Source organism: Ochlerotatus camptorhynchus, unplaced genomic scaffold, assembly GCF_037179485.1.
Source record: "Ochlerotatus camptorhynchus isolate MF236.1 unplaced genomic scaffold, CSIRO-AGI_Acam_v1.1 ptg000850l, whole genome shotgun sequence".
Classification (NCBI taxonomy): domain Eukaryota; kingdom Metazoa; phylum Arthropoda; class Insecta; order Diptera; family Culicidae; genus Ochlerotatus; species Ochlerotatus camptorhynchus.
The window spans coordinates 1-72,089 of NW_027041309.1; the positions used below are offsets into that span (position 1 = coordinate 1).

The 72,089-nt window shown below is 37.4% G+C and overlaps 5 protein-coding genes and 1 pseudogene across 8 annotated transcripts; 2 read left to right on the forward strand and 4 right to left on the reverse strand.

Annotated features, from left to right (window-relative positions):
* Positions 1-5,749: 5,749 nt before the first annotated feature.
* Positions 5,750-6,581, forward strand: LOC135715318 (COMM domain-containing protein 4; the record flags this gene model as incomplete). The annotated part of the gene is made up of 2 exons (XM_065238632.1): positions 5,750-5,953; positions 6,024-6,581. Coding segments are annotated over 2 exons (672 nt in total), but the record flags the coding sequence as incomplete, so codon positions are not given.
* An 18-nt stretch (positions 6,582-6,599) lies between these two features.
* LOC135715322 (uncharacterized) lies at positions 6,600-23,548 on the reverse strand. Its single transcript, XM_065238637.1, has 4 exons — positions 23,435-23,548; positions 23,160-23,366; positions 6,887-6,976; positions 6,600-6,825 (listed from the first exon to the last, which is right to left on the reverse strand). Exons 1-4 carry the CDS (start codon positions 23,504-23,506, stop codon positions 6,673-6,675), a joined length of 522 nt encoding a protein of 173 aa, XP_065094709.1. The 5' UTR covers positions 23,507-23,548; the 3' UTR covers positions 6,600-6,672.
* Positions 23,549-23,713: 165 nt separating this feature from the next.
* Positions 23,714-30,522, reverse strand: LOC135715323 (uncharacterized). 3 transcript variants are annotated; one of them, XM_065238640.1, is made up of 5 exons: positions 30,439-30,522; positions 30,175-30,375; positions 30,018-30,104; positions 24,045-24,134; positions 23,714-23,957 (listed from the first exon to the last, which is right to left on the reverse strand). In XM_065238640.1, the coding sequence occupies exons 1-5, from the start codon at positions 30,499-30,501 to the stop codon at positions 23,808-23,810; spliced, it is 591 nt and encodes a 196-aa protein (XP_065094712.1). In that variant the 5' UTR covers positions 30,502-30,522; the 3' UTR covers positions 23,714-23,807. The 3 variants fall into 3 exon arrangements, with proteins under 3 accessions (XP_065094712.1, XP_065094711.1, XP_065094710.1); XM_065238639.1 differs by lacking the exons at positions 30,018-30,104; positions 30,175-30,375; positions 30,439-30,522 and adding exons at positions 24,356-24,565; positions 24,636-24,854; XM_065238638.1 differs by lacking the exons at positions 23,714-23,957; positions 24,045-24,134 and adding an exon at positions 24,677-25,331.
* Positions 30,523-31,859: 1,337 nt separating this feature from the next.
* On the reverse strand, positions 31,860-32,750 carry LOC135715321 (uncharacterized). 2 transcript variants are annotated; one of them, XM_065238635.1, is made up of 4 exons: positions 32,699-32,750; positions 32,524-32,623; positions 32,171-32,458; positions 31,860-32,109 (listed from the first exon to the last, which is right to left on the reverse strand). In XM_065238635.1, the coding sequence occupies exons 2-4, from the start codon at positions 32,584-32,586 to the stop codon at positions 31,861-31,863; spliced, it is 600 nt and encodes a 199-aa protein (XP_065094707.1). In that variant the 5' UTR covers positions 32,587-32,623; positions 32,699-32,750; the 3' UTR covers position 31,860. The 2 variants fall into 2 exon arrangements, with proteins under 2 accessions (XP_065094707.1, XP_065094708.1); XM_065238636.1 differs by lacking the exon at positions 32,699-32,750 and having other exon boundaries at positions 32,524-32,627.
* A 10,340-nt stretch (positions 32,751-43,090) lies between these two features.
* Positions 43,091-44,518, reverse strand: LOC135715319 (major centromere autoantigen B-like). Its single transcript, XM_065238634.1, has 4 exons — positions 43,975-44,518; positions 43,713-43,910; positions 43,414-43,497; positions 43,091-43,357 (listed from the first exon to the last, which is right to left on the reverse strand). The coding sequence occupies exons 1-4, from the start codon at positions 44,320-44,322 to the stop codon at positions 43,187-43,189; spliced, it is 801 nt and encodes a 266-aa protein (XP_065094706.1). The 5' UTR covers positions 44,323-44,518; the 3' UTR covers positions 43,091-43,186.
* Positions 44,519-54,787: 10,269 nt separating this feature from the next.
* LOC135715320 (uncharacterized) overlaps positions 54,788-72,089 on the forward strand; it is a 20,218-nt pseudogene continuing 2,916 nt past the window's right edge.

Consider the following 72,089-nt stretch of genomic DNA (forward strand, 5'->3'; position numbering starts at 1 on the left):
TGTAAAAGTATGCTCTCATTTTTGCTGTGTTAACCGTTAAGTCAACCAAAATGAGATCAACTGGAGTATTCAAAATAAGTTACAGCATAACAGCAAATTTTGATTTCAAATTGATTTTCAGCTTTGCTCGGGAAAGCGGCTGCTACCATTCCTAAAGCAACATAATAGACCTATGACCGGCCAGACTTGGCGAGCTGCCACTATGGGAAAAAGGCAATCAAGTGGTACCATGCGAACAACGTGGTTGTGGTACCCAAAGACCACAACCCTCCCAACAGCCCAGAACTCCGCCCTATCGAACGGTATTAGGCCTTGGTCAAACGAAATCTAAAAAAAGAACTAATAAATCAATGGAAAACGAGCAGCAGTTCAAATCTAAAGGTCGATGAGACCACTGTGCAAAATTTAATTTTCCTCTACCCGTTTGTGTGTTAGGTTTGCGAATGACGATTGATTGATTGATTTATCTTTATTTAGGAGGCTTTCAGCCTGAGGCTGGTTCGCCTCCAAATCTTGCGAATGACGAATTTCACGCTAACTCGACAAAGGAACTGGCAGCACCCTCTCAGATTTCAATAAAACTTTGTGAGTGTGTAGATTTCGTCTACTTAAGCAACTTTGCATACTTATTTTTTTTAAACGCTAGACCAACATTTTAAAAGGGCGGAACTTTTTTTTATTTATACTTCAAAAAATTATAACTCAATAATGTCAAGTCCTACAAAAATGTTGCCAAAAAATGATTTGTAGATAAATAAATGTGCTTGCATAGTAAAATACTAAAACATTAAAGATTTTATTGCTACACTGAAGATAAAAATGTTTAAAATTTAAAATTAAGATTTCTAAAAATACATTTTTTTAATCGGAATTTTTTCTACAGATAGGCAGACCATTTATCTATAATTCGTTCGTATATCTCAAGATGGACACTTTTAAAGAAAAAAAAAGTTATTTAACAAAAACTTTTTCGTGTCGCACTGAATAAAATCAATGATTTTTTTTAATGTAGACATGAAAAATATTGTGACTCATGTAAAACCTACCACTCAACCGGATTTCACTCAACAAGCTCCAAATGAAAGGTACACCAAAAAAAGATATTGAAGACGTATTCAATCCTAATGTGAATGATATAGAAAATTCAATTTTAATGTTATGTTTAATTGGCAGAGTATGAAAAAATTGTGTTCTTATTACATAAATTTTAATTTTATCTTATTTAGAAAATAACTTATATATATATTATTTCTTAACATTGTCAAACAAAGTAAATTTTTTTGATGCTCCGTTGAATTAGAATATTTTTTAGCTGCAATTTTTTTGTCGGCATTAGGCTGAAAACTGTGAAATTTTTGTGTACCAGATATCGTCTTTGCGTGGTGAAACAAATCTTCTAGTTCTTCTGACATTTTTTCGTATTGCTCAGTAGATATATAACAGAAATTCAATTTTGTGATGCTTTTCTCTGTTTGTTTAACTGCCCAGTCGTAGAGCTCTCGTGGGGTTGTATTAGTATTTCCGTATTGTTGGGCAAGGCTTGCTTTTTTGCCATTCGTTTTAAACTTCCACCAATAGCATCACAGGGACCTTTGCTATGAGATGTTGCAAAGAAATGCCAATCTGCTTCCAATTTGTGCATTGATTTGAAGTTACATAGACTGGCAAAAAAAAATTCTGTTCTTATAATGAGCAGCTGCTCCATCTGACATAAATGTAATTTTGGAGAAATATGTTGATAGTTTCAAGAATTCTATCAGTTTTGAAATGAAAATTGAACTGCTATTGTATCATGGGCCAATACCTCTGATATTATTATAAAACTATCGTTTTCTATTTTACTGTCCTTCATATAATAAACCACAAAAGGATGAATAGTTGCCTGAGCGTTATTCCAATGGTAACCCTGAGCAGCGTTCTGAATAATAAATGAATAGTTCTCAGAGAAATCGCAAATTACAATTAATTCATCTTCTTTTAGAGATTTTTTTTCCTTAGAAATAAAGACTGTTCTTTACAAACAAAGTCATGAGTGATTAACTTATCAATTTTATCTAAGAAGTACGTGGCAAACTCATCTGCAGGTTTCATAATGTTCTTCAAGTTACAACGATCCGTAGTTAGCCACTGTTGAAAAATTACATCTTCTTTACCACTTTCTTCTAATAGTGCAGTAAGTTCGTATGCAACTTCTTCATTGGTGGCACATTTCTTGCAAGCTCGAAAATAACACTCTGTCGTCCTGATAGAAAAATTACAAAGCAGTTTATTCCTGGGATACGATTCCTAAACTATTTAGCATTAATTTTACATTTTCGTGGATTGTGCACACACATACATTATGAGTACCTTTACTATCAAGTAGCTTACAATGTTTAGGTCTCAACGTTGTAAATAAGGTGAAGCCAATTATAATACTCGCATACGTTTCTTCAAATATTGTATATGCCTCTTTGAGAGACATCATAAGAAGTCGCTTCTGAACCCGTTCTTTTAGGCCATTTCGGAGTTCAGACACGTAATTGTTAATTCCAGGCATTGTCCTGCTTATATCATTACTATCAAAAAAATCTATAACAGTCTTTTTGTCTAATTCACTGATTCCGTGTCTACTTCGTGCACTAGTGGTACAAAGAATACCTTGATCTTTCACTATTTATTTCATTTGTCTTACCATATATACCGTTGCATTGAACTCTTCTACGATTTTATTTATTGACCAAGAGTGCGTTAACAATTATAAAACTTTTATCTGCTAATTTCTATCATCAGGAGATGAATTAAACTTATTTTTTAATTGTGTTACCATTTCGTCGAATGCTTCTGCTTTACTGATGTTTGTTGGATCCATATTAAAAATTTTTTTGCACATAGATTGCATTTTTGAATTAATGCTGGTGTTAAGTAACATAGTTTGTTTCAGTTGAACTTGGGATTCGAAATACCAACACTGCATTTAAAAGCACTTAAGGCATCCATTAGAATAATTGTTATTAAACGTTACAGTAATTTATTTTCTCACTACATTGAATAGGGTCGTATCTATATCTTCACTTAAATAGCAAATAATGTATACCTACAGACAGGCATGTTGGCGTACCTACAACGTACCTTTTTTGTACCTACATCTTACACGGGAAATAATATATATTTTCTGGTATATTTTGTGACATTGAAACTAGTTTTCTCACTCGTTAAAAATATCTTGTTTGCGATTTATGTGATTTTTTTTTACTTTGAATGATCTATATTTCTTGAATTTGTGTGGTTTACATGTATAACTTATCAAGTGACACAGATGCGTCTTTTCAACTTTAGTTCCTTTGAAATTTCAATTATTATTAATTACAGTTCCTAGTCCTATCAGGCCTGCTTTAAGAATGACCACCTTGGTGGGATTGGTTTGTTTTAAATTTGAAAAAGGAGACTACTTATAACTACTATTTACAACTACAACTAACCTACAACTACTATATACACCTATATTATATGTGATTTGATATATCGACACCCATATTTACCATAACATGTTCCGTCCATATCTCCGAAACTAGTTGACCCTTCCTTAATATTCAAAAGCTTTATAAAAGATCATTTTATTTTTCATTTGGAGTTTAACTCAATCTGATTTAGTGGTAGACGTGAAACACGTCTTTCAAAATTTTTAAATTTGTCGTTCTCACCCTGAAAAAAAAATCATAGATTTTATTCAGTGCGAACACGAAAAAGTTTTTGTTGAATAACTTTTTTCCTTTAAATGTGCCCATCTTGCGATGTATCAACGAGTTGTAGATAAATGCTATGTCTATCTTTAGAAAAAGTTTCAGATTAAAAAAAATGGTATTTTTGGGAAATCTAATTTTTAAGTTTTAAAAATTATTTTTTTCAGTGTAGAATTTTTTTTTTACAATTACACATTCTCTGCAAATCATCCTTTGGCAACATTTTTGTAGGACTTGACATTAAAGAGTTATATTTTTTGGAAGAAAATGATCACAAAAAAGTTCTGCCTTTTCCAAATGTTGGTCTAGATTTTTTTTTAAAGAAAATAAGTATGCAAGTTGCTTCAATATAAGTTGCTTAAATTATAAGAAATCTATACACTTACAAAGTTTCATTGACATCTGAGAGGGTGCTGCCAACCATTTGTCGAGTTAACGTGAAATTTGTCGAATGTCGATTTCGGTTCGCGAGAAAATGGCCTTACAAGCTTTGTTTACAAAATGGAGTTGAGGCCTTTTCAATTGTTAATCTTGACTTCATCACAATGGCAAACTTCGATTCGCTGAAAGTAATTTGAAATTGAAATTTGGTTAAGGACAAGGTTTCATTCGCGTGATTAGTAGACTTATGTCCAACTTGCTAGATGCTCATCTCAATAGAATAAACCTCGTGGACAGTAACATCTGTCGGTGTGGAAACGGTTACGATGACATCGATCACGCAGTTTGGCAATGTACGGATAATGACGCCGCCAGAGAGCGACTTTTGAATACCCTCGAGGCCCAAGGAAGACAACCCTATATCCCTATCAGAGACGTGTTGGGTACCCGCGATCTCTGCTGTATGCAGTCGATTTATGTGTTTCTGCAAATGTCTAGTATAAGAATTTAATTCGTTTGTCTTTTGTATCTCTTTATTAGTTTTTGTTTGTCTTGTCCCCCGTCTCGATGAGCCTCATCGTCGCCCACTGGTCACCATAGCCGGTCGAACTCCAGACGAATCTAGAACCACACTACCGTTCACACTGGCGACAACGCTCTGATGAGGCAACGATACCCTACTCCCAAGCTTTCCTATCCTTCGACAATGTACCCCTCTAACCTCGAGTAAGCCGCGAGTATCCGGCCCAACTCCTACTAGACATAGAATTAAGTGAATTTTGTTACAAACAAAGAACAATGAACTATCGGCTCCGTAAAGCTAACGCGATTTAGCCTTACAAATAAACGAACTAGATAAAAAAAAGGACAAGGTTCACGGAATCCATCCTCTTCGCGTTTTCACTTGTACTAATCTCGGTATCCAGAAGTCATACAGATTAAACGTGATGCTTGTTTCTCTCTCATTTTGAACTTTGCACATCAAGTAGATCGCCAGATGTGGACCCGTGAAAATACGTAGTGGTAAAGCTAATTATTTGGAGAAAGGATTCCATCAAACGTGTCCTTAAATAGCTTTTGAAATGAGGGTCAAAGTTTTATTGAAGTTGTTGAAAGTTTGATAAAAATATCGTAATCAGTAATACATTCTAAGTGTGTACAGTATAAATTAACGCTAAACCCAGTGTTCCCTACGTGTCCTTCGGTCACTCAATCACCCTTGTAGTGACGTAATAACGTTTGTTTCGATCGGCGCTTGCATAGGAAATTTAATATGGATTTTATAATTTATGTATGCTACCAAAATTTATGAATGGTCTGCCACTTAATGTTAAGATAATTTATTGGTTATTGAATTATCACACTGTATACCATGAAAAAGCAGCCTGTTTGTGAGTTTTTGCCTGTTTTCAAGTAAGGAGTTATCTAAAAAAAATTAAATCGCCAGCTGATATTTCCCGGTGACTTTACAAAACAATACAAGCAAGCAAAATCATCATACAAAAATAGCTAGCATTTGTTTTCCTTCTTATTTCGCAAAATTGCTTTCCAGTGTTATGACGTCGTCACCATGATCTCCCACAAAGTTTACATTTTTCCCTCTGCCAACACATACGTCAGGGGCTAGATCTCCACACCTTGTATAGACCAGGTTGTCTCGAAGCATCTCGAACTTATTACTTTACAACCATCTTTCCTTTGCTTTTCAGAAATTTCGCTTCTGTGGAGAGGGTGATTGTCCAGATTGGGTTCTTGCCGAAATTCATTCCAATTTGGCAATACTCAGTTCGGATCAGCTAAAAGAGGTCGCTCACCATGTAGCAAAATGTATCGTCGGAGAAGAGGTTCCGGTAAATTAAGCTTTATTCATTAGTCGATAAAATTATAATGAAATTGTTCTCCATTTATTTTCAACTGTAGGAAGACAAAGTTCGTGCTATTTTTGGCGTCACGAAAGGATCGATGGACACCCCAAAGGCGGCTTTTGCTTGCATCCGTTTTCTGTTGGTAAGTGCTGCTCGTTTTAATACTGAAAGTTCCGTATTTTGCACTGAGCTTCAACAGTTGGGCTTACCCAAGGATCACACTACGGTTATGTGTCAAGTGCTAGAGGATTATGTCAGCCAGATTCGTTCCACGCTGCGTCAGTCTAGTCTGACGATAAATGAATTAGAAAGTGTAACGAGTACTATACCGGAAAATACAATTGATTGCGTTCAGCTTCAGTTTGGAATCAAAAATGAAATTATAAATGGGGTTCCCCAGCGAACCACCCACGCAGTCAATGTTAATCGTAGTGACATTCCCATTCTACTCAAAGAACTGAAATCAATCAAGTCCATAATTGATGGGTATGACTATGAATCTAAACATAATGAAATGAAATAATGTTGCCTATAAATTTGAATCTTTTTTCAATTAGTATCAATCAATAACGGTCATTACATCATGCAAACGAAATATTCTAGACTTTATGAAATATACCGAAAGCCTTATCAGTACGTGTAAATTGCTTTTATTGGTTTGAATTATAATCGATATTTTAAAATACAAACTACTGTCCGCCCCTTCACTCCTCGCGGAATGGATCCATCGTGTGGTTCACTTTCCTGTAGATCCGCTTCAAATAGAGACAAAGAACATGATCGGCCCACGTGCCAAATTCGATATAGTACTTCAAGCTGCGTCTATAGAAATCCAACTTCAGGAGACCGGCTTTCATCTAGAATAATTTACCGAATCGATTGTTGCTGCACGACCCAGCGGAATTTACCTTTGCTTACCTCGCAGTATCGGACATTGTTCAATCTAGCGGGGGTGTGATGGACCGTGTAGTAGTGTCGGAATAGCTGGGAGGATTTTTCAAACAATATCTGAAACGTAAGAATTGAATTGAATAAATTGAAGATCTCAGATTGATTTGTTGTGGTAAATACAGATATTTAATGGGGCACATCTTTCCCCACTGTCTTAGTAGCTGAGATGGACCTCCTTATTCCGGTATGATGTAGAATCGAATGCAAGTACATATTGCAGTCCATCAATATGAAAAATATTCAAATTCGTTTCGAATTATTCTATTTATGAAGGGATGTAAAGAAAATGTAAGCAACATTTTTTCCACAGCATCAAAATCATTTCTCTAAAATTTTCGAGGCTTTATAAACGTATACAAACAATGAAAGAGTCACGATAGGGTTTTACACAAAACGCAGTTTGTCAGCGCTTGCTGCCAACTTATGGCAATGAAACGAATATTGCGATTATCGCAGTGCTGCCAACATGGAAGAATAATTACTCCGCATCCCCCAGCCTAGCAGCTTTTTGCTCAGTTCTCGCATCTTACTCTGAGTCCGTCCGAAGATGGTGAAAAACATTTACAAAATTCCGTTTCTCAATCTACACTGAACCAAAACATCCGCAATACTTCGAATGATTATTGCATTGATCGAGCCCTTTAACAATATGCATTCGAATTTCGGATGATTTTCTTATGGTTGAATTCGTCGTCAGATGATGAACATCCATATGACTGTCATCCAAATACAGGATGATTTTCGTTTGAAATTTAGCTATAAAACATATGGCACTTAGAGGACAAACATTTAAGAATAGTGTGACATGCAAGTGCTTTTAATTAGATTTATAATTTGATTATCTACAATTCCATACTGAATAGCCATAATAAGTCATTCCATTATGGATACAAAAAAATTTCGTGGTGGAGAAAACGTCATCGACCACGAATTAGCCAAGCATGGGTTTCCATCCTTTACCTATGTTCGTAACAGTTCTGATAGCAATGCATATGCTTCCACCTCGTTTGTCAGCTCAGATCAGCATTACAGCAGAGAGCATTACGCATTTCAACTGAAGGCCCTATCCCTTATCATAACAAGTTTCATTCTGTATTCGAGAGGAACATCATCTGATTTCAAAACAACCGTCATCCGGTTGTAGCTATCATTCGAAAAAGCGATTTCGGTGTTTTGTTTTGAATGGTCTGAGATTTCATTCGATCAGAGGATGATGTTTATGTACAGTGTATGGGTCGTGACCGACTGGTGCGTTCGGACTGCCCTCCGGTGGGAACGCAGAAAATCACATGTTTTCTGTATTTATAATTATGATAATACAAATTGAGCGGCAATAACAATAATTTAAATAACATTTTAAACCCAGTTTGTATAATTAGGCGTTTTAATGATCATTATGAGAGTCGAGTTTCGAACGCCTTTGGATACGGTTGTGTGTTAAGTTTGTTCTCTGTTTTGTGCGTGCATTCGCTTTCATAGTTTTCGGCTGCATTTGCTGGATTAGCGCTGGCACTCTGCCTCCAGGACGGTTATACGTGTGTGAGTGGTGGTTTTCTCGCTTTCCGAGAAGTTTTAGAATCGAGAAAGAAAACATGATTCGTCATGTTTGCAAAAGGATGACGCGAAAGAGCTCGGCACGGTCGGTGTTGATGTTGGTTTGCTTTCAACTATTTTCGCAAAAATGACGTGTTTTCGACCGAAATTCATATCGAAAGTGTAGCAAAAGTGCTTCCGAACGTGTTTCGAAGTTTGTGTATTCCCGGTTGAAGTTTGTGTATTCCCGGTTGATTTCCGGTGGAAATTCAGTGCTACAAAATTGCTCACCGAGTTCTTTTTTTTCCGTTCGACGACGACGGGTTTCCTTTCGCGAGAGTGACGCTTCTTGGATTCGTTTCTTTGCACGGGTGTGTTTTTTGTAAGCAGCGGTGTGTTAGTGTGCTGGGTTGGAGATCAACCACACACCAAAGAGGCACGAGAAGATTCCCGGAGTGTCGAAACACAACAGTGCAGTGATAAAAGCTTATGCTTGTGTGCGTGTGGGGGTGAGCGAAACAGCTCGAAATCGTGTTCAGTCCGCATCGTGCTCTCTTGCCGTGCGGATCTATTTGCTTTTTGCTGAAGGAAGTGTTACTACTACCTAAAGCTACAACAAATTTTAACAGCACTTTTCAGTGCTCAACCTGTAAAAATTTTCTACCTTGTTCAACTCTTATTCCTCTTCGATCCTTGTTTGGACCCTACCCGAGGTAATCCTTCTTGGATATCGATTTGGAAAATTCCTCTTCGATCCTTCAGATTCTTATAGTAATCTGCTTGGAAGTCGATTTGGATAAAAATTTACTGCCGCCATGGCGCCTAAACGCAAAAGAAAGGGGCAAACTCTTGACCCCCCTTCTGATGAAATTAATTTGAGTAATCAATTTGATTTGCTCACGGATGATGAGAATGATCCATCATCCAAGAAAAATTCTAGTAAACTTTCCCGGCTTAATGCCAAGAAGGAAAAGATTCCCCCTATTGTGATAACCACTACCGATTTCCATGCTCTTCGCATGGAACTTTTGAATTTCGTGAAAGTTAAGTTTTCACTACAAATTGGACGTCGGGGTGAATGCCGTGTATTGGCTGAAACCTTGGACGGATTTAAATGTCTTCTCAAGTATCTTACTGAGAAGAAGCACAATTTTTTTACTTACGACACCAAAACTGAACGTGTGTTCAAGGTTGTCATGAAAGGACTGCCCAGTGGTGAATCCCTGGATCAGATCAAAGATGAACTGGCAAAATTACTTGGAGTTGTGCCACTCCAAGTAATCAAAATGAAAATGAAATCCCGTCCTGGCGATTCGCGCTACGGGATTTCTAATGATTTTTATTTAGTTCACTTCAAGTCTAGTGAACTAAACAACCTTAAGGCCTTAGAAAAAGCTAGCCTTATGCTCCATGTCCGAGTGAAGTGGGAACACTTCAGGAAGACTGGAGGAAATTTCCAAAACCTCACCCAGTGCCGTAAGTGCCAGGGATGGGGTCACGGAACTAAAAATTGCTACATGCCAGCTAAATGCATGAATTGTGGTGATTCCTCTCACGCAAAGGACGACTGTCCTGTGAAGGAAGATCCTAAGAAATTTAAATGTTCAAATTGTGGTGAAAACCACAAATCCAATTTTTGGGAATGTAAGACTCGCAAAGCGATCCTACAATCTCGTTCTAACCGTCAGGTAGGAAACGCTCCACGTTTCCGACCAGGTACAAATTCCTCTGCTGTTAACAACGGTCAGCGAGGAACAAATTCTACATTCGTACCCGTAGGTACAAATATCTCCCCTGCTTCAAATGTTTCATCTGTACCTACTCCCCTAGCTGCTAACAATGTTCAGCGAGTTAATGGAGCTACCTATGCTGCTATTGCAGCGGGTAGAAATCAAAATACTAACCAACGTTCTAATGGAAATTTTGACAATTTTGACTTAGGAAGCATTACTGCCCCCAAAATGGAATTTTTACAGAATTCATTAATTGACATGATTTCTGATATGCTTAAATCTAACTCCATGTTTGATGCTATTCAAACTGGAGTAAAATTTGCAAATAATATTGTCATGACTTTAAAATTCAGTAATGGATTTTAAAGCATTAAATATTGTAAATTGGAATGCTCGATCTCTTAAAGATAATGAAGACGAGCTATTTAACTTTTTAAGAGTTCATAACGTGCATATTGCCGTTATAACTGAAACGTTCCTTAAACCTGCCCATAAGGTTAAGAAGGACGCAAACTACTTGATTTATAGAAATGATCGTCTTGATGGACCCTGTGGTGGCGTTGCCATCATTATTCATAGACGAATCAAACATAAAATTCTTTCTTCATTTGAAACCAAAGTTTTTGAAACTTTGGGGGTTTCTGTTGAAACAAAATTTGGACAACTTACGTTTATAGCTGCCTATTTGCCATTCCAATGCGTAGGCCAGCAAAAGAATTTTCTCAAGGGTGACCTCCAGAAACTTACCCGTCATAGGTCTAAATTCTTCATTATTGGTGATTTTAATGCAAAACACCGCTCATGGAATAATGCTCAAAGCAATTCCAATGGTAATATTCTGTTTGATGATTGTTCTGCAGGTTATTACACTATTCAATATCCAAACAGCCCAACATGCTTTTCTTCTGCAAGAAATCCCTCCACTATTGATTTGGTCTTAACTGATTCATGTCAACTTTGTAGCCAATTGGTAACCCATGCTGACTTCGGTTCTGATCACCTTCCAGTAACTTTTGAAATATCCCAAGAAATAATTTGTAATCCCAACAGCTCTACTTTCAATTACCATAGAGCTGATTGGGAGCAGTATCGAACATTTATGGAATATAACTTCGATCCAAACATGCCTTTGCAAACCAAAGATGAAATTAATTATGCTCTTGAATCTCTGACTACTTCTATAGTTGAAGCAAGAGCTGCCTCAGTACCAAAATGCGAGGTTAAATTCGATTCAATTATAATAGACGATGATCTTCAGCTCTTGATCCGTCTTAAAAATGTCCGTAGGAGACAATATCAAAGAACACGCGATCCTGCCATGAAAGTTATCTGGCGGGATTTGCAAAAACAAATTAAAAAGCGATTCTCTGCCCTGAGGAACAAAACTTTTGAAAATAATATTTCTAAATTAGACCCGAGTTCCAAACCCTTTTGGAAACTCACAAAAATTTTGAAAAAACCTCAAAAGCCTATTCCAGCGCTTAAAGAAGGTGGTAAAATTTTGATCACAAATTTGGAAAAAGCTCAGAAACTTGCTAAGCAATTCGAGAGTTCCCATAATTTCAGTTTGGGTCTTACTAGTCCTATTGAGAATCAGGTTGCTCGGGATTTTCTGAATATTTTCTCTCGGGAAAATATTTTTGATGATTCCTGGGGGACTGATTTGGACGAAGTAAGGTCTATAACTAAAAATTTTCAAAATATGAAAGCTCCAGGTGATGATGGAATTTTCTATATCCTCATCAAAAAACTCCCAGAGAGTACCTTGTCTTTCTTGGTAAAATTATTTAACAGATGTTTCCATTTGGCATACTTTCCTGATAAATGGAAAAATGCAAAAGTTGTTCCAATTTTGAAGCCGGATAAAAATCCAGCTGAAGCTTCTAGCTACCGTCCAATAAGTTTGCTTTCTTCAATAAGTAAACTTTTTGAAAAGATAATTTTGAATAGAATGATGCTTCACATCAATACGAACTCAATTTTTGCAGATGAGCAGTTTGGATTTCGCCATGGGCATTCAACTACTCATCAACTCTTAAGAGTTAACAATTTAATTCGTTCAAACAAATCTGAAGGCCACTCAACTGGAGTTGCTCTTCTAGACATAGAAAAAGCATTCGACAGTGTTTGGCATGAAGGTTTGATTGCTAAATTGAAAAAGTTTAATTTTCCACTTTATATTATGAAATTAGTTCAAAATTATTTAACTGACAGAACTCTGCAGGTAAATTATCAAAATTCCAAATCTAATCGACTACCTGTTAGAGCAGGAGTTCCTCAGGGTAGCATTCTTGGGCCTATATTGTATAACATTTTCACTTCGGACCTCCCTGATTTGCCTCAGGGTTGCCACAAATCTTTGTTCGCTGATGACACAGGCATTTCCGCTAAAGGAAGAAGTCTTCGTGTTATTTGCAGCAGACTGCAGAAAAGTTTAGATATTTTCTCTTCTTATTTACAAAAATGGAAGATTTCTCCCAACGCTTCCAAAACTCAACTTATAATATTTCCACATAAGCCTAGAGCTTCGTTTTTGAAACCTAGTAGTAGTCACATAGTCACTATGAACGGAGTTCCAATTTCCTGGTCAAACCAAGTGAAATATCTTGGATTAATACTTGACCAAAAATTAACTTTTAAAGATCACATTGAGGGCATTCAAGCCAAATGTAACAAATATATTAAATGTTTGTATCCTCTTATAAACAGGAAATCCAAACTTTGCCTGACGAATAAACTTCTAATATTTAAACAAGTTTTTAGACCGGCCATGCTTTACGCTGTACCAATATGGTCTAGTTGCTGCACTACCAGGAAAAAAGCACTTCAAAGGATTCAGAACAAAATTCTGAAAATGATTTTGAAGTTGCCTCCCTGGTACAGTACAACCGAAGTACATAGAATTTCGAATGTTGAGACTTTAGCACAAATGTCCAACAAAATAATGAATAATTTCAGGCAAAAATCGTTGCAATCCTCAATTGCAACGATTAATTCCCTTTATACTTAGATAAGATTTAGTTTTAGTTTTTAGTTTTAAGATATCAATTGTTATACTGACATGCAGGTTAAAAAACCTGTTTAAAATACTGAATTGCCAAGACATGAACAATGTAAAAACACTTAGATATATATCATAACAATTAAGGCTGGTACGTTACTGCAGTAACTGGAGCACCTAGGTTAAAATGAAATGTAATTTATTTTGAATTTGGAACAAATAAAGAGTTAAAAAAAAAAAAAAAAGCTCGAAATCGTGTGTGGAGAGTGAGATAAGTGCTCGAGTTTCGAGGTGCGGCTGCTCGATTGTTGTTTTGTTTTGATTTGCTCGAAGTATCGTCGCCGCTGAGTGATTAAGATTAATCTCACTAGTAGTGAGAGGTGAATTCCCTGTAGGGCCCAAGCTGGTGGCCGAAGCAGAGGCACCAGTTGCAGTGTTTTATTTTTTTTATGATGATGCAGATCTGCTGATTTTATTTCTTTTTTTTTCTATTATTTATTTACATAGGGGAATTTACGTATTCTCGGCAATCTAAGCAGCGACCTTCTTTCTATAGCCTTTTTCTCTATGGAACGCACACATATGCAGTATTGGTTTGTTTACAATCTTTTGCTGCCAGCTGCTCTAACAATTTCAGTCAAAAGAATTGTCAAAAACTGTTTTGAAACGCTTTTACAAAGCTCCAATCTTCTCTAGTGAGAGCGAGTATTGTCGGCAACCAGTTTTTCTTCGGCAACCGTTCCATTTGAACTGCATGTAAATCTGCTGTTCTATTATCGGCAACTCGAAATCAGCTACAATTTGTAGTGCGTGTGTTTCATTTCAAGAAAACCCTGCTAGATTGCTTTTTCTCAGTGGTAAAAATATAGTCAAATTGAAGCTGAAAGCATAAAGAATCGGATGGTTGATCCGCTTGTTTCAAATGTTAACCCAGAAATAGCCTGGCTTTTGGTTCAAATGCCAAAAGTTCATCCAAAGACACCAGGAGCATAAATTAAATTTTATAGCAATTATGCTCCCAACGAAAACATATAAATACTATTATTCAATTGTAACTGGAAGCGTTTGGTACGGGAGGTCCACGCTTTCTTCCTTTCCCTTGATCTCAGGTTGTGGAGTGGTTTCAGATATTCATGTCTGACATCACTTGACTCCTTGAAATCCTCTCTGCGGCACATGCTGCGCAGTTGGCCTGGCCGTTGACAAGAAAAATGACGGATTCGTGAAGCCTTCATTTTCCAGGATGCTTTCAAAGTATTGGCTGCGTTTGTGTGAGATTAGATTAGATTAGATTAGGCGTTTTAATGATCATTATGACGTTTCAAGATTATTATGAGAGTGGGATATTATTACGTATAAGCGGTGTCAGGTAGATTTAAGGATGTTAAGACCATTTTTGTAGCGGCGGCGGTGGTGTAGTGGTAAGCGTGATTACCTCTCTCCCCAGCAGGCCTGGGTTCAATCCCAGTCGGCACTGCCGGGATCTTCTGAGGCATAACATCTCTGATCACGCCTTCCTTCGGAAGGGAAGTAAAGCCGTTGGTCCCCGGTTCATGAGTTGATGGGTCAATAGGTAGGGTCCAGGTGTAGGAGCTGCCTCCCTGGCGTCGGTAGCATTGGTGCTCAGCACAGAAAACAAGATCGACGGAAAACAAATCAAGGAAAAAAAGACCATTTTGGTGGTTTTATAGCTGTTCTAGGTCATTTTAGTGTTTTAAAGCTATTTTGAAATCATTATAGGCTAAATAGTTTAGCAAATGTGTGTCCATTTGTGTTGTTTTGATGAAGGATTTTTATAAAAGCCATTTCAGCATTTTAAGGTACTTTTGGTGATTTAAGACCCTTTCTTACAAATTTCAAGGTAATTTTGGCATTAAAAAGACTCGGAGTCGGGTTTTTATTTCTTATAATTTCAACGTTTTGAGGTGCTTTTCTAATGAGTTTCAATACTACTTTGTCGTGTTGATGCTACTCATGCGTTTCAATTATTCTTTCAGTGTTTACAGATCACTTTCGCACAGTTTTGCCATTTCTGATTTATGAGTTTAGATTTACACTCAAGTCTTTTTTTACACGGGGGATACGTACCGCGTAAAAAAAAACCGTGTAAAAAAAAACCGCGTTGTTTCAAAAAACCGTGTAAAAAAAACCGCGTTGTTTCAAAAAACCGTGTAAAAAAAAACCGCGTTGTTTCAAAAAACCGTGTAAAAAAAACCGCGTTGTTTCAAAAAACCGTGTAAAAAAAGACCATGTGTTTCACAAAACTGTGTGATAAACCCGTGTTATTTCAAAATTCATCATAACAAAAAAACTGAGCAGTGTGCATGGAATTTTATTCGGTACTTGTAAGTCATGATCACCTAGAACATATTCGTTCATGATAAAGTTCTTCTGGAGGTAAAGACCTTCCGAATGCTTTGATCACACCATTACGGAATTTTCTCTCATTTGTAAATCCTAACCATCTTGAAAGCAGCTGGCTTCCACAAAGCCAGACAATGAACCAGGTTTGTGTTGGAATTCAGCCATTTCCACTCTTGCGTGGTATAATCTAGACGTGTAGAGGCCGGAAATCGATGATTCCTGCCATTTTGGAATCCAAAATAGTGACGGCTTCCGGTTTTGTGAAAAACTGTCAAATAGCCAACGATATGGATATTTTCGGAACCGAGACGACATGCAGAGGCCGGAAATCGATCATTCATGCCATTTTGAAATCCAAGATGGCAGCTTCCGGTTTTGTGAAAATCTGTCAAATAGCCAACGATATGGATATTTTCGGAACCGAGACGACATGCAGAGGTCGGAAATCGATGATTCATGCCATTTTGGAATCCAAGATGGCGGCTTCCGGTTTTGTGAAAAACTGTCAAATAGCCAACGATATGGATATTTTCGGAACGGGAACGACGTGTAGAGGCTGGAAATCGATGATTCACGCAATTTTGGAATCCAAAATGGTGGCTTCCGGTTTGTGAATGTTTCAAAAAAATGTTATGCATCAAATTTTAATTAATTTTTTTTTCGATGATCTGTAATTAATCTTCTTACATTTACAAGAACTTCATAAATTCAATGTTGAACAACATGTGATACCAGTGACTTGGTTGTGGAATGCATGTAGCACTAGAGGTTGTACAGGTACAAGTGGTAATGGCCTGCCGAGATTTGCTCAGCCGAGTTCGGTAGAAAAAAACTAATTGTGTGGATAGTACTTAACATAACAGGAACTGGGGTTGAAGTTGTCGCTGACCGAATAGTCAAAGTTATGAAACACAGTGAACGAAGAGTCCTTGTCACTGAAATCGATGTTTAGCCAATAAGACATCATGGACACTGCCACTACCAGTGCACGGTATGTACTGAAGTAGACCCTTTAAATTAAACTTCAATTTAAATTCCACTGTTTGACATGGTCAAAAAAAAATGTGGTATACATGTATGTTCTGCAAAACCATTTCATCCATTACTAATTGAAAGAGTCAGCTCAACATAATCAAGGCGCCCTATAGTTTGACGGCAGTGGCATTTCAATAGCGATTTACGGGGTAACCTATTTCATCAAGCGGAATATTATTTGGCAGAATATCCCATTTCGCGTAATGTCCTATCTTGCAGAAATTTTATCCTTATACCGCAAAATAGGATTCTGCAAATCGGAATTGCGCCAAAGAGAACTTCGCGAAATAATTCTTTTCGCAAACATACGACTCCGAGTAAATTTTTCAATTTGTTGATTTTTTTCACACTATAGAGTTTTATAATTTGATTTATACTGATACATGTGCCCTGATTCATCTATTCTTTTTGCAATGAATAAATTATAAGTTTTTTTTTCAGAAATGAGCGCTGGTATCAGTGCACAGTGGTACAGAGTGCAGATTTAGGTGGAATGATATGTTTTGAGCCTGAAATTGAAACTTTAGACTAAAAGTCTCTTGTACAAAGTTGTTCCTTATAGTTAGGCCCTCATTTTTATGGCAATGAATTCTAGGGTGGTTCTTATTATCAATCAAATCAAAAATCTAACTTTTTTGTTTGAATAAATTAAGGTATACATTCTTCGGCAAAGTTATAGCTGAGCTAATTTTAAGCAACTTTGTTGGAAATAACTTTTTTGTATCTCTTAAATTGGCCGATTTAGAGCTATTTTCTTGAATTGAGTTAGGGTGGCTCTTAAAAAAACAGTTTTTTTGCTCTATTTATCTTATTTCGAATTTCTCAGCAAAGGAGTCTTGAGATAACTACTACGTCTACGCGTCGTTCCCGTTCCGAAAATATCCATATCGTTGGCTATTTGACAGTTTTTCACAAAACCGGAAGCCACCATCTTGAATTACAAAATGGCATGAATCATCGATTTCCGGCCTCTGCATGTCATCTCGGTTCCAAAAATATCCATATTGTTGGCTATTTGACAGTTTTTCACAAAACCGGAAGCCGCCATCTTGAATTCCAAAATGGCATGAATCATCGATTTCCGGCCTCTGGATGTCGTCTCGGTTCCGAAAATATCCATATTGTTGGCTATTTGACAGTTTTTCACAAAACCGGAAGCCGCCATCTTGAATTCCAAAATGACATGAATCATCGATTTCCGGCCTCTACGCGTCGTTCCCGTTCCGAAAATATCCATATTGTTGGCTATTTGACAGTTTTTCACAAAACCGGAAGCCGCCATCTTGGATTCCAAAATGGCATGAATCATCGATTTTCAGCCTCTACGCGTCGTTCCCGTTCCAAAAATATCCATATTGTTGGCTATTTGACAGTTTTTCACAAAACCGGAAGCCGCCATCTTGAATTCCAAAATGGCATGAATCATCGATTTCCGGCCTCTGCATGTCATCTCGGTTCCAAAAATATCCATATTGTTGGCTATTTGACAGTTTTTCACAAAACCGGAAGCCGCCATCTTGGATTCCAAAATGGCATGAATCATCGATTTCCGGCCTCTACACGTCGTTCCCGTTCCGAAAATATGTATGTACTCATGTTGTCCGGTGAATCCACTCGAAGTACACTTCCAAGTTTGTTTTTTTGGCTAAGTCCATTCCTCAGAAAACACTTAGAATGTTTTGGCTCTTTAACCGCGTTATTTCAAAAAACCGTGTAAAAAAAAACCGCGTTATTTCAAAAAACCGCGTAAAAAAAAACCGCGTTATTTCGAAAATCGTCGTAAAAAAACCGTGTAAAAAAAAACCGCGTAAAAAAAACCGTGTAAAAAAAGACTTCAGTGTATTTAGTTTTTTAGCTGTTTGGAATTTTTGGGCTATTTTATAGTATTTTATTCGTTTCTGTGCCATTCTTTGAGGGCTACAACATGGTGAGTTGACAACCTGAAAGGAGTATGATTCCTAGCTCCGGTCTTTACAAGTCCCTACCTCACGCCTTCACGAGTCATATGATTACAAACGACTACCAGCTGAAACATCGACACAGCTGGGTGGCGTAGTCTGGGCAATTTTATCAATCCGACAATAGCAAAGTGAGGAGGTGCGAAGGGAAGACTGATGCGGTAGAGGAAATGCTTCGCCTCCGAACGTCTGTACACCACGGAGGTGCAGCTCAAAAAGAGTCTGACTGGCATCCAGCGGCTGAATAAGAAATTCTCTTCCCCGGAAGTAACACCTAAGATGTAGGAACAAGGTTATCAGTTAGGTTCATTATCAAGGTAAGCTACCGTATATACTTTCGCAAAATGATAGCATATGCATATAAAACATTATATTATTATATGAACCAATAAATGGTGGGAAGGGGAGGGACCACCAGGGCAACCAATTGAAGCGATTTGTATGGGGAGAGTGAAATTGTCAACTCCCTGTTGTATCCTTCTGTCGGACGGCTCGTTTTTTGAACAATTGTATGATCATGTGGCTGGTAGGAGATTATATATCATCTCGTGGGGAGACGAACCAGCCCAGAGCTGAAAGTCTCCTTAATAAAGATAAAAAAAAAATCATCTCGTGGAGGCGTATAGACCTTTTTGACGTTTAATCATCTTTCTCTATCTAGCAAACATGGATGCATGGACGGTTTGTTTTCCCACTAATCTGTTTCCTTCTTGCTCGCACTCGTGCGCTTTAAATGGTACAGTAGTGTGCGCCGATTAAACGTCAAAAAGCTCTATAGGTGAATCACCTATCGATCCACCAAAATCGTTTTTGGCCCTGCATACATACCGAGGACAATCAGAGGTTATTAAGCTTGATCAAATCAAACAGTGAGGATCGCCCACTGCTATCGGACTTAGTTTTCGTGCTACACTGAGTGGTAGACAATTACCATACTATAAGAACACTATCAAACTTAGCTTTGGGCATGGAGCTGGAAGGCCGAATTTGCGTGAAATTGTTAATTTCGTTAAGGCTCTGTCGAGGTATCATACATTTTATATCGAGGATAATTTTCCACCAGACCTGTGATTTGATATGTATACTGCAGTCATATGGATGTGCAAAAAGAAATACGTACATCGCTGCATTTCCTCAATCAGAAGAGGAATGTATTATATCAGGAAACCAGAACCGTGTGTTTTGTTTGTAATAGGGAGGGGCCCGGATCAATTCTTACCCCAAGCGTTTCCGCTCGGGAACGGCCAGGTGTGTTAGCCGGAGGTGCCACAACGGAAGCAATTGAGGTTATTAAAGAAGTAGTGATGGTAATCAACGTGACGACCCCGGAGACTGAAGAAGAACAAACAAGCGGAAATCAGGTTCAGCAGCAGTGCGCAAAATAGTCAGGTTCAATGAGTCATTTTCATATGAATATGAACTGCCATCTGCCTCATCATTCATTGCCTTGTGAGAGCCTGAATGATTGAGAGATAAACGAGTCACTGACAACCGAGCACTCAGTCTGTAGCTCAGTCAGCAGGTTTATTCTTCCGCAATGGTACCCAATCCTTGTTTTGAATGACTGAGCGTACATTTTCTATGGAAAATGCCTCAATTACATGCTATGTGAGCGAAGACACGCGGTGTGAGTCGCCTGTTCGTGAGTGACTGAATATTGTTGTTGCATCTTTCATTGCCTCGTCCTTTACCATTTGGTACTAAAGCTGGTATCAAATTCAGTTTTCAGTTTGCTCTCACTGATAGCAGAATTAGTTTTCAATGTGATGTCATAGGAAGATTTGTTTGCTCTCAATTTTGATATTTTAACCGTTAAAACGACCAAAATGATAGCAACCTGAGTAATCATTATCAGCAAAATCACAACATCAAATTTAAATTTCAATTTGATCTCAGGCTTTGCTCGGGTAGTGACCCTTGTTTTTATTAATTAAAAACAAAATTAATAATCGGCTCCGTAAAGCTAACGTGATTGAACCTTATAAATAAACGAATGAAAAAAAAAGTTCTACCTACTCGATGAAATTTTGCTCAATGTTCCGAAGAAGTGTATTAATTCGTAGAGCTTCGTGGGACCTCATATTATCATGTGAGATTTGTAGAATTTGTTTGCACAACTCGAGTCCGTAACAGCCTGGATAACAATAATGTTTAAAAGAACGTACGAGATTACACTTTTTGTTACCTACTAGGTGAATCTTTGTCATTGTCAAATGAATGAGATTTCAACGGAGGTGTTTTTGAGAATCAATCCTTCCGGTGGGAATGTCAAAAATAATTATGTTAAAATCGCGTGAAAGCTTTCAACGACAATGAAAATTCTCAGCACTGCTTATGATGACATCTACGCTGGAGATGAACATTCGAGATCCAGTTAAGTTCGTAAAGTTGAAAGGGTTATCCGTGTTACATTGATGGAAAAGTTCAAGCTGCGTGTTGACATCCAACGATTAAGTTTTGTTTACATTGAAGGTAAGACCCACCTCATAGGAGCGTTCGGCTAGGTCGTCGAGCTTGCTCTAGCCTAGTCTAGTCTAGTCTACTCGTACACAGCCAGTATTGAAAGAACTCTGGAAAATGTTAGAAATACATCACTAGGTCGTCAAGCTTGCTCTGCTTATTAGGAGCACTGTTGTGTTAATTTGAGCAACATCATCAACCAAATTGAAGTAGTTAAGGTGTTAATAGTGACAGGCTGCCAAAGCAGCCCACTTTACGGCCATCAGCCGTTTCGATTTTTCGATCCGCAGCCCTCAAAATTTAGTATTTCAGCAATCTTGTTCCACATGGTCATGAATAGAAATCATACCCGAGTAAAGTCCAGCATCAAAATGACAGAAAATCGATATTTTGATATCAACATCAAACTGAAATCATAATTTGATTTCAGTTTCCGTAATTGACAAATTTGATAACAATTTTTTTCAAATTGAGTTTTCAGTTTACTCTCACTGATAGCAAAATTAGTTTTCATTGTAGTATCAAAATTGTCAATTTGATATTCTGCCAAGGCAATAAAAAGAACTGCAACAACATTTTCAGTTCCCAGAAAACTAGAATGCACGCATATCAACGTTATTTCTGTGATATACAAACATGCGGGATGCTCACTATGCCCCACCTGTTCACTATGCCCCTCCTCCCCTATATACAATCAAACAAATCTTATATAAAGGCCACATACGTGCAGATATTAATTTATTTTTAAACGGTTTGATTTGACGATTTAATATGTAATGAGGCATATAGTTTGACAAGCCTTACGACTTTATTCGATTTTATGTGTGATACAGTACGGTACAACAATGTTTCAGCGCTTATAAGTCAATAATTTGCATTCTATGCGATTCAGCTTGAACAAGATGCGATGTATCTCATTCTTATATGCGATGTTGACTTAGTCTGTAGCAATTCACGATTCTATCTGTAAATTATTATACTACTTCTGATTGTCTCGGTTCTTGATTTGCTGTAATAATACACTACCGACAATCAACAGAAAATTTAGATGTAGATCGAAAGGACAGCAAAACGAAAACAAAATTTGATATCATATTTGTCAATCGTAAACTGAAATCAAATTTCAATTTCAATTTGATGTTGACATCAATACTAGATTTATATTTGATATTATTTTGATGTTGGACTTTGATCGGGTTGTGCCTCAAGGCGTCCTACCTATTCTCGTGATTGAGTCGATTTAAAGCTTTTTCGTAGACAACGAATACCAAATACAGGGACTCTTGGATATCATTGACCTGCACCAAGATGTTAAGGAGTGTGACAGTTAGGTCCATATTCTCTTGTATTCGATTCAGAATTATTTCGCACAAAACTTTCAGACCAATACACAGTTTTCCAGATATTATAGCATAGATGGACGGATGTTATGGATGGATCCGTTTTGGTTCCATTATAATACTCAACTATAGACAGTGGATCTAGACCGGTCTTAGCTATTCTTATGCAGCCAAACCTGCTAAAATGTCAAGCCAAACGAACATTGACAGATTACCGATTGTTACAATTTGAGCGTGTCGGCAGTTTCTGGATTCAGCCTCCTTACTTATAACCAGGGTTGCTTCGACTCACTTGCTATAAAAAATGTTTTTTGAAATTATGAAATCATTAGATGTTATAATGATAATTAGTACAAGAAGAGGTTGTAAATTATGTGTTTGACACAGAAAACCTGTCAAATTAACTTGCAGAGCGTCGTAATCATCGATTTGAGTGAACGCTCACGAATCATAACATTGCTTATTGTGACGCTCTGAAAGCGAAATTGACAGGTTTTATGAATCACACACATACTTTACAACCTCGGCTTGTCACAAACACCTACACAAAGTTTAGTTCATAGTTAATGCACGTAAACATATTATTGAAGTTTTAAATACCAGTACTTGTATGTAATATTGTTTGCAATTTTTATGTACCTCCGGTTTGGTAGTTCTGAGCAAAAAGTTTGGCTTTGAATGACTCGCGTGTGTTGAAATACAACCATCTTTCGAATGACGAAAAAAATCATCGAAAAAGGCTCAAGTTACCGATAATCAATCTTTGTTTCCCGTAACTTCATATGCTTGATAAAGTTTCATTAACACACAACTTACGTCACAGCATTTAATCTCTACAGTTGGTAATGATACGGGTCTTAGATACTCGGTGGAAACAGTAGTATACTTGTACAGTAGCTCCGTTAGCAGTTCCTCTATTTCCCACAGCAGCATCAGGAACTCCTGGTCACACAAATCCCACGTTTCTATAATACTGTCGTAATGTTCAAGAAAATACTTCGTTTCGATGATAAAATTGTACACCTGTAAAATTGAAAACCAGTAAGGTGTAAGGTAATAGAATCTTCCGTTGATCGGCGAAGGTTACTGACCAATTTCCAGTTGGCAACATCTTCGGGCGTTTTCGCACTACGCAGATATTTTACCGTATCTTCCAGAATCATTTCACCCACTTTCTATTCCAACACAAGCTGGCAATCGAGTGAAGAAAGGGCATTCGAAATGGAAATCGAGCTTCAACAACTTACGTAATGTGGCTATTAATGGTTCTAAGTACATATATGGGATCAAGTCAATCGAAAGTTGTGGAGGTAGTTGTCATCGTAGAAAGAAAGCGCAATTGGTTAAGGTTGTATTAAATTGATAAGTTTAATTGGTAGCGCACGTGTTCGACATACTATCACAATCCGTTCGTTCGTTCCTTCGCATTCTTACATTAATTAATGGATACATACTTAACGATAGTTACAACGCAAACGTGTCCAACGTGATCATTATCTTTTTCAGGATCTTCTTCAGATACAAACACAGATAACGATCGGCGACCGTTCCATACTGTACATATTCGTTCACCCTTCGGTTGAAGAATGCTAATTTTAGTAAAGCCGATTTAAGCTGAAAACGTCATGAAATAAACGAAAGAGATTGGGTTCGGGTAAATAAGCTTAAGTCTTGATCAACAACAGAAAGTTTAGCGGTTACCTCACAGTTGTCTGTTTCCTCAAATGTTGACTTCTTATGGCGACACGAGTGATGATGTAGCCTCAGATCCTTGACACTGTGAAACTCTTGCTGTAGGATTGAAAATCAAAACAGACAGACATTGTTATTATTTATCGACTTTCTAATTCAAAAATAAACTGCACTCGTGTTCAGGTTTTCCCTTGTTGGCACCACTTTCAGGAAGATAAAAATATCCTATTGTTCAATTCGCGGAAGTCTAATTTTAAAACGATCGATTTCAAGTTCGGCCATATGATCTGAAATCAACTGAAGCACGATCACGAACTTACCCCGCAACACTGTAAATTGAAGAAATTCACATGTTTCCGCCCTCCAACGCCCTCCAGTGAGAGTGTGGTAAACTTTGAAAGTAGCTGCGTCACATTCTCATGAATTTCGATCAAGTAGTGCAGGAAGAAATTCCCAGACAAGTCCCAATGGCTGATGATCGAATCAAACTCGTCCAAGAAGTACTTTGTCTCGGAGATGAATTTCTCAACCTGCGAATACAAATTGATTCCATTACGTAATCACTTCTTCTGCCTTGTTTGCACCAATTTTTGAACTCACATCCTTGTTTTGAATAATTTTCTGCATTCTGTCTTAGCACGTATTTAAACACACCTATTTTTTGGACCAAACTATTTTCCAAATTTGTGTTGGAAACAAAATTGCCCCAAAATACTGTGAAGTTAATGCGCCGCTTGCAGTCTTATATTAGAAAGCGTTAGGAACGAACGGATGTCAGTCTCGAACTGTGAGGTGCTAGTCTTCCATCGTAGGAAGGAAACATTTTCTTTTATTTATTTTTTTCTTCGATGATACAGTCGATTTTAGTGATCTTCGAGATATTTCCTGCCTTGCCAATCGGGTTGGTAGCGGAAGATGCGAAATTTAGAAATTTTCGGCTTTCAACACATACCTACATGCGTTGCTCGCGAATTTAAGAACGTAGACAAAACGGAAGGGACGCCTACAAGATTACGATCGGCAATCGCTGATGATCGTACTGGGGAACATCGGATAATCGTTTTTATAAATGTTGGTTGGTTGGTCATCTTTATTACCGAAACTATCAGCCAAAGATTATTTAAAATGGTTTTTTGATAGCCGAAATTTATAAGGTTAGAACTTCAATGAATTTGATATTTTCTTCAGCATTCTTTTCAAGTTGGTGAGCAGGTCTAGGGTGTACTCTTCTCCGAAATTGATGTACTCATTCAAGCGGTGGCGCATATGCTGTAGTTTCGCAAGAGACGATTTTCGCTGAAAATATTAGAAAAAAATCGTTATTAATAAACAAACTGTTCAAAGCCAAAATGGTGCATTTGTCTTTTTGCAATTTTCAAGTTTTTTTTTCCATTACCAAAAAAAATCCCGCTGATTCGGCTTTTTTCAATTTAAGGCGACTTCCGAGTTTTATATTAGCCGTATAAATATTAGCCCCTTACAGCAAAAAGGCGAATTAGTAAGTTGATTTTTGATTACTTGTTGGGAAATGGAAATGGAACCTATCGAACCCATCAACATATGAGCCGGGACCAATGGCTTTACTTTCCTTTCGAAGGTAATCGTGACCTGAGATTTTTTCGCATAAGAACAAAGCCATCGACCTCGGCTGGGATTGAACCCAGAAACACTGGGGTGAGAAAGCAGTCAAATTTACCAATCACCGTCGGCGCTGACATAAAAAAATCCTTGAATCTGCCTTTTTTCATATGTTTCTGGATATACTAAGGATCATGGTGGTTTCGGAAACAATCTGGAACATCTGGAACCCGGTTACAATGACCCAAATGTCCCCAATATGTATTATTTTAGTACTAAAACGAGACAATGAAGACATTGACATTGACCTAAATGTCAGAAATATGTTATGCACTGGATTTTTTTTATTTAAACGTGTACGTCTACTTTTTTACACGTTTTTTACACAGGTCTATTCGCTTTGCAATTCACGCGGTTTTCGAGATTAACACGACTCCAGTAGTACTTAAATGGAAAAAAAAGTGTAGCAGATTCTAAGAGTTATTTCCTATCGATTGGTGTATTTAGGTTTTTATTTCATCTATAAAGGACAAAGTTGCAAGCGTTCAAACTGAACACCTTTTCGTGACGGTCGTAATTTTAGATTTTTGACTTATCCCCTGTACCTTCTCGTAAGATGTAGTCTACGACAAAAAGACTTCCACTTGATATCCATTTGGGATTATTCGAAATCCGTGAATCTGCCTTTTTCAGGTGGTTCCGGATACAACCTTAAACATCCGGAACCGGATGCCAATGACCCAATTTTTTTTTAAACTATCGGTCAAAATGGGCTGAAGGGAGTACTTTAAATTGATTTGAGTGTTACGGTGGGGGAAAGAAAAGTTGAAATCTACTTATTTGAAACACTTTTTTCAAATATTTTGAAAAACTTCGAATATTATTTTATGTTTGACCTATGTTATGTTGTGTTAGTGGGCCGTGTTATTTTTTTTACCTTTATTACGTCTCCTTTGTGACTTTATTCCGGGTTTCAACTTATGTCGTTTCCGGTTTTAAGCCTGGGTCAGAGTCGCCGTTGACTCTCAATAAACGAACGAAAATGGATTCGTGTTGGATCTGGGTTCGAGTCAGTATGCTGGAATTGGTGCATTCATTCGAACTGTCAGCTCAAAGTTAGAATGAAAATCAGGAAAATCATAAGGTGTTTTTCCAGTTTACTTAAATGTCTGCACTTTCCTCAATTTTTGCCGCACTTCTTCTGCGATTTCCAAACTTTTAAATTTCATTAGCGAATAATGTAAACATTTGATTTTGACAGCTGTCCTTGTGCATTGGTGAACCAAATTTGGATCTAAAAAAAAATCGACAGAGCACACCTCATTGAGTTTGAGTCAGACCCAGGGGGAAAGTCACTGTGCCACTTTGTGCTTACACCCACAGAAACACACAGCAAAACATAAATTTTAATACATATTACATCCAAGAGGATGCACTACAATCGAAAATGTCGAAAATCGCATGTAATTTTTATGGCCACACAAATAAACAAATGCAGTAAAAGCAGTGAAATGTCAGTTCATGCACTGTATAAATGATAGTTTTGTTCTTTTTGGCAAGTAGTATTACACCATATTTTTGACACGATTGAAGCTTTCAACTCAGTTTAACGAGAAATTGAAAGTAAAGAAAAACAATTGAATAATAAGAACTCCTTTAAAAAGGGGCCTTATAATCATTATACTCAGAATCAATTACCTCCCATCCTAAGTAACCAACAAGCCCGCTAATCACCCTTTAAAATAATATGGTAAATATACTAGGGTATTTTAGAGCTCCAAACTTTACAATATTCATATAACAATCAGCTTTATAACACAAAAGGGTAATTAGCGAGTCTTGGGATATACTATGAGGTCGGATACATAACTGATGGCAGGAATACTGCATATTTTCTTATTATGAGTAGCATTTTTATTGATGATAAATTTTGCCCATTATAAAACATTCCCGGTAGTAGGAACCCTATTAGAGACAAATGACCAAATTTGACCCAGAAAATCACAAAACCTAAAGTAGGGGAAAAGTTGGCTTCGGCAATACCTTAACCTATTATCGTCAGGGGGTAAACAACGTCCTTGAGAGCTCAATTTTGGCATGTAGATACATTGTGTTTCAGAGCAACTATTGGCCAAATTTGAGTGCTCTAGGACTTTTTTTTACCCCCCTGACGATAATAGGTTAAGGTATTGCCGAAGCCAACATTTCCCCTATAACACGTTCACAAGTAGTTTATGATAGCTTTGTTTTTTGCTCAAACATAACGGTGACCCGAAACAACGTTTCTGTTTTTTTCCATAAAACTAGACAATATTTTTTCCAAAGTTTCATAACAATATCTGAAAAAAAATAACCGAAACGGGTCAAAGCCCATTTTTCCTAAGGCTCATTTTTAGGAAGTTTTTACTCTATTTGTTAGAATTAAAAGTACAAAAAAGTAGAAATTTTCTGAAATATTATTCTGGAATTGTGATCCTTATTTTTTCAGGTTCAGATAGATTTTCTTGAAAACAAATTAAGGTTTTTTTTTATCATTTCTGAGTCATGGTTTCTAAATTGAACACAGTTTAAGCTCCTTTAAAAGCAATAAAAGTATTGTTCTTACACAATTTGTTTCAATTAAATTGACAACACTGAATGCGATGAAAGATAATTCTTACACACACCTTCGTAATGCGGTGTGTAGAAAAAAGGTAATTAAATCAGTTTCATCTTATACAATTGTTCGCGGCTCGCATTTTTAGCGATGAAAATGATATTATTTAAGCAAGTATCGTCTTTAAAAGTGAATTAACTTGAAAGTGCTTGTAGAAGCACGTGTTGTAATTGCTTTAATTGTGGTTCCGAGAAGTGAAAACAGGTATTTAAGGTTCATATCCTGAGCAGAACAAAATCGACTGATCGAACTTTTGAATGCATATATTACGTATGCGTTAATAAATTTGCAGTATTTTGGTGGAAAAGTGTTACATATGTATCCAGATCTTATTCATACAATTCTGGCCCATTTTTTAAGGTATGTAGAGCTTCAAGATCAGATCTCCGGAATGATTTGAAGTATCAAAAATATGTTGTTAACACAATCATATATTTCACAGGACGTTAAGAAACTCCACGAAGTGCTAAGGATTTAAACATTCAGTCTGGGTAAAAATCAAGATCTTAATTCCAGGACAATCTGGAGAATCATAGATGTTTTGGTAACACAATTATACTCACATGATGTTACGGGTCTCCATGGGGCGATTAGAATTAGATTATGAATTTGGTTCACCGTACAAGACATCGTTGAGCCTGTACAACTTCAAGATCTTAACATTAGGATGCTTTACAGAGCTAGAAATATTATGTGAACATACAGCCATTCCGTAACAAAACGCTATAGTGGTTCTCACAATTTCGTAAAAAAAATTAATTTTGTTCCTTGTTGCTAAATATTAAACTCGTATTTTTTATTCTATCATTAGGGCGACCATTTACATGTAGGGTGGTCCGAAAAATCGATTTATTTCAAAAATTACTTTTGCCAAAAACATTTTCAATCTCAAATTGCCGAAATCATCTCAACTTGCTGAAATCAGTAAAATAATTTAAAGAACTAATGGCATTCACATTTAACATTGCCGGAAACGGACACATTCCAAACTTTATTTTGGCCGAGAATACGTAAAATACCTTTCAGAATGAAATCGACCAATCTGCTAGGAGCCTTTGGAAAACGAAAATGCTAGTTAAGCTGAAAAGAAGGTTGAAATAAAGGACGTTTTTCAATAAAAAAAAATGTTGTTAAATTGTGTCCTACCTAATCAAAATCTCGACCATTATTACAAATAAAAGCATAAAAATAATAATAAATAAACTGCCAGATGCCGATAAACGGTAAACCATTTTTCCGAAGGTTTGGCAAAATTTGACAGTTGTGGTAAATTTTGTTTTGCCGATCTCACGGCAATTGAATGTTTTACCTAAATGTTTGCCGAATCGCGATCAATTATTTTTATTAACATTGATTTTGAAACTTTTTATATCCTTTACAACGAACTACATAGCATTTTTTTTTACAAAACCAGAGATTTCGAAAATTCATAGGACTTCGATAAACCTCGTAGATCCTTGAGCTTGGGCCAAGGTTTTAGACCTGATATTAATAATCATGACGTAGGCTTTAGATATATTTTCAAGATCTAGGGCATGAAAATATTATAAATGATTTCAAGCACGTGCAAAGTTAGAGGATTCTAGGACTTGGGAGATTTTACAGCGTTTTAAAACTTTCAATGTCTCGAAATTTGGAAATATGGCACATTGAATTTTTGTCGAGATTGTTGAGACTCAAGATCCCAGACTTGAAACGAATTTCTAACCAAATAACACTTAGATTAGAAAACAAAGTAACATTATTACCTCTAACGAATTTGTGTATCGTATAAATGGTTCGTCATGTACGGCTTTGTAATGCTTCCTCAGGTCTGCTGCATTATAGAACGCCAACTAGGAGAGGAAATTACAATCCATTAGTGCAAATAATCGTTTTATAGGCTAAACGAAATTTAACACTTACCCCACAGCAAAACAACTCCTTATCCGATTTTGCACTACCGTCATCATATGGAGCCGCTTCGAATTTCAGCAATAGTTGCTTGACCTTTGTACGAATCTCTCGCAGATAACTGTGAAACACTCCCCTGTACGGGTCCTTATGAATGATGATTTGGTCGTAGTCCTGCAGAAATTGTTTTACGTCTGTCGTTATTTTGTCCAACTGGAAAAACACAAAAACGGTTCTGTGTTATTGTGATTTTCTTTTGTTATACAGTTAACTAACGTTTCTATATTTATGGCTGTAATTATACACCGGCTGATGTACGTAAGTCGTAACTCGAACCATTGTTAAGTGATCTGTCCCTGACACTCTCCCGATCGAAAGTGAAAGTTCTGGCTTTCAGTGAATTGGATCGTTTCTTCTATCCTGATTAAAATAGACACGATGATATTGTAGAACATTTAAATCCTTTTTGGTATTTGTTATGTGAGAATGTTTTACACCACGGCGTCATTCAATGTGGAGCTATGCGGTGATTTAGATTTGCATATAAACCGAGTGAACCGTTTGTTTGGTTCCACGCTGCTACGTAGATCTTATTGAATGTTCCTATTTACTTACATATGGAATTGTTATGCCTTATGATACCATGTTTATATGTGAAAATGTGAATTGACGTACAACAAAAAATAGACAAACTGCTATAAACCTCATCATATCATTCTGCTCCATGCACTATTGTGCCTTAGAAGTCTCTGGTTTTTCACACTCCCTTTTGTGGATTCGTATTTTAGTTGCAAGAAAACTGTTGAAACTATGATTTTGAAATACAGTCAACTCTTCCTAACACGATATTAAAGGGACTATCGAGTTAGGGACTTTATCGAGTTATGGAGGTAGATTTAGGAAATGTATATGGGAAAAGTGGTCAAAGTAGCCTGGATTTCCATCAAGTAAGGGAGTTGAGGAGAGTTGTTTGTAGTACACTGCCTTGTGCGGCATAGCAGTCCCATGAGATTTTTTGGCGAAAATGAGTTATACATACATTGGAATCGATTGTCAAGTAGGTGTCATCACTTTACAATGTACACGAAATGTTCCCTACTTTGTTCAGAAAATGTCGTGAAATATACCCAAAACTATGTTGTAAGAGTCTATGGAGAAAAAAAATGTTCAACAGCGTTTATCACAGCTTGCTGTTTTAACGAATGGGACAACTACTGAAAAGGGCAGTACAACCCACATAAAATCATACTAATTATGCATTATGTCGCGGATATTCTTGTATAACAAACTATGAGCATTATTTGTATAATAATTATTATGAGCACTATACAAAAACTATACAAGAACTGGACAAGTGTGATGATGGATGAGCATGAGTTTTATTATACAAATAAGGCTCATACTCATAGTTTGTCATACAAGTGTATCCGAGGCATAACGATGCGGTTAAACGTGAGGCTGATTGTAACCGCATCTTCGTCATTGCCAATGTTTGAATACCGTCATATAAAGTCTTTCGAAACTTTTGTTGTATAAGTATGTAAACGTAAATCATCTTGCGCTTTCCCCCGTGATTTGGGCAGCAAACTATATTTTAAAGAGTCTACTGAGAAGTGTGAATTGGACCAGGGTCTCTAAGAATATTAAATTCATAGCGTAAATTTTTCAGAACCATGAAATTTATTAATTGGCATAGCCTTAGCATTTACAAAAGTACACAACACTTCGCTCAATTGGGATTCTAAAATCTCTCCAGCGATATATCAGATGATCTGGCTTGGTCGACCCGTTATCCTTCACCGGCCTATCAAGCTCGATAGTACGGCTTACATTTTTCAATAGTTTCTGCAGATTTACCAACAATACAGCGCTATGCTCCTTGCCATAGTGCAAATATTCCTCCAAGCGCTTTCGAAAATGTTCCATCTTTCCGAATCCTGATCCCAACTGAAAACCAAAATACATATATATTCAACGTTTAAAAAAACACTATTCTGTCACAACTAACCTCCACAATGCTCGAATGAACCAACCGAGGGGTGTTGTGAAACCGGAAATAGTGCTTCCGTAATTCGTTGCGATTTTCAAAAAGAGTCCCACAGCAAAACAGCTCCATGAACAGTTGATTTCGGCAGCCATCGATTCCGATTCGATGAAACTTCGATATCAGCAGCTGTAGGTTGGTTTCAATTTCCTGCAAATGACGTGCGAAGTTCCGTCGATAAACGCACCGATGTTCGACGACCCTGTCGTACTCCTCCAGGAAATGTTCCACATCGGTTGTGAATTTCAATAGCTGCGGAACGTTCGAAAAAATATATCAGCATTAGTACCTCTCCAATATAAGCTGTATAACTTTACATTCCGATTTTTATCACCAAAGTCCAGAGTTCTTTTGCGATAGTGTGAATCGTGTTGAGCCATGCTTTCTCCTTAGCTCGTGACGGGCACCTGCGTTGATCTGATCATTGAAATTGTAAGTTGTGTGCTAAACGGGCTGGGGGATAATCTGAACAAAGAAACTATTTTAAGTTACCACCAATAATGGAACATCATTGCATCGGGATCGCGTTGCATTTGTGTGTCCTGTTGTGGGTGTACTTTTTGGCACTGTTGATTCAAATTAGGCTAACTCATGTATCGGAAAGTTAGTCCAATGGGAGAGGAGATTGTACGCGACAGTTAAAATTTAGATTTTTTTTTCTGTGTAATTGATCGGTTCAAAATACGCAGGCGCTCGGAACTACAAATGGTTTTATTTTTCTTTGTGGAAATTTTGTTGTTATGTATGTGAATTTGACGATTGTTGCGATTTGTTACAGGAAGGGGGGGGGGGGGTTTGTAAAAATTGCATTTTTTTGCGTTACGTAATATTTGAACGGGCAGCCTTCGTTGTTTTTGTAACCTGACTCGGGATGACTCGCACTGACAAATAGTTTGGATTCACACAGGTTGGTAGGGTTGCACCCCTGGAGAAAAAAGACGCTGTTTTTGGCAGTTTTCCGATTGTCAATTTGGACTGGTCTCGGAGCACCCTGAATAATAAACAAATTTGCTAAAAGCTGTACCATACCACTTTTGTATTTGTATATTGTGTGGATAGTACAATGATTCAGAGATACTCAGGGAAGTCGAGTATCCTCGCGTGGGCTGTAGTCAATACAAAGATATGGAAATTTGTATGGACCGTACAGTCAGGGTGCCACCCAAGTAGCATTTATTGTTTTATTGCACTCTATTAGTGGTTTTTGAGATCAATTTTATAAAACCGTCAATAAAATTAATAGCTCCAGCACAACCTTTAGATAACCGCTATAAGATCGTCTTCCAGCTTAGTGGACCACTCTTGATAAGGTTTATAAAGCATGTTTGAGACTCACAATAAAGCTGTCTTAAAACCTTTTGTAAGAAAGCCCCATACTCTACAAAAGGTTCTCATAGCCTCTTTAAGAGTAATATTGTATTCAAGCAGTTTTATTACGCTTTGGTGAAAATCAGTTAATTCCAATTTAATTTTTATTTGCTTCAAAGCAACCGCCATAAATTAGCTTGTTGTTGTTCTGTTCTGCTGAAACTTTTTTTTTCCATATGGAAATCTTTAGCGGTAAAAATAGGTTTGAGTGTTGGTGTCAAGATCACCATGCAATCAATTTTGTTTCATGGCGATATTAGAGAAAATCTTAATTAAAATATATGACTTTTTAGAAGTTCCAAAACATATGCGTTTGAAATTTTATCGTGTATATTGGGATAATATGAGCGTTAAATAAATGTGATTCCAAAATAATTCAGGTTAACAAAAAAGATTGTTTCATAAATTAAAGGAATTTGATGGAAACATCTTAATTTTACAGAAAATAGATCTAAATAAATAAATTCATACCAATGCACACTTGAAATCATTTTGGATCTCTAATTTAGCCATTATTTTATTGAAATTTCTTGGATTTTATTCCAAGGCTAATGGCATTTTCATAATGACAATATGGCGATAGAAGACAGCAGGCAAGAAAAACACCAAGCGCTATTTCTTTAAAATGTCTAATGCTTACATTGCACACTGGGTCAGGAATGCAACCTAGCGGAGCAAAATTAATAACTCCGAAACGAAGCATTTTCGTGACTTGGTGTCTTAGGCAAAGTTTCTCATCATAATAAGGACCATCTATTGACATAAACAAATAGTTCAAAATTCTTCTGCAGAGATGGCGCCACAATCTAACTTCTTTCTCTGACGTTTTGGAGACTTGATGTCTTCGGCAAAGTTGTTTATCTTGACAAAATGAACAGCTATTTCAAAGACGTTAAATTTCCACAGTCTACTGGTTCCAAGTTATATGGAGTTAAAGAAAAAAAAATAATTTTTGGTTTTATAAGGGCAATTCATATTGTTTTTTTTATACTTCAAGGCAATCATAAAACCTTTAATAAGTGAAAACAGCATAAGCATCAGTTGGTTTTTTTTATAAGCTTTATAGGGGTTTTGCAGATAGCTATAAAATGTTCCATGACTTGCATTGTATATGACCGTCATAAAGCTGTAGGTAATGGTTGCAGCTGCAATAAAACCTTTATAAATTTTGAATATAGCCAAGCAGCTCTAGATTTGTTACTTGGACACTGAACCGGAAAACCTGGAGAATAGAAAACAACCGAGAAAAATGTAAATACGTATCTGTCTTGGATACCAACATTAATTAAGTGGAATTAAATGAAAGATAACCTTTTTTGCTGTTTTATTTAAGCATTCCGCTTACAACCCAATTTATTTACTTCATTTTGATGACTACCAAGCCTTTGGGATTTTGCTTATTAAAGAGTTGTATAGAATCCTGATGAATGTGGGGAATACCTGTATAATGAGAGAGAGAGAAGGATTAGTATTTTCCATTTAATTCCACTACTTTATTTGCTTATCCTTGACAGATACGCGTATTTTGTCTACAATGTGCAGACTTCTTCAGTGTCTTGTACTAATACTCGACTGGGCTGTAGTCGAGTATTAGTACAAGACACTGAAGAAGTCTGCACATTGTAGACAAAATACGCGTGTCTGTCAAGGATAAGCAAATAAAGTAGTGGAATTAAATGGAAAATACTAATCCTTCTCTCTCTCATTATGAGTTGTATAGATTTTTCTCCTTTACTTGACTTAAATCTTTGGTTATTAGTTAGGTAGGTTCGGATTCTGCACGTTTTAGTTTTTTAGTGGATTTGAATAGATGATAACCTTTTTTACTGTTTTATTTAAGCATTCTGTTAACAACCATATTTGACCATTTCATAACTTCATTGATTGGAACCTTAGCATATTTGTTCTATATCTATACACCCAACCAGGAGATATAAGACTCTATTACAGATTTTGATGAAAAGTATGCACAATTTGATATATTTCGCTACATGAACAGATTCTGTAATGTAATGTGGTCATGGAAGGTTTTTCTACGACAGCATATTTTTCGAACAAAGTTTGTTTCTCAAAATGCATTGCGTCTAGAAAATCATCGCGTGCTTGTACGCTGAAGTCCATTTCAAGAACTACAATTACATTTGTTGTATGAATAAATCCATCCTTAAATTGGATGTAAAATAAATTTGTTTTGCGTGTATTAATCTGATTCTGTTACTTAAAATTCCAAGTCCGTTTTTTTTTGAATATTTATTATAAAATCTTGAATATTTCTTTATGTTTGAAATTATCTTTTTCTTAGCACGAAATTCCAAAAATTAAGATAAAGATATCAAAAACTTAGAGTATTGAAAATATGACAATTCCAAGATCGTGATAATTTTCCTAAGCAAGGCTTGGATTCTTGATTTTTGGTTAACTTTATAATTTCAAAAGTTCTTCAATGCCCGATATTCGGCATTTTAAATATTTTAGTTTATTTTAGAAACTTGCTCACAGGATCTAGAAAATCTATCCATATCTGGGATATTGAATTTACTTCCGGTGCTTGGCGCTTGAAACAATTTTCAGACTTACGATTTACCTCACAGTTACACTTCCCAGATATTTCTGGTCCCATAATTGTGAACAGATTTCTTAGATTATGATTATGGAATTTGTAAAAAAAATTTCAATGTCTGATTCAACTAAATTAATTCTTTTGAACTTAAAGGGTGGAACGAGCAAAAAGTAGTCTATCAAAATTAAGTGTAGAAAAATAAAGTTAATAAATTAATCATGTATTTTACGTTATTTTTACACCTTACTCTTAAAGGGTGTCCACGATGAAATTGCCACACACAAAATTGATTCGCAAAATTCGAGTTTTCATCCGATTGCCATCAAATTTTCAGGGATTGAGAAATAACGATTAAACTTCATTTTACCATTTTACTCGTATTTTATTTACAGTCCATACGCAAATGCCCGCACCTTGGCCTTAACCCCGGCCATAAGATTCTGCACAACCTGTGAATCAACCGTTTTTTGCATGTAAACCCATACTTTCTTCAGTTCCTCGACTGTCTTCACTACCTTAGGTCGTTTAAGAAGGTGCTGCTTCATAATCGCCCAGTACTTCTCGATGGGGCGGAGCTCCGGAGTGTTGGGAGGGTTGAACATTTTCGGCACGAAATTGACCTTATTGTCCGCATACCACTTCAGCACGTCCTTGGAGTAGTGGCATGAGGCCAAATCCGGCCAGAAGATTGTTGGGACGTTGTGGGCCTTCAGGAGAGGAAGCAGCCGCTTCTGGAGGCACTCTTTTATGTACACCTGTCCGTTCATCGTGTCCTGGGTCACGAAAGGTGCACTCCGCTTCCCGCACGTGCAGATGGCTTGCCAAACCAGGAATTTCTTCGCAAATTTGGACATCTTCTGAGTGCGGACATGCTCCGGAACGCTGAACTTATCCTTGGCCGTGAAAAACAGGTTGCCGGGGATCTGTTTGAAGTCGGCCTTCACATATGTTTCGTCGTCCATGATGCAGCATTCAACTTTCGTCAGCATGTTGAGGTACAACTTCCTGGCACGGGTTTTGGCGGACTTGTTCTGCTTCTCGTCGCGATTAGGGGCCTTTTGTACCTTGAACGTTCGAAGCCCAGCCTTAGTTTTGGCCTTCTGGACAAAACTTCGGCTTAGGTGCAGCTTCTTAGCCACATCCCTAACGGAGGCGTTCGGATTTCGGTTGAAGGCCCCAACTACGCGGTTGTGATTTTTTGTGTTGTACGGAATACTTTTTCCTTCACTTCTGGGCTTCCGATCGGTGGTCAACCGTTCCTCGAACCGCTTAATCACTCGCGACACCGTGGAATTCGCGATTCCCAACGTTTTAGGGATGGAACGATGCGAGAGATCCTTGTTCTCGTGATGAATGCGCATGATTTTATCACGCACGAGCTGTTCTTTCGACTCCATTTCCGCGAGTTTTGATCACAGGACTTTAAAACTTGCAGGATGTAAATAATGCACTATGAACTAAATCCACCCAAATTTTCATTAAATTCTACCCAACGGTTAAAAAGTTAGAGCAATTTCATAGTGTGGCAAATTCATCGTGGACACCCTTTACATAAAGTCTTGATATTGTTGAGTTCACTCTTTGCTTTGCCAAATACAAATTTCGAATTTCACGGTTGACCTCCACAATGTGCTTCTCTTTAACAAATCTTACGGTACGTACGGAAAGGTAAATAAATTTAGAAGACATCTACCTTGAAAATATTCCATATTGTGAAAAAAAAATCCACTCGAAAAATAGAGGCAAAGGGCGGGTTGTGCTTAGTTGACCCAAAATTAGATCTAAGTCCTACATTCATTTACATTCATTTGTTTCTAACTTTTTTCATCCCCTGAATTCTGTAGAGTGATGTAGGTTTTGATATTAGCTACAACTTTTGTGAATAACTCAAATCTTTATGCATGACAATCTAGAGCGGGCAGAACTTGTTATTGTTTTTCAGTGAATGTAGTTTACATTAACTGAAAAACAATGGTAGGTTCTCTTCGTCCTGGTTCATCATGCATAAGATATAAAGATTTGAGTTATTCACAACAGTTGTAGCTAATATCAAAACCTACAAAAGCTTCATACATCATTTTCCATGCCTGGGTACCGTAAAACGGGATATCTTTGATGATGCAGGTAACTTTGATAGTGGCATATAATGATTAAATTTACTTTCTGCACTATTTCTGAATTGGTTCTATTTGTTAGCTTATGGCATTATTACCTTTTATATCGTATAGAGTTTGTACACAGTATATTTTACATATTTTCCATGTGTCTAATAAAAATATCTTCTTATTTTTCGCCTGATTGAAAAGACACTCAAACAACTACTTACACCGATAAAATTTCAAAGATTGCTTTTATGTGCCCCACACATAAATTTTTGCAGTGTGATCAACAAAAGATATCTATGTGTCGGACACATACTTAATATGTGTACACATAAAAGCCATGTGTAACCACACATACTATTCATTTGACTCATAAGTTTCATGTGTGCTTCTGGGTGGATTCTGTTTATGTGTGGTCACATGTAAACTACGTGGAATTTTGCATGGAAATTTGTCAATTTGTGTGGAATACTATTAGTGTAGTAATGTCGGTAAGCTCCAACTCTAATAAACTTTTAAACCGTCTCTGTTTGGATGATCTGCGAAATGTTTGCTTAAAGTCGTGTTGATTAACTCTGATGTCGACATCAAAGCAGTTGGACATTCTTGGTCGGGATTTAATCAGAGTATGATTCCGGATGTAGCTTACCCCCAGTGCTGTAAATTTTTATATCATTCGATTGAAGATGAACCAATACAACCATTCAATCAATTCTGTGTAAACGAATCCTCACATGACCATAATTTGAAGAGCCCCTTTCTCATTCGAAGCTCATTGTCACTGTCAATTGAGTCACTCACTATCATTTGATATACGGCAGTGGAGTATGGAAGAAACCCAGCAAAATTGCCCCGAACAGACAAGTCGTGCCGATGTCGGATCAATGTAAGACTAATTTAAAGTCGATGTCGACCCATTGTCGTCTTGTTGTCGTGTCAATTTTGGGTTTATGACGGTAAATGTCGAGGTTGGGGTTTGGTAGAAGTCAGGTTGGTGACGGCTTTTTCGCTGGAATGTCGACCAGAGCTCCGTTTATGTGTAGGTTACACTCAATTGAATGATATATAGCGTTTCTCAAATGAGACTGATCCATGCCTTCGACAAATGACTAAGCGACTGATATCACCCATTCGAAGGAGGTCCCCTTTGATAGCAAATAGCTACTTTTCTCATTTTCATCAAAAATGTTCAAATGCTTTTAAGAATTTACAGCACTGCTTACCACTATCAATGTATTTCCGATATAGTCATCACAAATTCAATGTTTTCTTCTTATTGCTTATGATATTTCTGATTATATACTCATTCATAGTTTTACATTTCTTGAACTAAATTGTTTGTTATTCACGCATGTTTTTCTATATTCATCCAGCATTATAAAAGTAATTCTAAAATTTAAAAAAAAAAACTGATTTCGGTAGCAAGACAAAAAAAATATAGTACAAACAAAATAATTTCCGTTAAACATATAGTATTACTAACGAATTGACTCTAGGATCCTTAACAAACTATCAAAGTTACCCCGTTTTACGGTACCATTAAATGTTCTTCCATATCATACTCATGTTTGATTAGCATGCACTTTCATCACCAATCCCCGTAATTCCGAGCGTAATTCACTTCAATAAGTCAGCCAAGCTCAAACACTGCATCGCACCGACAAAAAAAAAAAAGAATACATGCGATCGAGGTCATACGGGTAACAAAGGGAAATGTAACCACGCCATGCACCATCGCATCAGCAGCTCGAGAACAAATCGTTTACAAAAAAATATTCAGGATTTGGAACTAACAACATGCGATAAGCGGTTCACAATAAACAAAAATAATGCAATCAAACTATCGTGCGTGAGGCTTGGGATTGAAATAAATGTGATATGATAGTCTGCTTGTAAGAATGTCAATATATATCTCAAAATACGGCACACAAGTAACCATAAGATGATGACATTTTTCATGCCAGTAATATTATAACTTGTTATAACTCGAAAAATGTGAACCATGGATTATCATGATTTTTCGAAAAAATGGTTAATCCCATAGTGTGAATTAATGCTAAGCAAGGAATCAAAAATATCTCCAAATGACAAAATGACAAACGATCAACGAACCGAATAATAGCGCTATGTCAGAAGTGAAAAGCAATAATGATATTAATCTTCTTCGTTCTTTTTCATGACAAGCAGCCCGTTCGACACAACTCATTCGGTGTGGTGGAAGGAAACGAGCAAATTGTTGGCAAGCTGCTTCACGAAGTAAAGCCGAAGATGATACACGTGTGTTAATGGGAATTTTTTTGTTATGTCTTTTCTCGATTCATATCAAGATATGTCCTCATCCGTGTATATTGCAACAAAGCAGGCAAGCAATATATCATTATCCTTCTACCACTCGGATCGAGCTATGTTACAGAGCGAGTTTGTCATGGTAGTCGTAGCAACCGTTTTGTCTGTATCGTTGGTTGCTTTATGTGTTTGGATTCGCTGATGCTAAGGATACTGACACTCTAGAAATTTTCAAAAGTTGCAGATTCCTTAAAATGTCAAAGTCTCAAACATTTGATTTTTTTAAGGTTGTGCAATCTCTAATTTTGTTTTTGACAATGACAGATTTCAATTTTTTTATGGATATTGTGAATATTTTTGTTTGCCTCAGTATCATGGAAATTTCTGATTTTTTTCTATGTCCAGCGCATCAAAGATTGTCCTAGTTTAAGATCTCACAAGTCTCAGTTCATGAATGTTGAAAATGAAAAAAAAATCAAGTTCCATGATCTTGAAATTTGTTTTATCCCTTATTTCCCCTTGCATCAAAATTGATAAGGCAATTCAGAAATAAGAAAAATACTTTCTACTATTTCTGAATAACAGGTTTGATCTATCCTTGCATTCTTTTCACATTCCCCGTGGAATTTTCCTAGGAAGATCTGAGTTAGAATTAGCTTAGTATTCTATACATAACAATTATTACTACTATTTCTTAGAAGATCACCTCTGCATTCTCTAAATAATCTTCCCTTGGTATTTTTCTTTGGGATCATTATCGACATTCTCTTGGAATACTCCTGAGCAGTCTTGAAGCGGTCACCGTAGACACATTTTCTGTGATAATCGACTGCCTTTGCTTCCGACACTTGCAAAACAAGCTATCAAATTACAGTACCGCACTAAAATGTCAGATGACAGGCTCTGTCATACGACACTGTCGCCGAAGATCGTCACGAATGTATGTATTTTAGTTTTTCTCATAATAAGAGCTGCTTATTGTGTGAATTCTGAAAATAGCAAGCAACGATTTTCTAATAATAACATTTCTGAACAGAAATGGTTTAATTTACACGAAACTGAGGAACTAGAACGAAATCACACATTTCATATGATAGTCTTATTTGAAAAATTTCTTTTTGCTCGAACGTTGTTCTACCGTTTGTGTTGTGTAAGAGAGACGATGGTACAGCATGAGAGGAAAGGATATTCTGTGTAAGGACAATTCAAATGACTATTCTAAGAAATTTCTAACCTCAGCATGTACTGCATTCAGGTCCGGTTGTACCTCAAACAAATCCCATCGAACAGAGGCCATCTTATCCCCGGTACAAGTCAAGCTTAAAATACTTTATGCTTGAGCTTGTAATACTGTACCCCAAACAGACTTGTATTTTAAAGTAGTAACATTACTTTTACATGACACATAATATAATAGTTCTAAAACATTAAATTTAATAGGTATGTCCAAACTAACAATTAGCACTCGCCGTCATGGACAATATTTTGTTGTTGTTGTTTATTTTGACGTTTCACTTATTATAAAGCTAAAAAGTACTTCACAAAGCTAATGGGGTAGGCTTCGACTGATTGATTGGAATTGCTTTATGGAGTGACGGTCACTCCCTTTAAAACAAATGTCGTAGTGCTGTGTAAAAGATAGTTTTTATTTATTTTTTCAAATAAAACAGAAAGATAATGATGATCAATCCACCAAATTAAACCTAAGCACATGGTTTCATTATCCAAATAAAATTAGACAGGTCATGAAAAAGCTACACGTACGCTGTTCACGAAGCGTAAAAGTTTGTTACGGGAAACGACAGTAATTTACTGAGACAAAATTTGTGTAATTATGTTTAATATATATGTTAAATTGTTTTAGAAACCCTTGAGAAATGCCGCAACTAAACGGTTGAAACATCGGGAACGAAAAAGTCATGAGAAAGCCACCCCATGAAGCAAGTACTTCACAACATTAAGGTAAATCTCTAAGGTCGTTTTCGTTTTTGTGAAGTGTGTGACAGCTCAACATAATTTATTTGTAAACAAACGTGTAGCAGATATCAACATCCTGAATATGTTTGGTGTACTGCGAAGCAGTTCTGGTATAGCTGTTCCGCAAACACGAAAACGATATAAGGAGACCTTGTTCCGATATTTCAAATGCACAAATGTGAGCTCCCACAAATCATACACTGGTAAAACTAGAACTGCACATTTGCTGTAATGCAGCAAACCGGGAGTTTTAGTTTTATCATTGTATGTTTCTGGGCGCTGATGTGTTTGCCCTTGAAGTTTCGAGATAGAACTTCCAGAGATTACCCTTAATGTTAACACAGAACTATGCTGATATTTTTCTTTTCAAAAGTTTATTATTTCAATAACACAGATACTGGCCGTCTTACCCCGGGTGGTTATCTTCCAAAGACCTTCTTTACTTACGAAAATGTTTAAATTGTGCGACAGGCTTGCTAGGGAGTTAGGGAGATTTGACTGTAGAAGTGCAAACAATTATTCCACGAAAATCCAGGCGAGAAGTAGGTCATCAGATAAATTAAAGAAAAAAGGAGTAATTTTACACTTAGCTTTATTATTCGAATCATAAGTCGTTTGATTAATGGATTGTAGTATTTAGTTCACCTTGTTTGGCAATATTCTATCTTAATTGATTAAATATATAGTTTAATCCATCGATGCTTTAATGGACTCGCTTGTATCCAGCATAACACCTCCTAGGGCAGTATTCGACTTCCGCAGTAGCCGTCTCAGTTTGAAGAGTAAATCAACGTTAACAACTTTTCCCTCAGCAATGTAGTGGTTACAGGTTTGATGAAAAGCATCAATAGTACCTATCTAAAATAAAACGTACATGAGTACATCGTTCGTACTAATCATATCCAATAATTTACCTCTGAGAATGACTTGCTCTCGTCATCCTTCTTGTGGACTTCCTCGTAGTGCTCTGCAAATTCTTCATTGTTTAGCGGCTCGTCCTACAACAAGATAAATATGAAACAAGACATGAGACATGACAAAGAAACACACGCCACCCCTCACGATAAAATTAAACTGTTAACTGAATTCTATTAATAGACTTATTTTGAAACGATCAAATCAAGTTCATTGCATTTCAATCATTAGAAGTTAACCGTTACTTTGTCGCTACTGTTGGAATAGTTTCAAACGATTTGCATTTTACGCAACTTACCTCGCAACATTTTATATGTTTATATAGGTAATCGTCGCGTGGTAGTTCGTTTTGCATGAACCGTAACAGTAAAGCCACAAGCCTTTCTCTCAATGGGTTCACGTGCGCTAGATACAGAGATTTGTGTTGTTCCCTCTTTTCTACCAAATCATCAAACTGGACTAGGAATCTGTTTGTCTGCTCGATAAATTCGTGTAACTGAAATAGTTCGTAAGCTTATTAGGTTTATCCGTTCAATGAACTACTGCACAACTGAACATACTAGGATGAATATGGCCATAGATTTTTGCTTCACTGGCGCTGGAGCTTCTTCTTCAGAGCTTTCTTCTTCTTCATCATCGTCTTCATCCTCCTCCTCTTCATCATCCTCTTCTTCCTCCCCCTCTTCCACCGCCTTATCTTCCCCCTCTTCCTCCACCTTTTCTAGTTTCTCTTCTGGCTCTTTTGTCGCTTCTGGCTCCTTTGGTGCTTCTGGCTCCGTTGTCGCTTCTGGCTCCTTTGTCGCGTCTGGCTCTTTCGTCGGTTCTGGCTCCTTTTTCTCTTCTGGCTCCTTCTTCTCTTCCAAGCTGGGTTCCTGCTGGGGCTCCTTCTCTTTCTCCGGCTCTGCCATATTCTTGGAGTACTTGGATTCTAACTTTTCTCTTCCGTTCGGCAATAACGGTTAAATTATTAACCAACTTGGAGAAAACTTTAGCTCACAGCACTTGGAAGGAAGGATCGAATTAAAGTCTAGATCCTAAGGCCACAGAAGCACAACTATTAATGAGCCAACTCTCTACTTAAATCTCACTGCATGTCCGTTTTGGTTGAGGTACACAGGACACGATCGGGTACGATTAGAAGACGCTGAAACAGATTTCAATGTATTTATCGAATGATGACAGCGACAATTGTTTTGGGTACTGACAAACTGCGATGCAATGTGGTATGTAAATAAAGCTTGTCTGTTTTGTATAACTTTATGTTGTATATAACAACGACATTCTAGCGTTCAAAATAAATATTCTTTGTTATTCTGTACCTGATGTTTTTACCTTTCGATAAGTTCGCTGCTACTTACGATGAAAGGGTTGAGTGAAGGTTTGAATATTATGAAAGCGTGATGTGGAACACATTTTTCTTGGGGTAAAATTGAAAACCAGGATTATTTTTTCACATATTTTGTCAATGGTGTAAAAGTTTAAGGTGACAGATGTGGTTCTAAATTTCCATCAAATGTTAAAGATAATTAGTTAATACCTTAAAATTCTACTTGAAAATGTAACTTTTTGCCCGACAGTTTACGACTAAAAAATATTCTACAGAGTTGTAGAAGTCATCATTTCCATAAACTTTAATGAAGATATCAATTTGCAATTTTTTTGGTTTCATTGAGATAGTAATGCTCATTAAAATCGATTTGTTTCCAGTAACTTTTTTAAAAGATTATTTCATGGCATACTATGTGTGAAAAAGTTTTTTCTTCAACAAAAAAACAACTTTCTAGAAGATAGTAATTTACTATCTAGCAATCCGTCAATTGCTTATTAGCTAGTAGGTATTTGCAACTAAAATCATACATTTACGTGAAACAACGCGAGACAAAGTTTATGCAACTAAATTAAGGCAAAATACTGGTACATATACCCAAGTAACAATTTTCGTTTTATGAGAGTTCTGTAGACCATGATTTACACTTGTAGAATGCTATAAAACCGCGATCAGCTGATTTGGATGAAAACGAGCTGTCGCTTTTGATTTAAAATTTATATGGGGATACTGGTAGAAATGTATGGAGAAATAATATTCCTTCATTCTACCGTGCATAGAACTGGTTCAGCAAACTCGATTAAGCTCAGAATTTCAGCACACGTAGCTTAAACTATAAGGAACAACTTTTCTGGAGATTGCATCATGATTAAAGTTTGTATTATGGAGATATTAATTAACTATGTGAATTCTGCTCGTATATTGCAACAAAATGCAATGTATCAACTAGATCATCACTAGAAATAAAAGGTCATATTTTCCTCATGCCAACATCCAGGCTCGTGTCTTTTGGTGCTATAAATACTCTCTGAATGTTTCAGCTCTTTTTGACGTTACACGGGCTGGCGCTTTTTGTTTAATATTCATATACACTAAAGTCTTTTTTTACACGGTTTTTTTACGCGTTTTTTTTTTACACGGTTTTCCACGATTTACACGGTACGTTTTTAACGATTTCTCGACAACGATACAACCTATCGACTTGATTCCAATCACATTATTTCAAGCTATAGGTAATCGAATGGCATATTAAAAAAAAATCACAATATTTGGTGTAAATACAGAAATTTTTAAAATATGTCTATATGGACCATATCATGCTTTAATTACAAATGGCATCAAAATCCGATTTTTTAAAAACTTTTAAACATGCGAAAAATCAAAATCTCGTAGGTTTTTTTTTTACACGGTTTTTTTACACGGTACGTATCCCCCGTGTAAAAAAGACCTGAGTGTATAAGATTTGGTGAAAATTTTAATATACAAAATGTTCATATACATTCAAAAGCGAATAAGTTGCTACTCATTAATTGAACTACAAGTTTTGAAAATCTGAATCAAATCGAGAATAAGGAAAAACTTTTTTATGATCAATAGAGTGTAGGAGTGTAATTTTGTATGCATGTTATCCAAATTCTCCGTACAAAAATCAAACTAAAAGTGCCAGCTCATCTTAGAACCAAATGAGCTGAAACTTTCAGATAACACGGAACAAATCTACATGGAGATGAAAAACTACCCAGCATTAAGTACTTTTCCCTCAATTCCGGGGTTGCGGTTCTATCTATTTTTTGCAACGCAGTGCGACATGTACCAAGCTTAATCATAAAGGAAAAGGAGCAGCTGTCAAATAAACACCAGAGCACCAGAGAATTTTGGCTTCACTCGGGTTGTTCGCAAATGACTAGCGTTGCAGTCCTGTGGTTAACTGGGGTGACAACCAAGTCGTAACAAGTTCCCCGTTTTTGTCGTTCCTGACGTGTGCTCCTATTTATTTAGTTTAGATATCTGAAGATGATCCCGTTCAGACGCCAAGACTTAATGATTACATAAGTCGAAACAAAAATAATTAACAAAACAATCACAATGGGAAAAAAATGGACGACAAAATACATTTTTTGTAGTATTTCCGAAGCTCGCTGAAATAAAAATATAAGATAGCTAATTTCAAATAATTAGTCTCATTCTATCGTATAAAAATTACCACTTGAGTCTGTTATTTGAAATTAGCATCTTCAACTATGTAAATCGTTGACTTCAGGCAGAAATAATACTGAGCATATAGTCAAAGTAAAAAAAAAGCAAAAAAAAATATATATATAAGTTATCAAACGTATCTCCAACCCTACTGCACCGAGTATCATACTGCAGCATAAACACCTTGCGTGCAGTAAACCCAACGAGGGTATTGACATCATAAACCCATCGAACCATCCACGCATCGAGTCAGCATTCTAACCAGAGCGAAGTCCATCGACCACACGACATCGTTACCAAGGAGGACGGAAACCAGAGTCAGCAGAATGGATCACCACAGCCACGCGCCTTTGATAGGAACCATAGCTTAGCTTAGGGAATATTTCAATTAATAAAATCAGTCTTAATCCATCAGTTACTTGAGTCAGTTCCTTTTTAAAAACGTATCCGCGGTCCCCTAACTTTTAATTGGCGCAGTCGTACGGAGACGATTATCTCCCAAGTGATAATTTGTTGAATCTTAAAAAATTCAAATATTCCCCGAAAAAGGGAGAGTGAGTCTAACTAAATGTGATCAAACCGCTTTGCCAACCGTGATTGAACTGCTTTACTCGAGAAAACAGAAAAAGTGAAGTGAATGCAAGGCAAACAAGTGAACGTGATAAACAACAACTAGCCCTGAAAACCTAATGCAAATCGTGTATGGCTAGTGAAATTTATTTGAGACAAAGTAGAAAACCCTTAAATGCACATTGACTAAATGTTCGTGAAATTTCGTGTTAACTCAATCGAAACTGTTGTGATTTCGAAGCCTAGGGCACATCATTAATTGCTAGTGAAAGTTCGTCGCTGTGAAGCTAGAAAACCCTTAAATGTACATTGACTAAATGTTCGTGAAATTTCGTGTTAACTCAATCGAAACTGTTGTGATTTCGAAGCCTAGGGCACATCATTAATTGCTAATGAAAGTTCGTCGCTGTGAAGCTAGAAAACCCTTAAATGCACATTGACTAATTGTTCGTGAAACTTCGTGTTAACTCAATTGATTACAAAGTCAATCATCGACCTTCCTATAAACATCAAACAAATGAACTATATTGTCTAACGAAGTGTCGGAGCATCAACGAAGAAAACAAATTCAACTACCAGCAGCATCGAACAGATTCGATACAGTCGACAGGCAACAAGACGGAAATGCTGCTTGGAATACTACTGTGAGTAACACCCCCTTTTATTCTTACTTTACTCCTTACTTCTTGTAAATAAACTACTCGCCAATGCGAAAATAGAAGATAAGCCAAAACAGAAAATTTAAAACCAATCCACCGGGTTAAAGGTGTAGAACCTAATCGTATAGCAGAGTGCATATCTGTTGTGAATACGATTAGCCCACGGAGAAATTCAATACATGCCACTGGCACAGTGATAAACTGACACAGTGTGCAATCTGATTCGCGTAGCAGAACGAATATCTGTTGTTAGACGTGTTCAGATACGAAAAGTATCCGTTTAAAATCAAAGAAAAACGAATAAACTTTCCCGGAGACCTTGCTCAAACCCAATCCACCGGGGTTACAGGTGTGTAATCGGTTAATGCAGAGCGAATATCTGACAGTGACCAGAACAAAAAGGCATCCGTTTAAAATAAATCAACCAGTCTAAATGACGGTTTATAAATCATACCCCGACAGAGTGAATATCTGTTTAAATTGAAATAAAAGCAGAGCGCATATCTACATTCAGATTTTAAAGAATAGTCGTGTTTAACAATCCAATACAACTTTTTCTTGTATTTTTGAAGGTTTAATTAGCTTTTATGGACAGATACAGTCCATACAACCTGAGAAATCGAGAGAACATTGAAATGAATAATTCTCCAAATTCCAATCAAAACCCCATTCCACCACCACCTCCTCAACCTAACCCTCTGCCTTTACCGAACAGAAATATAAACATGGAACATGAACGGAATGAAACGGCTAGGCTATTTGACCAAGCCGACAAAATAATGAAGTCCCTTCAAACCCCGCAAGCCGTTAGAGAGCTTCAACCGTTTGACGGAAACCCCGTCAAACTACATAGCTTCATAAGGGCCGTAGAGAACCTAATGCCTTTTATTGAACCTTTAAAGAATACGCCCTTTGAAAAAATTTGGCTTCAAGCCATTAGAGCCAAAATAATTAATGATGCCGATCAAGTTTTAGAAACTTATGGCACAACTCTTGATTGGGACTCAATCAAAACCAATTTAATTGCAGAGAACTCTTCCAGACACAACAGATAGGGTCCATAGAACAGTTCTTTGGACAAGTACAGAATTTGCTATCCTTACTAATTAACAATACAAATATCTCAGCAAACAATGAACACGTAAAGGAAGACCGTATCCAAACCCATCGGGAAAACGCATTGCAAGTTTTCCTTGCTGGCTTAAAAGAGCCAATTGGGGGTAATGTCCGCGCAAGACAGCCTGTGAACATAAAACAGGCTTTCGACGCAGCCATTGAGGAGAGGAACTTCCAAAGCCGAAACGGGTTAGGAAGGCCAAATCTCTCTACACCTATACGACTTCCCAAACCAATCAACTTTCCCCAACAAGCAAGGCCCGCTCCACAACTCTCTCATCGTCAACCTTTCATACAACCAAGATCACAACCATACATACCTCATCGGTCTTCTCAATTTCAATCATACCCAGTAAGACCAAATTTCATACCCCCGCAACGCCCGAACAATGAAAACTCCAAACAACCTCAAAAAGCGTTACCAGCTCCAGAAAGGAGAGATGGCGACAGATCTATTCAATCTAGATACGTAAACTACGTTAATAGACCGCAATTCCCAAGACACCAATTCTCTCCCACAATTCCACCAAGACCAGCCAGAATAACTGAATTACGTAACATAGAGCAGGACTATGACCCCTTATACGGTCAAGTGTCTTATGACGCTCTGTACTATGATTACCCCATGACAAGTGAATCATATTATGACCATAATGATATGAATGAAAACTATTATGAAATCAATGACCCTGAGTCACAAGCAAATTCCAACCAAGAAACCACTAGGGATGATACCGAACAAGAACATACTGAGAATCCAACTGATAATCTAAATTTTCAGCTGGAAACGTCGATATACTACCAAAGATAGACGACAAAAATTTTATACCTTTTATAAAAATCCCAACTCGTCAGGGATTCGAACTTAAACTTTTAGTTGACACCGGGGCGAATAAAAATTATCTATGCCCTAAATTGGTGAAACATTCCCTGGTACTCCCTAACCCTACTGCCGTATCCAATATTTCTGGTAAGTTCATTATTGATCGGTACGTAGAGTTTAACCCTTTCCCAGATTTAACTGAGAAAAACTTCAAATTTCATGTGTTCGAATTTCATAAGTTCTTCCATGGTTTAATTGGATATGAAACTCTCCAAGAACTGAAAGCGAAAATTGACACAAGTGATAACACCATCACAGTGTTAGACACTAAAATTCAAATGTTTAAGAAATACCCCCAACCATTTTCGAAGGAGGTCTCGGGAGAATCCATTTACAACATGGAAATACCAGTGTCAGAAAAATCTGGCGACTTCTTGTTAGAGGAAAATTTAGAGATCACTTCCAACATTTTTATTCATGCTGGATTATACAAAGCACAAGATCATAAGGCAACAGTCAAAATACAAAACAACTCGACGGAAAATCAGACGTTGGTCTTAGATTATCCATTCGAAGTAACACTTAATAATTTTGAACATATACTAATGGAACATGACCTGAACAACACTGAATGTACGTCAAAACCAGACCGATACAAGAAGCTTGTGGATCAACTTCGTCTGGGACATTTAAATGACGAGGAAAAGGCAAAACTGATAACCGTCATTAAAGAAAATCAGGACATTTTCCATCTTGATAATGAACCACTTACAACGACCAACGTTGTCAAACATAAAATTTCTACACATGACGAAATACCTGTGTATCAAAAAAGCTATAGATACCCTCATTGCCATAAAGAAGAGGTCTGTAGACAAATACAAAAAATGTTAAAAGAAAACATTATCCAACCTTCTACTTCTCCGTGGAATTCGCCCATATGGGTAGTGCCCAAGAAGATAGATGCCGCTGGAACACAGAAATGGAGAATTGTCGTGGACTATAGAAAGCTGAATGCAAAAACTATAGACGATAAATTCCCCATTCCAAACATCACAGATATCCTTGACAAATTAGGGAGAAGTAGATACTTCACCACCCTTGATTTAGCATCAGGATTCCATCAGATATTGATGGACGAAAGAGACATTCAGAAGACAGCATTTTCAACAGAAAATGGTCACTATGAATATCTGAGAATGCCGTTCGGGTTGAAAAACGCCCCAGCGACATTTCAAAGAACAAGGAACGCGGTTCTTATAGGTCTAGCCGGAGTAATCTGCCTAGTCTATATGGATGACATCATTGTTTTTAGCTATAGCCTACAAGAACATTGCATCAACCTCAGTAAAGTTTTTGAAGCTTTGAAAAAAGCTAATTTAAAGATACAACTCGATAAAAGCGAGTTTTTGAAAAAAGAGGTCTCATTTCTTGGTCACATAGTGAACGAAGAAGGTGTAAAACCTAACCCGGAGAAAATAGAGGCAATTCAAAATTGGCCTATCCCCAACAATGAAAAAGAAATTAAAGCATTCTTAGGGACATTAGGGTACTACAGGAAATTCATTAAAGATTTTAGTAGAATTACCAAACCCTTAACACAATGTCTTCAAAAAGACGAAAAAGTAGTACACACACACGAATTTTTAAAAGCTTTCAACAAGTGTAAACAAATTTTAACTAGCAGTGCTATTTTAGTACATCCGGACTTTGAAAGTCCTTTTATACTGACAACAGATGCGTCAAAATATGCCATAGGAGCAGTATTATCTCAAGGACCTATTGGAAGAGATAAACCTATTGCATTTGCATCTAGAACTTTAAATAAAAGCGAAGAAAATTATTCCACTATAGAAAAGGAATTACTCGCCATTTACTGGGCGACCAAATACTTCCGACCCTATTTGTTTGGAAATAAATTTCTGCTTTTTACAGATCACAAACCACTCACGTGTGCAGTAAATCTAAAGGATCCATCAGGCAAAATTGGTAGATGGATGATAGCGCTACTAGACTACTCATACGATATCCGATACCGAGCAGGGAAACAAAACGTGGTTGCAGACGGTCTCTCCAGAATACCTCATGAGATTAATGCGAATATACAAGAAGATGATTCATCATCAGATGATGTTACTCAACACTCAGCAGACACTGATGACTCAGAATTCATCCCTTGTACGGAAAAACCCGTGAACATGTTTTCCAACCAGATTATTTTAAATATTGGACCCGATGAAAATGAAAATACCGGAGAACAAGTATTTCCTAAAGTTCTGAGGCATACATTCACGAAAATAAATTTTGGAGTGCCTACAATATTAAGAATTTTCAAAGAATTTATGGATCCTAGAAGGGTTAATTGTATCCATTGCCCAGAGAACTTAATAAATTCTATCCAGATGGTTTATAAAAACTATTTTTCACGGATAAAGACGTTTAAAATAGTAATCTCCCAAAAGTTCCTAATTGACCTTAGGACGGAAGCGGAACAAAACGCAGTTATAGAGGAAGTGCATACAAGAGCTCATAGAGGCATTGAAGAAAATTTAATGGTAATAAACCAAAAATATTTCTTCCCGAAATCGAAACACAAAATCAGAAGATATGTCCTATTATGCAAAAATTGCAACAAAGCAAAATATGAGAGACATCCGTATAAGTTAAGTCTAGCTCAAACCCCAATCCCGGAAAAACCACTAGACATTGTGCATATGGACATATTCATATGTAATCAAAATATTTTCTTATCAGCTTTAGATAAACTATCTAAATTTGGCATATTGATCCCTATCAAATCGCGGTCAATCCCTGATATACGATCAGGACTGACCAAGTTTTTTTCAACATACGGAATGCCAAAACTTATAGTGAGCGACAATGAACCCGCTATAAGGTCCATTGAGGTAAGAGGTATGTTGGAAGACTTAGGTGTTGAGATTTATTTCACTCCTTCAAATAAAAGCGAAGTTAATGGAATCGTTGAACGATTCCATTCAACGCTCAGTGAAATATTTCGATGCAACAAAGAGAAATATAATGAGTTAAACCAAAAAGAACTGTTTAGAATCAGTGTTGCTCTCTATAATGACACGGTTCACTCCTGTACAAAGATGAGACCCAAAGAAGTATTCTTTGGAATCAAAGAGGGAGAGGTGAGACCAAATAACATTGCAGAAATTATAGAAAAAAGAAACAAAATCTATGAGGAAGCCACTTTGGCCTTACGAAAGAAACAGAAAAAAGACCTGAATTTCCATAATAAGAATAAAGAAACGGATCCATCCTTAAATACAGACGAGCCTGTGTACATCGCACAACAAGGAGTGAAGAACAAAACCAAAGATAAGTATCGCCGATACCAGGTCATGAGGGACCACTCCAAAACATTCGAAGATCAAACAGGGAGGAAAATCCACAAGACAAAGATAAGAAGACAACGGAAATAATCATGAACCACTTTTCCTCCACAGCATAAATGATTTGTTAGAACAAAACGTAAGCATCTTTTCCATTCCAGATTCGTCCTCAATGGGATGGCAGAAGTAACTATTACGGATGTATCACGCCACGACGGATTCATAGCGTTTAGCGAGAAGGAAGCAAAGATAATTATATCACAACATTTCCACGTTCACATTGTGGACCTGGAAAAATTTGAGAGCAGTTTCCAAAACCTGCAATATACACTACACCAAATCGAACGACGTAATACGACACAACCTTTTTTCAAAATGCTAAATATAAGGATGGAACGACTATCCGACAATTTCTACCGACTTAAACCAGTACACCGACAAAAAAGAGGACTTCTTAATCCTCTTGGAACGTTCATTAAATCACTGACTGGAAATTTAGACGACAACGACTTGCTACTCATCCGACAAAGCATGGAAAACTCTAGAACAAAGACTAATTTTCTAATAAATGAAAATAATAGGCAAATAAGAATCAATCAACAGTTTGAAGCAAAGGTCAATGACCTTATAAAACATGTTAATGAACATCAGATGGAAATCCTCAGGAAAATTTCTAGAATGAATAGCAATTCAAACGTTCAGAATGAAAATTACTTGAAAGGTATAGTTCATGATATATTATTCAATATACAATTATTAAATAATCAACTGAAAGACATCTTCGAAGTAGTTCAGTTATCTAGATTAGGGATCGTATCGAAAGCTATTCTTAATTATAACGAAACTAAATCCATATTAACCACACTAGAAGATCAAAATATCTCAATAAGTAGTACAGATCAGATTTATGAATTTTTAAGCATCCAAACCTACCACGAAAAATCAAAAATCGTATTTGTTATAAAAACTCCAATTTTTAAACAAGGGTACTACCAATATGTTAAATTCGAAACTTTACCAAAAGATCGTAAAATTATATCAACATTGTTCAACTCAGCTGTTTTGGGTAAATTTATGACGTTAGGAGTAAATCATGAATGTTCTATCATAGAGAAATATAGGATCTGTAAAGTCCAGGAGCTAACCAATCTAACAGGCGATGGCTGCATCGACAACGCTTTAAGAGGAAACAACGCATCCTGTCCTTACGAAGAGCAACGAGACGAGATGGACATCAAACAGATAAACGAACATACGCTGATAATAAGGAACGCCATCCAACCTATCCTTCTAACCTCGAGCTGCAACATTAAAACTCGAAAAATGACCGGAACTCTACTGATCAGCTACAATAATTGCACTATTTCCATCAACGGAATCAACTACGATGGCAGAAAAACCGTGGATCATCATGACATGAGAATAATCTCAACCATTGGAATAGACTTCCAAGCTACAACCATCCTGAAGAAAACTGACCTACATCAAGTCAACTTGCTAAGAATTGAAAATCTCAACCACATCAGTCAACTGAGAAAGGACCACACAACCCTGGAACACACCACAACTGGACTTCTCACCCTGTTTGCAGTAATAATTATCGGGTTAACTATTTGGAATCTAAGAGGACAATGTGGAACAAACATCAATCTACAAGAACCAACAATAGAGGTAAAATCATGTAAAACATTAAATACGCAATCTTCTTTATCTTCAGACGAAGAACATAAAGAATCCAACCCACCTTCTTTCGAGGGCTCACCAAACTCGATCCAAGTGATATATGAAAAAATTCATCTGGATAACAAACAGCAGCCGAGATTTCAGTTCTAGCATGCACGAATCATCAAAAACGTCAGGAGCACAAATAAGATTCGAGACGAATCTTCTCTAAAGGAAGGTCTAGTTATCAAACGTATCTCCAACCCTACTGCACCGAGTATCATACTGCAGCATAAACACCTTGCGTGCAGTAAACCCAACGAGGGTATTGACATCATAAACCCATCGAACCATCCACGCATCGAGTCAGCATTCTAACCAGAGCGAAGTCCATCGACCACACGACATCGTTACCAAGGAGGACGGAAACCAGAGTCAGCAGAATGGATCACCACAGCCACGCGCCTTTGATAGGAACCATAGCTTAGCTTAGGGAATATTTCAATTAATAAAATCAGTCTTAATCCATCAGTTACTTGAGTCAGTTCCTTTTTAAAAACGTATCCGCGGTCCCCTAACTTTTAATTTATATATATTAGAGTGTTTCAGCGTTATATGGAAAAGTCAAAGTCTGGAATTTCAAACGCTACCCTCTAGAAGTTTAGGGGGTCAGAATCACCCTGCCAAAATTTGAAGTGATTTGGTTCACGGGAACCCCTCGCTCAAACGGCTTGAAGTTTGTATGGGGAAAATCGACAAAATGTATGGGGGAGCGAGCCACTTCCACATTCGCGGCTCTAGGTGGCGCTGTAGTGGGTCGATTTTCTTCGTGTACAAAATGTAGCATCTTTGGAGTAATGGGAACATCTTGGCTCAAGACCGGATGTGAATCCGAGTTACCCCCGAAAAGTTATTAGCGTTTACTTCTGGGGAGGGCCTAACGCGCTTGTGCAGTTTTTATTTTTACGAACAGGTATACGAATAGCAATGTTTGCATAGGTATAACTTTTTTGTTTAACCATGAAATTGGTTGAAATTTTCACAGTAAGTAGAAAAATGTTCGAAATTATGGTCTACTAAAAATTGGAACAGATTGGCCAAGTGGTTCCGGTTTTATTCCGGGTTTCCGAGAGGCCATCTGGGGGAGAAAAGGTACCAGTCGTCTAGAACAAGGTGGTGCTGAAAATCCACAGAAACAGGCATCTATGGGTAGTGCTGATTAATATTTTAACAAAATCAACCCATAACCTGGTTCTAAATACTGAGCGTCCACCGGAAGGCCTTCCGATGACCCGGATCAACCTTAATCTGGATTATTATGTATTTTTGATCAAAGTAGGCCTTGATTTTTCTCTGCAACTATATGAAATGTAGTAAATTAATGATTTTAGATATATAAGCGTTTCAATGGCTTCAAGTGGTCACCAGATGATCCGCCGGAAGATCCGAAACATCCGTAAAATTTAGTGCTACTTAAATTCGATCAAAGTAGGCCTTGATTTTTCTCTGCAACAATGAGAAATGTTGTAAAATGGTGATTTTTTATGTGTTAGCTGTTCAATGGCTCCGAGTTATCACCAGATGGTCCGCTGGTAGATACGAAACATCCGTAAAATTGATTGCTGTGTAAATTTGATCAAAGTAGGCCATGATTTTCCTCTCCAATTTAATGGAGTATAGTAAAATGGTGCTGGTCGTTGGATCCAAGTTGTCACCAGATGACCCACCGGAAGATCCGGAACATCCGTAAAATTTATTGCTGCGCAAATTTGATCAAAGTAGGCCTTGATTTTGCTCTGCAACAATGTGAAATGTAGTAGAATGCTGATTTTTCATATGTTAGCTGTTCAATGGCTCCGAGTTATCACCAGATGGTCCGCTGGTAGATACGGAACATCCGTAAAATTGATTGCTGTGTAAATTTGATCAAAGTAGGCCTTGATTTTCCTCCGCAATTATATGGAATACAGTAAAATGGTGATTTCTAAAATATTAGCTGGTCATTGGTTCCAAATGGTCACCAGAAAACCCACCGAAAGATCTGGAACATCCGTAAAATTGGTTGGTACGTAAATTTCATCAAAGTATGTCTTGATTTATCATTGCAACTGTATATAATGAAGTAAAATTATGATTTTTATATATTGGCTGGTCACTGGCTCCAAGTGGCTCGCCGAAAGATCCGGAACTCTGCAACTACGTGAAATGTAGTAAAATGGTGATTTTTGTTATATTAGCTGTTCAATTGTTCCGAGTGGTCACGACATAACCCGCTGGAAGATCCGGAAAATCTGATAAATTTATTGCTGCGTAAATTTGATCAAAGTACGCCTTGATTTTACTCTGCAACTATGTGGAGTGTAGTAAAATGGTGATTTTAGATACATTAGCTGTTCAATGGCTCTGGGTAGTCACCAGATGGTCCGTGACAAACCTAATACTTTGGTCTATCATGTTATTATGCCGTACTTCAAATCAATCAAAAATGTTTGTAAATTTAAATATAAAGGCATATTATTGGAATATCCAAAGAATAAAAAAGATAGGGGGGCTCAGATAGCCTACCCTAGCAAAGCCTGAGATAAAATTGAAAACTACATTTGATGTTGTGATGACGCTGATAATGATTACTCAGGTTGCTGTCGTTTTGGTAATTTTAACGGTTAAAATATCAAAATTGACAACAACATAATCTTCCTGTGACATCTCATTGAAAACGAATTCAGCTATCAGTGATAGCAAACTGATGTTGATTTTAGGACATGATCTCCAAATAATTATTGCTTTCAAATATTCACAGATGAATTTATAATAAGCCATCACACAATCAGGCGCGAGTACAACATTGGGAAACATTTTCCAACAATATTAAATGCAATTTCGACCTAGATGGAAAGCTGTTACCTGATCTGACTGGTAATCAAATTTAAAGTGTACTTAAAAATTGTTAGGGCGTTGTTATATTCGTTATATTTATTTTATTTAGATAAATAGTTTTTTTTTTTTTTTCTTTGGTTTGTTTTTTCCGTCGATCTTGTTTTCCGTGCTGAGCACCAATGCTACCGACGTGCCAGGAAGGCAGCTCCCACACCTGGACCCTACCTATCGACCCATCAACTCATGAACCGGGGACCAACGGCTTTACTTCCCATCCGAAGAGATAAATAGCTGTTCGAGCATCATTTAAAAAGATAGATGCCTGAATTATTGGATGATGGTTTATTTTAATTTTATATTAATTTTACTGAAATAAAAGCCATATTTTTAGTAATCATAATAGGACTTATATTTTATTAAAATCTGTTCACTACGAAAAAATTTTAAGCGTTTTACTAAAGCTCAATCTTCAAACAGACTCTGTCAGTCAATTTCAAAGCTATATCGTTGAACTATTTATTGATTCATTCATCATTCATAAACCACCAGTTAATATTTCAGAAATCTATCTGTTAAGTGTTTTAAAAAGTTGTCCGTTCTGGTGAATGGGAAACCGTTCAATAGATGCATATTTAACACTTACGTGCCTAACATATTTTAAACCAATAACCATCATTGCTTCAGATCTCTATTGGTTCTCATGCAATTTTACAAATTACTTATAATTTTTGTTTGTATAAATATTTTTATATAAATTTTAAATTTTATTTTTATTTCAAAATATTTAAACAAGGAGTGGGGTAAGCACCTAAAATAGGCACATCGTTTACTCCTTGTTTCAATATTTGAATTTATAATAAAAATTAAATTCAACCTTCAGCAATTTGAAAAATGATAAGCAATTTGAAACTTGTTGCAACAAAATTCGCGTCGAGAACTGACGGTAGCAATTCAATTTTTATTTTGGTTGGAATAGATAAGGAACGTAAGCGTAAATGTTTTACCCACTAATGATTATCTGTTACCCATTAATGAGTAATTTTCTTCAAGTTAGCGTGCAGGACACCGGTCCAAAGTGAGAATAACCATTTTTAAATCTGAATGTCGTTGGCTCTATGGAGATTTTGAAAATGGCTATCCCCACTTACCCCAGGTTAAACATATCCTGGTTTACCTTATATGTTAATTAAATCATATTTTATGAGATACACATTTTTTGATTCTTAATCACAGAGTACTATATTTAAAGATTGGTATCTTTTTTAAATTATTGATATTTGTTTCAAAAGGATCATCAATTTTACTATCTATTGCATTTTAACAGGTAAAACTACTGTAGATCGGCTGCCAATACTCATATCTTCAGGCCATGACACACAACTTCTTGGAGTGCCAAAATTAGAGAAAGGCTCTGGGGAAAATCAGGCCAATGAAATTTGTAGTTTGTTAAATAACTGGGAGCTGAGCGGTAGAGTCAATGCGATGGGTTTTGACACCACTGCAGCAAATACTGGATCAATGAAAGGAGCATGCACCCTTATTGAGAATCATTAAGGGAGGGATCTTCTGTGGCTTGCCTGTAGACACCACATCGTGGAGCTATTAATGTCTTCTGCTTGGGACACGCTTTTTCACTCAACAGGTCCTTCATCCACAATGTTCGTCCGATTTCAATCAGCTTGGCCAACTCTCAAGTTAGAGTTTGAAGAAAAAATGATCGATAAAAGTATTATTCATGAGCTCGGAGACGAGAAATGCGAGCTCATAGGTTTCATAAGAGATCAACTGGTAAACAAACAAGTTCGTAACGATTACAAGGAGCTATTGAATTTAACTCTGGCTTTTTTAGGTGTTCAATCTATAAAATTCACTCCTCCAGGGGCACATAGCCGTGCACGGTGGATGGCCAAGGCAATCTATTGCCTGAAAATCTCGATGTTTAGGGTCCAATTTATTCAAAGTTCCTATGAACAGAAATGTATGCCCGTAATTTGCATGTTTATAATAAGATTTTACATAACTTCGTGGTTCAATGCTCCTCGTTCATTGTCGGCAGCACGAAATGACCTTACCCTGGCAAAAAAAACTACTTAATTATAGATCTTCGTTCAAAAATAACACCGATAATGTTTATGCTGCAGCTTCAAAAAAACTCACAAGGCATTTATGGTACTTGAGTGAAGAGCTTATAGCCATGGCATTTTTTGATCCAGAGGTAACTATTGAAGAAAAAAAAATTCCATGGTCACTGCTCTCAACATTCAAAAAAGCAATGCGGATCGAAATGTTCGTTGTGAAATATCTTCACCCGAAGTTTTAAAAAATTATGAGTTGTCAGAATGCTTCTGAAGAACACCATGAATTTTTTTGAAATATCAGGAATTTCTTCAAGATTCTTAGAACAAAACCCCAACCAATGGGAAGATTTGATAGATTATAAACGAGGGAAAAATCATGTTGCTTCAATATTGGTCGTGAACGATTGTGCAGAGCGAGGTGTTGCTCTAATAGAAGCATTTTGTGGCAAGATAACATAAAGTGAAGAACAACTGCAATTTATGTTGAAAGTTGTTGAACAACATCGGCGCACGTTTCCAACAAGTTCACGGACTACATTAAAACAAAGTAAACATAACATTTATCTTGCACAATAAAAAGCAGTGTTCAACAACAACTAATGGGAGATTTTAGTGTAATATTAATGAGAAAAAAATCATGATGTGGAAATCTACTTTCTGTGGGGCAAGATTAATGTATTTCATACTTTGTTTTAATGTAATACGTATACTTGTTGGAAACATGCATGCATGTTGTTCAACAACTTTCAATGAAAACTGAAGATGATCTTTATATTTTGTTATCTTACCAAAAAATGCCTTTTTCTTCAATAGATGGTTTTGAATAGAAAAATGCTTTGGCAACAAGTCCTTCTTAAGTACCATTAAGTTTTGATGCGTTTATCTTATACCTGCATTATAAAAAATATTGGTATTAGTATTAAATAAAGAGCAATAGGCTGAAGTGTTTTGCAAGACAAAGACCATTCCACGCAAAAAAGGAAAAAGTATCCAAGTATTTTGTTGTTAAATGATGTTTAAATTTTCTTTGTTAAATTTTAAACAAAATATGCAAAGGACGGGTATGCACTACTGCTAAAAAAACTCAGAGTACACTGGAAAAATAAACTCATAATTTCATAAATATATTACTTTTGCTTTCCTTTTTGCTCGGGTATGCTCCTGGAGTTTAAAATTGTTTAAATTTGACTCCTAAAAAACAGCTATATTAAATTGCTTCTTGTAAGCGTTACTTGTTTGTTGACTATTATATCTCCAATAAAACCTTTGAGGCCGTATTTCACTCAGCAACTCATTTTGCTTATTTCTTCCGGGGACTTAATTTTATGTATACTAACTGGAATTGGGCAAATATTGTGGTTGAAGGGACTATTTCATGCAAAACCATGTTTCAAGTAGACCTGTAAACCGGTCATGTCATCGGCAGCGGTGGCGCAGAAACTATTTTCGCCTTGGTAGTACTTGCCACACAACGTGATGCCGCTGGTTTAAATCATTGATAGAATAATTTATTTATTTTTTTTTTTTTTTTAGTATTCGCCATTAAGCAGTGGTAGTGGTTAAGTAGCATTGTCATCACGAGCAGCATCCTTCCCGCAGCCAGAGTAATAATCCGCAGCAGTAGCGTCGAAATACACCAGAAACACCATGAAGCTCAAGTAGTGGTAAAGAAACGGTGGACGGAAAACGGTGTAAGTTCACTATGCTTTCAAGTACTGTGGTCTTAAGAACACGAAGGTTCGAAGCAGCAGCATCAACACAATGCGAGGTACTTGCTAAACTGGTGTAGTGTGTAACCAGTATTCTGATTAACTGGTTCAGAAGTTATTAGTTAGTAAGTTTTTGAGGTTAAGGCCCAGTTAGGTCAAGGGGATTGCCACCGTTTATTGGAACCCTAACCGATGAGTTTAGTTTCCGTCGGCGGGCACTCTCTAAAACTCATCGAGCCGGTACCCCATACACGGAACCCTTGGAGTCTTCATTCCTTGAAGGACGACACCCAACAAACCATCCGCGACCCTATGTAGGATGAGCCAAAGAAGCTAAGTCACATACAATAACCGTAAGCCCAGTACCCACGATTCAGACTACGAAATATCCATCATCTTATACCCTGGACAGACTATGGCTTATATCATGTAATATAGGCTGTCTTGAAATGAGCACTCATACATAGGATTTCCAGTGAAAACTAGATGTATGAGTGCTCATTGCAGCCTATATTACATGATATAAGCCATAGCCTGTCCAGGGTATTAGGTATAAGTTTGATCATTTATTCCCTCCTCCTCGTATGTACTAGCGAAGCTCTTACCCTCATTTATGTATTTACATGAATAAACGTAACCCTAGCAGCACACTTGTCGCAAACGGCAACTCCTATGTGATTTATTCCGGTTACAATCAAGTTGCCTCAACCTTTAGAGACGGAAGTGTATTGCTTGGGAAATTATGCTTAGTGGGACTAATACACATTACAACCTGATTGTAAAACTCAATTTTGTGACTTGTTTTGGACAAGGTATCTCTGTTCGAAACATAATTAACAGCCAGAGTACTAAGGATGCAAAGCGCATGACGATGCTGTGAACAAGCATGGTTCTCAATAACGGGACAGTCATGCAGTGTTGCAGCATCGTCATGCATTTTGCTCTCTTGGTCTTCTGACTGATTAAATAAATAGTACCGTAAGACGGGGGGACATTGAAACTAGGAAGCCACATTGGGCCAAAATTGAACAATGTTTATTGATGCAAATATCTTGAATATACAGAAAATGATGTCTAGTATATGTTTCTTGAGCTTCTGGAGTAAAGTGTAGATAACATTAACTAGTTGTTTTATTTAATTTGTACTGTAAAGTAAAGTGTCATAAATAGTAGTAGATTTTTTTAAATGTCCACAGGCAAACAAATGTTTGAACACACTTTTATGAAAATAGACGAAGGCTACAAGCGATCTTTAACCATACATACGAAGTACATTGTGATCATAACCAAGTGTACTCTTTTTTTTTTTACAATTACTTTATTTGTACAGGCTCAATCGAATAAACTTTACAGAGCCGAGTTATCCTTTGCGTTATGCATTATTACTGTCTTAAATTTAAAGTTAAAGGAACTGGACCGAGTACTCGCGGTTGTCTCGAGGTTAGTGGAGATTTACAATTTTTTGGATGGGAAAAGGGAAGAAGGGGGTTTGAAATGTGGATTACGATACAACTATTTAATTAATCCTAAAGCATGAAATTATTTCTATTCATCTTTAAAACAAACATTGGAAAAAAAACCCCACACGTACAAAATACAAACTAAACACAAGGTTAATCAAACTTACAATCTAAGGTTAATATCATAAACTCCAGACTCCAGATCGCGTCTAGCCAAAATATCCCGAACTGGAACATTAGGTTGTCTACCTCGAGCCCGAAGGGAATCATAAAAATGTGATCTGACTCCACGATACTCCGCACAAGACCAAAGGATGTGATCAGCGTCCTGGTAAAACCTTGTTCACATTCACAGAGATTGCTGTCTCCCAACCCCACACGGAACAAGTGAGCGTTTAGACAATAGTGATTGGACATGAGACGAGACATCACGCGTATGAAGTCTCGACCCAAGTCCAACCCTTTGAACCATGCAAACTTCAACACCTTAGGGATAATTGAATGTAGCCATTTTCCCAAGCTCCCTTCACTCCATTGATGTTGCCAGCTAACGAGCGACTGCTGACGATAAATAGAGAAAAATTCACTATAGGCGATTTGTCGATCATAAATGTCGCCTTCCATAGCGCCCGCCATCGCAAGTGAATCCGCCTTCTCATTGCCCAAAATTGAGCAATGCGAAGGGACCCACGCGAAGGTGATGATGAAAGAGCGCACGGATAAAGCACTAAGCAGTTCTCGTATTTTCAAGAGAAAATACGAGAAGTGCTTTACCGGCCTAATGGAACGGATAGCCTCGACAGAACTGAGACTATCCGTAAAAATAAAGTAGTGGTGTGGAAGAAGTGAAGCAATAGTTTCCAAAGTGTATTGAATTGCTGCCAGTTCAGCCACATACACAGAACAAGGAGCTTCAAGTTTTCGAGAGGCGCTATGAACTCTTAAAATACACCAAAACCAGCGGACTCCTCTATTAGAGATCCATCTGTGAAAAACGTTCTTGCAGAATCAACATGGCCAAACGTTGCAGCGTATATTGACGGAGCAATCATAGAACGATGATGCTCTGGAATTCCGCGGATTTCCTGCGTCATAGATAAATCAAAATTCACTGAATTGCTGAAATCGGAGAAGACTACACGATTGGGAATATTTCTTGAAGGGCTGACATCCTGTGTTAAATATAGGTAGTACAAAGTCATAAAACATGTTTGAGGATTTAGCTCCAGAAGCTTCTCAAAGTTTTCGATCACCAGTGGGTTCATTACTTCGCAACGGTTGAGGAGCCTCAGAGATAACTCTGAAAAACGGACGGATAGTGGCAACATGCCCGCCAGCACTTCGAGACTCATAGTATGAGTCGAGTGCATGCATCCTAACGCGATACGAAGACAACGATACTGGATCCGTTCCAGCTTGATGATGTGTGTTTTAGCTGCCGACTGGAAACTAAAACTACCATATTCTAGAGACGATAAAATCGTTGTCCGGTACAACGTCAGAAGATCTTGTGGATGGGCTCCCCACCACGTTCCGGTAAGTGATCGAAGGAAATTGATTCTTAGTTGGCATTTTCGTCTCAGATACTCAATGTGGGATCTCCAGGTGCATTTGGAATCAAACCAGACCCCGAGATATTTAAAAGACATGGAATGAGTGATCGGTTTACCCAAATGTTGAAGCTTCGGTTGTGCTGGGCTATGCTTCCTAGAAAAAACGACCAACTCAGTTTTCTCCGTGGAGAATTCGATACCTAGCTGAATAGCCCAAGTAGACAAATTGTCCAAGGTATCCTGTAAGGGTCCTTGCAGGTCAACCTCTTTTGATCCTGTGATAAACACTACCCGAGCAAAGTTAGAGATCAAATTGAAATCAGAATTTGCTGTTATGATGTAACTTATTTTGAATACTCCATTTGATCTCATTTTGGTTCACTTAACGGTTAACACAGCAAAAATGAGAGCAAAATTTTACACTGTTGAATCAAACGGAAAACTAATTCTGCTTTCAATGAAATCAATTTGATTACTGATTTTGCATTCATAATGTTTGACTGAATACGGGCCTGTCGTTAATGGTTAGCATCCATGCTTCTCACGCTGTAAGATTTGAGCTCAAATATCACCTCGGGCTAGTCACGAATGACCTAAAATACGTTAAACAAATCAAATAAACAGTAATAGTTAGTTCAACGACAGATGAACTTAAATCAAATTTTAAACAAGAAATTAACAGCAGAACTTCAAGTTAAGTTGCTTTGATTTAAAAAGTCTTGACTGCATAATGGAAGCACAATAAGATATCAGACTTCTGTCGCGACAATTGAAATCAAAATGAGCTTTCATTATGATAGGAACTGCAAACTTTAATGTCGATTTGCTTTCATTTTGTTAATCGACTTTGCTCGGGTACGCCGTCATCTGCAAGTTGTCTCAACGTGCAATTGTCACTAAGACAGACATCAATTTCTCTAACGTAGAAATTGTACAAAAAGGGGCTTAAACTTGAGCCTTGGGGGAGACCCATGTAGCTAAATCGAAAAGTTGTAGAGTTTCCATGAGAAAAGCTCATATGTTTTTCTGACAGCAAATTGTACAAAAAAATATTCATTAATGGAGACAATCCACAAGCGTGGAGTTTCTCTGAAAGAACTTCAAACGGATACTGAATCAAAAGCCCCCTTGATATCCAAGAACACAGAAGCCATTTGCTCTTTCTTAGCAAAAGCTAACTGAATTTCCGAGGAAAACAACGCGAGACAGTCGTTCGTTCCCTTACCTCTACGGAAACCAAATTGAGTATCTGAAAGAAGGTGGTTCGTCTCAACCCATTTGTCGACGCGAAAAAGGATCATTTTCTCCATCAATTTCCGAATGCACGACAGCATCGCGATGGGCCGATACGAATTGTGATCCGACGCGGGTTTATCAGGGTTTTTTAATGGCTATCACCCTTACTCGTCTCCAATCGTCGGGAACAATATTGAGCTCCAAGAACTGATTGTACAAGTTCAACATGCGCCTCTTAGCGACGTCTGGGAGGTTTTTCAGCAAGTTGAACTTGATTCTATCAGATCCCGGGGCAGAATTGCCACACGAAAGGAGAGTGAGTGAAAGTTCCACCATTGAAAAAGACTGACTGATTTCGTCTACCGAATTCGCGGTTTCGCGAGGAATCAACTGCGACGGCACGGAATCCGGACACACTTTTCGCGCGAATTTAAGAATCCATTGATCCGAGTATTCCTCGCTTTCGTTGTTAGTAGACCGGTTACGCATTCTTCGCGCCGTACTCCAAAGCGTATTCATAGACGTTTCGCGCGACAATCCGTCTACAAACTGCCGCCAGTAACCCCGTTTTTTGGCCTTGATGAGGCTCTTGAGTTCGCGTTCAAGAGATGTGTATGCGTCGAAATGCTCGCGTGTTCCGCGTTTCCGAAAAAGTTTAAACGCGTCGGACTTTTTACGGTAAACCTCCGTGCATTGTTGATCCCACCAGAGCGATGGTGTTTTCTTACGGATTGACGATCGCGGCACCGGTCGTGTTTGAGCTTGAAGTGCGCTGTCGACGATGAGATTAGAGAGGAAATTATATTCCTCCAACGGCGGAAGCTCTTCCGCTGACGATACTGTATCGTCTATCGCGGATTGAAACTTAGTCCAATCGATGTTACGGGTTAGATCATACGCGACGTTAACGGATTCTGACGAGTTGAACCCATTGGCAATCGAAATTTTGATCGGCAGATGATCACTACCGTGCGGATCCTGGATTACATGCCAAGTGCAATCCAACGATAGTGAATTGGAGCAAAAGGTGAGGTCTAATCTGCTACCATTCGAGGATGGACCAGCCAAACGTGTTACTTCTCCATTGTTAAGTATTTTCATGTTGAAGTTGTCGCAGAGATCATAAATCAAAGTAGAACGGTTATCATCGTATAGCTCCCCCCAGCCTGTACCGTGGGAGTTAAAATCTCCCATGATCAACCATGGAGCGGGAAGTACCGCACATACGTCGAAAAGTTGTTTGCGATTAACAGAGACTCTAGGAGCAATATATACAGAAGCAATACAAAGGCTCTTACCTTTAATGGTAGCCTGACATGCGAAAACTTCAATACCGGGGAATTCGGGAAGATTCACTCTATTGAAGGAATGGCACTTTTTGATCCCCAAAAGTACCCCTCCTCCACGTGAATCCTCGCGATCCAATCGTATAATGTTAAAATCATAAAAAGGGAGATCAATTTCTGAAGAGAGCCATGTTTCACAGAGGGCAAATGCATCGCAATTATTGTTATGGACTAAATACTTGAACGAATCTAATTTCGGAATAAGACTTCGACAAATTCCACTGTAGAACAGTGATCAAATCCCCGAACTCGTTTGGAAAATTATCTATCGAAGGAGATGATAGCTGCAAGAAGGGGCCATTTTGAAGTCAATTGCTTCAAGAAGGATTTTACAGTGGGAAGCAATGTGAGGACAATGCTTTTCAGAGGATCAGAAATGTTGAGGTATTTGAGAATACCGTCCACAATGTCATCAAATGAGAACAACCCAGATGAAGAAGGGGTTTCTGTTCTTAAAATTGGGGCATCAGGGGTTTTGGATGTCCCCGGAAAAGGTGGAAAATCCTGGGTATAGTCAGTTCTGCGGAATCCAGGAGGAGTAGAAATCTCCTTTTTCCCACCACTCCTTGATTTGGGCAAGCTGATTTGGGGTTCTTTATTTGCAACAATCCGCGAACGAATGCGCTTTCGTTTCCGTGCAAAACCTTCCGGAAAGCTGAAAGAAGTTCCCTCCTCAGCCAAGTCAGAGTCAGTCTCGTCATCTGACAAAAGAGAAAAGGGATTTTTGTCATTGGTCGATGGCGTGGCTGTCTTAAGCATTTCTGCAAAGACCGCCTGGAACGTTCCTTAAGGGAGCGTTTCATTTTTCCCGAGCTGTTTGTACGCCGGGCACGACGAGAGAGCATGAGGAGGAGTTCCGTTGCAGTACACGCATTTTGGTGCAGTAGCTGCGCAGGCGCCATCCTCATGCTTCTCCCCGCATGTGGAGCAGCGTGCCTTGTTGCCGCAGTGGGAGGCCGTATGTCCCAACCGCTTACAATTCTGGCAATTCTGACCCGAGGTACAAACAACCGCACAGGTAGACGAAGTTTTCCCAGCTCGATGTATTGAGGAAGGGCAGATCCAGAAAAGGTCACCCGAAACGAGTCTGTGGGGGTAAAACTCTTTTTACCCTCGCTGAGCGATACTGACTTCATTCTATGAACGGCCAGTATCTTTACCGGAGGAAGCAAGGGGTTCTTGAATCGGCCAACCGCTTGCTTCTCCAGTATCTCGGGGTTCAGGCTCGCCTCAGTGACCACGCCTTCGATCTCCACATCAGAGGCTGAAATGTACACCCTATATTCCAGTGTGAAAAACTGGGAAACAGCAATTTCATTGGCCTGTTTCAGGTTAGCGACGGTTACACGAAGTTTGTTGTGCCTAACCTTCGTTATTTCGGTCACGGCAGAGAATCGCTTTGTCAGATCATCAGATATCTGGACAACATTCCAGGGTTTGTTTTTGGGCTGAAAATAGACAACCCATGGGCCAGTCGAGTCATTCGGGTAGGCCCGCAATCTGGAGCTTTTCTCAGCCTGCTCATTGACAGACTGAGACAACGAACCATGGATGACATCATCATTTTTCTGTGATGAATGGTCATCCATGTCGTCTTCTGACAAAACATCCATTTTGTTCACTAGTGGGAGCGCAAAACGCTCTCCCACTGAACGCACAGACACAATACACAAAAAACACTACAAACACAGAAATACAAAATGAAAATTTAACTAATAGGGGAGTAAAAGAAACAAAAAAAAAAAACAAAACAAAAACTTATCTGATAATTCTATACTACTACCATCGAGCGTTATATGTGTAGGCGTTTACACAGATGGCTGGAAGGGACGCGCTGCGTGGATGACCTTCGTTGTGGTGCATCGAGGCTCGGTACTCAGCGCACACAGGCGCACGATGATTGATGAACGATGTAGATATAGAGACGGGTACTCACACTCGATGATGATGATACGTGAGCGGGTATGCGTAAGCGCGTATGCGTGACCACGCAACGATGATGCCCAAATTTGTTTGCGAATTTCCAATAGCACGGATTAATCTTTCCGAAAATGACAATTTTCACTAAAAAAAACTCACTTTTTTATCAATTTACCGGGAACTATGCCAGGAGTCACTTAGTGAGAAAAAAACTGATAATTTATATCAAGCGAATACCGAGAAAACTTCCAAAACAACGGAGCGTGAAACAAGTCGACCGTACTTCTTGCTAGGACGCAGTGAGACCCAAGTGTACTCATAATAGCTACGATAAATTTACATATTTAAGATATGTTAAGATATTTTAATTAAATTTATGTGTTGTCCCAATGTCAGCCGCCATATGGTTTTACATTGGTCTATTTTTTAATTAATTTTAGTAAAATGAGCTTTCAATTTCAATCAACCATTTCCATGACAGTCGTAATATATCATTGATGAATATATTCACTTGCTTAACATTGTTTTCCTTGCTAAAATGTGAACGTTGTTAGGTAGGGAACGAATTTTTTGATTTTTTGGCCCAATGTCACTTCCACTTACGGTATCACTGAAACACTTTCCAAACAAAATCTTAGACTATCCCATTTAGTTTAAGGGTAGTGTCAAAATGTTCCCCCGAAATTACATTTGAACACTACCCTGAAATGAAAGGGGATAACTTAAGGCTTCGTTGGATGTGTGGCTCAGAGATACTGATTTTTTATTATTATCCTGAAATATTTTATTTGATGATGAAAATGTGTGTCAACCTGTTTGCCAATCGATTTAAATACATGCGATGTTTGTGTGACTTACACACCTACACACTTGCTAACGACTACGCCGAAGCTGTCCTCATACGAAGTAATTAATTTTACTGATGTTACAATGAACAGATAATATATAAAAAATCACCATTTTACCACATTCCATATAGTTGCAGAGAAAAAGCAAGGCCTACTTCGTTCAAATTTACACAGAAATCAATTTTACGAATGTTCCAGTTCTAATGACGGACCATCTGGTGACTACTCAGAACCATTGAACAGCTAGTGTATCTTTAATTACCATTTTACTTCATTTCACATAGTTGCAGAGCAAAATCAAGGCATTTTACGGATTTTCCGTATTTTTTGAACCACCTGGTGATAACTCGAAGCCAATGACCAGCGAATATATAAAAAATCACCATTTTACTACATTCCATTTAGTTGCAGGGAACAAGCAAGGCCTGCTTTGAAAAAAATTACACATAAATCAATTTTACGGATGTTCCGGATCTTCTCACGGACCATCTGGTGACTACTCAGAGCCATTGAACAGCTAATGTATCTAAAATCACCATTTTACTACACTCCACATAGTTGCAGAGTAAAATTAAGGCCTACTTTGATCAAATTTACACAGAAATAAATTTATCAGATTTTCCGGATCTTCCAGCGGGTTATTTCGTGACCAATCGGAACAATTTAACAGCTAATATAACAAAAATCACAATTTTAGTACATTTCACGTAGTTGCAGAGCAAAATCAAGGCCTACTTTAATCAAATTTACGCAGCAATACATTTTACGGATGTTCCGGATCGTTCGGCGAGCCACTTGGAGCCAGTGAACTGCTAATTTATAAAAAAAATCATAATTTTACTACATTATATACAGTTGCAATGAAAAATCAAGGCATACTTTGATGAAATTTACTTAGCAACCAATTTTACGGATGTTCCAGATCTTTCGGTGGGTCATCTGGTGACCATTTGTAGCCAATGACCAGCTAATATTTCAGAAATCACCATTTTACTGTATTCCATATAATTGCGGAGGAAAATCAAGGCCTACTTTGATCAAATTTACACAGCAATCAATTTTACGGATGTTTCGTATCTACCAGCGGACCATCTGGTGATAACTCGGAGCCATTGAACAGCTAACATATCAAAAATCACAATTTTACAGCATTTCTCATTGTTGCAGAGAAAAATCAAGGCCTACTTTGATCGAATTTATGTAGCACTAAATTTTACGGATGTTTCGGATCTTCCGGCGGATCATCTGGTGACAACTTGGAGCCATTGAAACGTTTATATATTCAAGATCATTAATTTACTACATTTCATATAGTTGCAGAGAATAATCAAGGCCTACTTTGATCAAAAATACATAATAATCCAGATTAAGGTTGATCCGGGTCATCGGAAGGCCTTCCGGTGGACGCTCAGTATTTAGAACCAGGTTATGGGTTGATTTTGTTAAAATATTAATCAGCACTACCCATAGATGCCTGTTGCTGTGGATTTTCAGCACCACCTTGTTCTAGACGACTGGTACCTTTTCTCCCCCCGATGGCCTCTCGGAAACCCGGAATAAAACCGGAACCACTTGGCCAATCTGTTCCAATTTTTAGTAGACCATAATTTTGAACATTTTTCTACTCACTGTGAAAATTTCAACCAATTTCATGGTTAAACAAAAAAGTTATACCTATGCAAACATTGCTATTCGTATACCTGTTCGTAAAAATAAAAACTGCACAAGCGCGTTAGGCCCTCCCCAGAAGTAAACGCTAATAACTTTTTGGGGGTAACTCGGATTCACATCCGGTCTTGAGCCAAGATGTTCCCATTACTCCAAAGATGCTACATTTTGTACACGAAGAAAATCGACCCACTACAGCGCCACCTAGAGCCCCGAATGTGGAAGTGGCTCGCTCCCCCATACATTTTGTCGATTTTCCCCATACAAA

Bases quoted from the DNA above. Each gene is read 5' to 3' on its own strand.
- LOC135715322 (XM_065238637.1), bottom strand. From the start codon at position 23,506: ATGATTCTGGAAGATACGGTAAAATATCTGCGTAGTGCGAAAACGCCC. The intron at 23,367-23,434 runs GTCAGTAACCTT...TCAATTTTACAG, and splicing joins ATGTTGCCAACTGGAAATTG to GTGTACAATTTTATCATCGA. The intron at 6,977-23,159 runs GTAAGTTGTGTG...CTTACGTTTCAG, and splicing joins TAGAGATTAAATGCTGTGAC to ATATTGTTTGAAAAATCCTC.
- LOC135715323 (XM_065238640.1), bottom strand. From the start codon at position 30,501: ATGGTTCGAGTTACGACTTACGTACATCAGCCGGTGTATAATTACAGC. The intron at 30,376-30,438 runs GTTAGTTAACTG...GTGTTTTTCCAG, and splicing joins ACAGCCATAAATATAGAAAC to TTGGACAAAATAACGACAGA. The intron at 30,105-30,174 runs GTAAGTGTTAAA...TTCCTCTCCTAG, and splicing joins AGGAGTTGTTTTGCTGTGGG to TTGGCGTTCTATAATGCAGC.
- LOC135715321 (XM_065238635.1), bottom strand. From the start codon at position 32,586: ATGGCTCAACACGATTCACACTATCGCAAAAGAACTCTGGACTTTGGT. The intron at 32,459-32,523 runs GTAAAGTTATAC...AACGTTCCGCAG, and splicing joins TTGGTGATAAAAATCGGAAT to CTATTGAAATTCACAACCGA. The intron at 32,110-32,170 runs GTTAGTTGTGAC...TTTGGTTTTCAG, and splicing joins TTCATTCGAGCATTGTGGAG to TTGGGATCAGGATTCGGAAA.
- LOC135715319 (XM_065238634.1), bottom strand. From the start codon at position 44,322: ATGGCAGAGCCGGAGAAAGAGAAGGAGCCCCAGCAGGAACCCAGCTTG. The intron at 43,911-43,974 runs GTATGTTCAGTT...GAACTATTTCAG, and splicing joins CTATGGCCATATTCATCCTA to TTACACGAATTTATCGAGCA. The intron at 43,358-43,413 runs GTAAATTATTGG...GTTTTATTTTAG, and splicing joins AGAGCAAGTCATTCTCAGAG to ATAGGTACTATTGATGCTTT.